Below are 72,089 nucleotides of genomic sequence, written 5' to 3'. Positions count from 1 at the left end.
AGGTGCACGTGCCCGTCGACCTGGGACCGGACCGCAGCGATGCACGGATGCACGCCAAGACCGTAGGATCCTACGCAGTGCCGTAGGGGACCGCACCGCCACTTCCCACCAAATTAGGGACACTGTTGCTCCTGGGATATCGGCGAGGACCATTCGCAACCGTCTCCATGAAGCTGGGCTACGGTCCCGCACACCGTTAGGCCGTCTTCCGCTCACGCCCCAACATCGTGCAGCCCGCCTCCAGTGGTATCGCGACAGGCGTGAATGGAGGGACGAATGGAGACGTGTCGTCTTCAGCGATGAGAGTCGCTTCTGCCTTGGTGCCAATGATGGTCGTATGCGTGTTTGGCGCCGTGCAGGTGAGCGCCACAATCAGGACTGCATACGACCGAGGCACACAGGGCCAACACCCGGCATCATGGTGTGGGGAGCGATCTCCTACACTGGCCGTACACCACTGGTGATCGTCGAGGGGACACTGAATAGTGCACGGTACATCCAAACTTTCATCGAACCCATCGTTCTACCATTCCTAGACCGGCAAGGGAACTTGCTGTTCCAACAGGACAATGCACGTCCGCATGTATCCCGTGTCACCCAACGTGCTCTAGAAGGTGTAAGTCAACTACCCTGGCCAGCAAGATCTCCGGATCTGTCCCCCATTGAGCATGTTTGGGACTGGATGAAGCGTCGTCTCACGCGGTCTGCACGTCCAGCACGAACGCTGGTCCAACTGAGGCGCCAGGTGGAAATGGCATGGCAAGCCGTTCCACAGGACTACATCCAGCATCTCTACGATCGTCTCCATGGGAGAATAGCAGCCTGCATTGCTGCGAAAGGTGGATATACTCTGTACTAGTGCCGACATTGTGCATGCTCTGTTGCCTGTGTCTATGTGCCTGTGGTTCTGTCAGTGTGATCATGTGATGTATCTGACCCCAGGAATGTGTCAATAAAGTTTCCCCTTCCTGGGACAATGAATTCACGGTGTTCTTATTTCAATTTCCAGGAGTGTATTTAGAATCACTAGTATGGTACACTCACTTGAATTGGGGTCATTTTGGTGCCGCTAAATGTACATCCAAAATAGCACAATACTGCTATCATCCAAATTTGGGACGTATAGCTACAAATATTCTTAAGAAGTGCAAAATATGTCAGAAGGCGAAACCCATTAACTAATGTCGGAAGATAGAATTACATCCTATCATCCCACAACAACCTTTAATGTTGGTGTCATGTGATGTCTGTGGGCCATGTCCCATGACACGTGGACGGTTCAAATATGTATTGGCTTTCTATGATCTTTTTTCAAAATATGTGAAATTATATCCTTTGAAAAATCTCCACGTTCGACCCATGTTACGCAAATTTATCAACAACTATATAACTGAGCTTGGCAAACCTATAATGGTCTTGACAGACAACGCTACTTATTATACAAGCAAAGTATGGAGAGACACTATGAAAGAACAAGGAATCCAGCACATTTACATCTCAAGATTTTACCCTTGTGGAAATCCGGTTGAGAGAATCTTCCGAGAGTTGAACCGATTTTTACGGACGTACATACCCAAACAACATTATAAATGGATCGATTGGATTTGTGAATTTGAGAAAGTGTATAATGACTTACCACACTTATCGACAGGTTATTCACCTAACCAAATAGTATTTGGTGAAAGTATTGTGCCAGAATGGATGAAGAAATTACCTGCGATAGAACAAAAGATTACCAAGAAAGAAGATATGGTGAAGAAGGTCTACGAAAACCTGAAGCATCAAGCACAATTGAGAAAAACCCGTTTTGATAAAAATGTGAAGAAAGTAGTCACATATGATGTAGGGGAAGAAATTTTATTGAGAAATCACCCAAAAGCATCAACCAGGAAAAGACTGAATAAGAAATGGCAATATTTATATACAGGTCCATACAATATAATGAAAATACCTCATGAAGGGAGCTACCTCCTGGCAGATTGTGATACTGATGTAATTAAAGGCTTGTTCCCTCACATAGACCTGAAGAAGTATTATCAATAATGAGCAAAATATAGATTCAAGAAACACTGGATGATACCAAGACTACACTCAGTGGACTAAATAAAAGCACCAGTGGATAAATACATACTTATACTAACTTACAAAGAAAATTAAAGAATGTACCGACGATTTCCATGAGATACCTTCTTGGTATCAGCAACAATGTCGACGCTGAAATACGATTTATCCTCTCACCGAACAGCGAGGATGGATGCTTTAAAAGTGGAATTAAGAGGAACAGAAAAGGACCAAATCCTCTCTGGTTAAACAAGTGGCCTAATAAGGGTTTTGGCCTAGGATGCCAATCGTCGAACCCGGCTGTGATCCCTGCCTTGCACAGTCGGTTGAAGAACTGAGGGCTTCATCCAAGAAAAAAAAATGTGGTGTGAATGTGAAGTGATTAGTGCGAAGTGTTTCTAAGACAACCTATAAACAAATGTGGAATTTAGTTAAGGGCATTTTGTCTAGGCCCATTAACTCAACTTAAATATTGTAGAATGTATGTACTGACTTGTTGAGTGAATCTGAGAGTGAGTGTATTCGCCGAGACAAATACCCTCTCCTGTCACTGTACAAAAAAAAAAAGCCTGTTCTGTCTGGAACCCTCTTCAAGACATCACAGTCTGGGGGGCCGTGTAACATTACGAGTCAAGATAGCTGTAACGGAAATTGAATAGCGTAAAGTTATCATTAAAAAACGCACGCCGCGCGATTTAATTGAATAGCGTAAAGTTATCATTAAAAACGCACGCCGCGCGATTTGTGACGATTTGGTTGGTCATAATAGTAGTAACATGCTTTTGAATACAATTAAAATATAACGGCGATACCTGTTTAGTGTTATTGGAAATAATATGTAGTAAATTAATGAGTAAGGTAGCCAATCCTATAAGAAGAGGTGAAATTGGGCATATTAAGGTGTTTTGCTTTATGTCGACTAAGCCGATGTTACGGCGTCTTTTTTTCCGTTTACTCTTAAAAAAAAAACAAATAAGTAACGAAGTGCTAATTGTGCGTTGTGAAAAATATAGGGGCGAATTATAAATAGCTACAGTGTATAATCAGACTAACAAATGGGCATTCAGTTACGCGAAATAGCGGACAGCGAAGTGTAGTCATTAAATTGAATACACCTACAGGGCGGTAAATTCCGGGATAAGTCTATTCGCATCTCACGAGGGACGCGGTATTGAGACCGGTTTTTTTTTATTATATCACGGAGAGCGGGCTTCAATTTATAAAAAGGAGAAAAGCTGTATCATTATCATTGACTGTTAGTGTTAAGCAACCAAAACTGTTCATCAGAGGGTTTAGGTGAATGAGTGGTGAATGTGAAATGAAACTGTGAACGAAGTTATGTTAAATAAAGCAGAAGAGACAAGACAGTTTGGTCGTATCTGTAACTATTCCATCAACCGTAACATTTCTTCTCGTTGTATGAAGCCTTTATAGACGATTGTTATGACAATTTGCTTTGAAGGGATCTCGTTACGAGTTAAGTTTTGGGGACCCGGTCAACAGGGGATAGTTCGTAGATCTTAGCTACTGCAGCTATTCTGGAATCAGGTGCTACCGTGACCGTTGTGTGTTGTCAATGGCTTAAGGTCATCATATCTCATGCTCTAAGATCGACGCGCCTTTCCTCTTGGTATAATGGTGTCTCACGGTAACAACGACAACGCCGACGGCGAAGGAAGATACGGTAGAATGTTCTACCGATGTTACTACATGTTTCACTGCATGACAGAATGGCGATGTACTTCCAACATCATGGATGTCCGGCACATAGCTCGGATGCGGTTGAAGTGGTACTGAATAGCATATTTCATGATAGGTGGATTGGTCGTCGAAGCACCATACTAAGGCCCGCACTTTCACTGGATCTGACGTCCCCGGATTTCTTTCTGTGGGGAATGTTGAAGGATATTTGTTATCATGATCCACCGACAACGCCTGAAAACATGCGTCAGCGCATTGTCAATGTATGTGCGAACATTACGGAAGGCAAACTACTCGCTGTTGAGAGGAATGTCGTTACACGTATTGCCAAATGCATTGAGGTTGACGGACATCATTTTGAGCATTTATTGCATTAATTTGGTATTTACAGGTAATCACGCTGCAACATCATGCGTTCTCAGAAATGATAAGTTCACAAAGGTACATCTCTCACATTGGAACAACCGAAATAAAATGTTCAAATGTACCTACGTACTGTATTTTAATTTAAAAAACCTAGCTGTTACCAACTGTTCGTCTAAAATTGTGAGCCATATGTTTGTGACTATTACAGCACCATCTAGCACAAAGCGAAAAAAGTGGTCCAACTAAAACAATCATATTTCTTTACATACTAGACGAATATGTAATAAAAATGGGGGTTCCTATTTAAAAAATCGAAGTTGATATCCGTTTGACCTATGGCAGCGCCATCTAGCAGGCCAGCCATAGCGCCATCTGGTTTCCCCCTTCAACCTAGACAACTTTCGTTCTTTGTAGTTTTTTCGTTTGACGCTTATTTCGTGCGATATTTGGCCCAGTCACTATCAATGGACCACCCTGTATAAGAGAACAAAAAGTAGCAGTTAAGCGATAAATGAAGTGAACTGTGCAATTAGATTTGAATTCGATGGTTTTTCTCTGTAAAATAAGCAGTTGTTTGATATACTGTGAGACAGCATAGTTGTGCTGAAGAATGATGTGATGTCAGCGTATTTTTTCTGATTTCATCAATGAATTGTTGCCAAGAAAGTGTTATACACTACTCAGCATTAACTTTGTATCATTAATCAAGCAGCAGTCATGACATACCAGCATAACCAATGGCAGAAGGTACCATTACGTTGTAAGTATTTCATGAACTGATCAGTTTTGTCGGTTTCAGTTCACCTTGTTACACCCAAACAGTTTATTGCTGTAGTTTCTGACTCAGACGAATACAAACACGAATGTATCTAAGTTTTGTCTCCTGTTATGTTTATATACATAATCTTCGTTTCCTTGGCAGAATTTTTGATCATTTTGTTATATCAACTGACAAAATCTTATGTTTGGGCTTAAGTCAAATTATGCAAAATCCATAAGAAACAGATATTTAAGCCTATAAATGTTCATGCAAAATCGAATATACCACAGTCTTTGAGGTGCCTAAAGAATCCTCCATTTTATAGTGAGTAACATAACATCCTCTTGAATTATGTTACTCAACACCAATGTTTTTTGAAACTTCGCTTTTGTTCAGCCTTGAGAAAATTGTGCTTGAAAACACATGCAAAAACTTTACAGGTAGTTTATCCTTCCTGAAAGTGACTGAATGCCAAAAGTTTAATGATGTGATTAGAGGCATTATTATTTAGTTACAGCTTTAGAAAGATTGTAACAAATTATCCATATGAAATTCGTAATTTCTTCACAATGCTTTGTTTAAATGCTCACTTTAAATAAACAGTTCAACCAGTTTCTGAGCTACCACTGATTTGGCAATAACAAATGACAAAATTTAAAACAATAGTAGTGTACATGTCAACAGTGCCATCTAGTGGTTTTTTGTAAAAATGTAACTGTTGGTATTAATATATACACTCCTGGAAATGGAAAAAAGAACACATTGACACTGGTGTGTCAGACCCACCATACTTGCTCCGGACACTGCGAGAGGGCTGTACAAGCAATATTCACACGCACAGCACAGCGGACACACCAGGAACCGCGGTGTTGGCCGTCGAATGGCGCTAGCTGCGCAGCATTTGTACACTGCCGCCGTCAGTGTCAGCCAGTTTGCCGTGGCATACGGAGCTCCATCGCAGTCTTTAACACTGGTAGCATGCCGCGACAGCGTAGGACGTGAACCGTATGTGCACTTGACGGACTTTGAGCGAGGGCGTATAGTGGGCATGCGGGAGGCCGGGTGGACGTACCACCGAATTGCTCAACACGTGGGGAGTGAGGTCTCCACAGTACATCGATGTTGTCGCCAGTGGTCGGCGGAAGGTGCACGTGCCCGTCGACCTGGGACCGGACCGCAGCGATGCACGGATGCACGCCAAGACCGTAGGATCCTACGCAGTGCCGTAGGGGACCGCACCGCCACTTCCCACCAAATTAGGGACACTGTTGCTCCTGGGATATCGGCGAGGACCATTCGCAACCGTCTCCATGAAGCTGGGCTACGGTCCCGCACACCGTTAGGCCGTCTTCCGCTCACGCCCCAACATCGTGCAGCCCGCCTCCAGTGGTATCGCGACAGGCGTGAATGGAGGGACGAATGGAGACGTGTCGTCTTCAGCGATGAGAGTCGCTTCTGCCTTGGTGCCAATGATGGTCGTATGCGTGTTTGGCGCCGTGCAGGTGAGCGCCACAATCAGGACTGCATACGACCGAGGCACACAGGGCCAACACCCGGCATCATGGTGTGGGGAGCGATCTCCTACACTGGCCGTACACCACTGGTGATCGTCGAGGGGACACTGAATAGTGCACGGTACATCCAAACTTTCATCGAACCCATCGTTCTACCATTCCTAGACCGGCAAGGGAACTTGCTGTTCCAACAGGACAATGCACGTCCGCATGTATCCCGTGCCACCCAACGTGCTCTAGAAGGTGTAAGTCAACTACCCTGGCCAGCAAAATCTCCGGATCTGTCCCCCATTGAGCATGTTTGGGACTGGATGAAGCGTCGTCTCACGCGGTCTGCACGTCCAGCACGAACGCTGGTCCAACTGAGGCGCCAGGTGGAAATGGCATGGCAAGCCGTTCCACAGGACTACATCCAGCATCTCTACGATCGTCTCCATGGGAGAATAGCAGCCTGCATTGCTGCGAAAGGTGGATATACACTGTACTAGTACCGACATTGTACATGCTCTGTTGCCTGTGTCTATGTGCCTGTGGTTCTGTCAGTGTGATCATGTGATGTATCTGACCCCAGGAATGTGTCAATAAAATTTCCCCTTCCTGGGACGATGAATTCACGGTGTTCTTATTTCAATTTCCAGGAGTGTATATTTACAGCTTTGGTTGCAATTAGCTTTTGTATCTGACTATAGCATTAGCTTCTCTTTTACACTAATAGCTTTAACTTTTTCTTCTATTTCTAAGCTATGTGGTAGGCTGTATATTTTATATGGGGCATGTCTGACACTATCAAACAAAACTGCTAAGGGTAAATCCAGTGAGACAGTACCTACTGCCATTGTGGTGCTGCCAGCAACAGCTCAAGATGATAACTCTCACAGATCTACCTGTTGTATACAGAGAAATGCCACTGTCAGCCGGCCGAAGTGGCCGTGCGGTTAAAGGCGCTGCAGTCTGGAACCGCAAGACCGCTACGGTCGCAGGTTCGAATCCTGCCTCGGGCATGGATGTTTGTGATGTCCTTAGGGTAGTCAGGTTTAACTAGTTCTAAGTTCTAAGGGACTAATGACCTCAGCAGTTGAGTCCCATAGTGCTCAGAGCCATTTGAACCTTTTTTTTTTTTTTTGCCACTGTCAGAAAATAGTTGTGAAATACATAAACAGTTACTGAATATCGTCTTTTGTAGAAAGGTTAGTACTTGACTCTCATTACAATAAAATGGGATATAATGCCTATGAACTGATGAAATGTTGTTCAACTGCAGTATTTGTGGTACGTGGGAGTCCATCACAGTTGTGATATACACAGGTAGTATCAGCCACAGCAGAGTTGGGTAGAATGGTAAAGCAAATCTAATGTTCATAAATAAAAGTTCTGGGCTGGAATCCTTAGAATGCATTTTTATAAAGTGTAAATTTCAGGGAGTTTCTATTGGATAAAAGGCAGTTGTAGGCCTTGTGGCGGACAGTTTTGTTGCCAACAGCGTTTCTATTCATGGATGGCATTGAATTCATTTGCAGTGAGGTTCCTGGCTGTGATAAGAATTGGAAGTCTTGAATTTAAGCTTTTTCACTTCACAGGGAATGGTTTATTCAATTCTGGAAGGCTGCATATTCTCATAATTGCGCACTCCTCTATCTAATACCAGGAAGAGGAATGTGATTGAAGACAGGTGACCAGTATGTGGGAGTAGCTCATACTGAACCAATAACAATGCACATGGTTTCATTAAGTTACATGACTATCTTTTTCATGAGTGTACCATTAAGCCAGACAGACAAACAGCACTCTATTGTTGACTATACCAACCTGAGGGCTGAAACTAATAGAGTGTTTGCTGACGATTCCCAGCTGGTGCTTCAGAGTTTATGGAGAATGTTATTTATGATTTAGAGCTGAGCAGATTTTAGTAACAAGTGCTCCTTAAAATAAAGTATCCTATCTCACATGATCCCAAGGTATTTTGTATGCAAGTTATGATGAAGTTTGTTTCTGTCAAAACAGATGTCAAGGGCTCTGTGTGCCACTTAGTGAACAAATGAAAGCATGCATCTTCTGTTTCATCTGATTAGGCTACAACCTCCATTTATGGAAATATTGGCTTAAGATGTTTATATCAGGAGTTACGATTTCTTCAATTGTTTTGGAGGTTTTGTACTGGGTAACTATTGCCCAGTCATCTGCATAGTCAAACTTTCTGGATGTTGGAGGATTATCAGATACATGTAAGTCCAACAAGAGAGGAGTGAGGTTAAATCCTTGTGATAACCCATTATTCAATACTTTTGCACAGCTAATTTCTTTCCCTTTTGTACAGTAAATGTCCTTATAGCTATCATGTTGTCAGTTAGTTTTGCTAGCATGTTGTCAGTTAGCTTTCTTGTCCATCTGTGTGGAATAAGTAATAATATTTCATAAAGCAGCCCATGCCTCCAAACTGTCTCATGTGCTGCACTAAAATCAGCCACAATCACTGATGATTTATGGTTCATCAAACGCTGTTGATGATAAGTCTTGATCAGTGCAGCTGTGTCCCGGTTGGAATCCAGCCTGCTCAACAGGAATGTGCTGAAAGACCCATGGACTAATCTGATTATATATAATTCATTCAAGGAACTGATAAATAGTGCTCAATAGTCCGATTGGGCGACAGTTCTTCAGTTGATCTGATGACTTGGCAGGTTTGGGTATTGCTATGATTTTTTATTTCTTTAATTTTTGAAAATCAGCCAGCCATCTTTTTACATAGTTCCGACAATGCAGAAGAAATTTGGGATGGTTTCCATCAGTTCCTGGTACCTTTCCTGGTTTTAGAGTTTTAAGAATTGCAGGAATTTCAGCTACAGAGAAAGTTCTTGAAAACTGAGACTGTTCATTAGTGATCTTTCTTTAGCTATGTAAATTAGCATCTGATGTACCTCATAGCAGTTTTATCACTTGGTGCTCCGGATATAGACAATAAATGTGACAGAAATCTATTAGCTGATATATGAGTGTTGTCCCTTACTTTTATTTTGTTTCCACCCGACTGACTCAGCAGCCTCTGTCCACCTAGCATGTCTGTCTTTGAGATTATGGAGTAGTTTATTACTGGGTCACCACGTTTTAGAAATCTGTCATAATATTTCTCACTTGTTTCAGTCCAACCTGTAACACTTACCTTGTATTAGTCTCTAGGGATTGCCTTGTTTGCTGCACTTGTCATAGCTGCAACTGGCTTCTCATGGTTATTTACTTTTGGAGAAATTAAACCGAGACATTTGTCAAGGTTTTTAGCAAATACATCACACTTTGCTTCTCTAAAGGCAAGGTCATGGAAAAGGTGATACTAGGGGGACACTTGTGCCAACTTCAGCCAAGAACTGGATGGTGTTGGCTGTGACGAGCGTTCTACTGCAGAGGAAATTTATTCTAATTAGTTGTTACAATCGATAGGTCGAGATTATACTCCTGCCTCAATGCTGCTGATACAAATTTGCTTTATCCTTTGCATCAAACACCAAATATAAGTTATTGTCTTCTATCAGTTTACAATGAGTTCACCATTTCATCATTTTTATTATACTTGCATAAGTATGGCCAGTCTTAAAATCTCTGAGAGATATGGTGGGATGCTGAACTGTGAAAGCCAAGAGATAGATTGAGGTTTGTACAATATTAATTACTGTTGTTCTCCAATTTGTACTGGTTTGTATTGGATGTCATTGAGTTCAGGTCAGAGTAAAGATGTGCCCTCTTGATTGATGATTGGACATAAGTTGCCAGTTCATAAGTTTGATGGTACATTGCGCTGACTAAGCCAAAGCCAAGAATTTTTCCTGTCTGCTTCATCTGATCCTCATTTGAGTATGAGTTTTTTGAATAGCAACAATGTCCACATTACATTTTGATAAAATCTCCTGTAAGACTCAGCATTTTGATTTACTTTTGCCTTCAATATTGATTTGACAGATCTTGATAAGAGAACCAAAGCTTATAGCTGGAGGGTCCTGGAACAAACCATATGACTCCACGATAATTTCATGATAAATTCATTTTAGCCAGGAGGTCTTTGAGATTATCTAACTGCCTGCTTCTTGGCGCTAGACATTTGCAGCAAAGTTCCTGTTCTTTAGCTGTATGCAGAGGATAAGTGTTACTTAAGGAATGTCATGGATGTGAACAATTATTGTCCCCCATATTTGTGATAAAAAGGTTGAGAATTTTAATGTGGAGATTGGAAGGAGTAGTGGTGAAACACAATTTGAAAAGTAATCATCATTAGTAAAAAAATAGCCAACATCAATTTGAGGATATTAATGTTGAGATTGGGAAGAGTAGTGCTGAAATATTTCTTGGAAAAATAATCACCATGGTACAAAGAGCTACAAAATTAGTGGAAAGCTCTAAAAAGTCAGAAAATTGGATAATAAATTCCTCATTACTCAGGCAGAAACTGGCATCATTTAATTTATGTAACTAAGACTTGGCGAAAGCATGGCTCAAATGAATAGCTGATACAGTTCTACACGAATAATTCATAGTAGGATAGTTGAAATGTCAGAAATCACAGTTGATGAAAGCCAATATCATAGCACTTCTTAAGAAATGGTACCTACTACGCAAAATATACTAAGTACATCAAGAAACAGAAATAAGCAGACATTACTTAAAATACTATTAGAGATGAGTAGGATAATGCCATAAGACTTCATTAGCTGCAGTGAGATTACCCTATTGCATGATCCCTCTCAAAACTCTAAAAGGTTAGTCATACATGAAGACCACGATTGGTACAAAATTTAATGCTTAACACACTTAGACACTTGTTGATACAGACTCAAAGACCACAACAACAACATGAAATCTGAAATGTTGAACTGACTTAAAATGCTCCTTCACAGACAAAAAATGGGGAATATTGCCATCACTCAACATCTGTCCAGTTCATCTCCGTATCGCAGTGGATGCGTTACCACCTTCTGCACAAGGGGGACCAGGTTCGATTCCTGGCAGGCGACTGGGTGTTGTGTGTCCTTCATCATCATTTCATCACCATTGACATGCAAGTCGCCAAAGTGGTGTCAGGTAAAAAGACTTGCGATACGGTGGCCGAACCCCGAAGGGGATATCCCATCCAATAAAAGCCATACTGTCATTTCATTTCATTTGTACCACTCCAAAGGCGAGTAATACAGATATCATGTAGAAATTCAGCAAAATTCACTACAATTCTATAACACACCAGGGGTCATAGGGGTTCTAATAGATTCCATTCAGAATTCGCAATTATGTTAGCTCCAGTTTTAACCTCAGTTAACTGTAAATCCCTTGAGCAGAGAACAGTTCACAGTTAATGGAGGAGAGCACGAGTCACACACATTTACAAAAAGCTAACAGAACTATCATGGAATGAAGGCTTTCACGGCAGGTGTTGTCATCACTTAACACTTGCGGACTGAGATGCCGTGGTCCATACATAACACTCTCCCCTAACAGAACTAATTCACAGAGCTACTGTCCTGTGTCACTTCTTTATATGGTTGAATTCTAGGATATATTTTGAGCTCAAACATAGTAACATACCTGTACTCCATCGATTCACTGTTTCAAACTTCGTCCGAACTTCACTTATCCCCTTCCTAATTTTTTCTACGACACCTTTACTTTCGTCAATATATGCATCCAATTTGGCGTTTTGCACCTCAAACTTTTTCCATAGCTTCTCTAATTCAGTACTTTGCACTTTAATTTCCTTTCTTAGATACTCATTCCCAGTACTCTGTCGCAACAAATGGGTCGTAATTAGATTTTCGAAAGTACCGATATCAAAACTGGATGTGACAGATGAGCCTGCTCTCAGCATTGAGCTAGTAGGTTAAAGGAACTCTCCTTGTGCCTATACTCCCGATCTGTTTGGAACCTCTATTGAGTGCAGACTGTCTCCTGTCTGATGGAGTCCCCAAGGGGGCATTTAGGTCAGTGTCTGAGACTTCCATCGCTACTTCTCCAAGTGGTATTGTTTCCATCGACAAAGCTATTTCGTTCTTGGACCAGACCTCCCTGTTACTCTCTCTCTGGAGTCCCTATTTGCTCCTTCTCCACATTCACATCTAGGAACAGCTCTTAATTTGAGACTGAGTGTATCTACGCATACCCAAAACAGATAATCAGGCTATGACCTAAACTCAGATGAAATAATAAATTTTTGTATTCAATTATCGTGATTGAGTATACCAATCGACATTAGCAACAGTTTCTGCCTCAATACCATGCATGTGGTAGTTGGGCATCCTACCACAGAGCCACACAGCCCATCAAAACACAGTCAACTTGCTTTATGGTGCTAAGCAACTTCAGGCAAATTAAAAGTAGATTTTGTAGGTAATTATTGAGTGTTGCATTGCAGTACATTAGGTAACTGATAATTGATTCTGAACCTCACATAGCACATATGCAATAAATTACATAACTCCATTTACTGTGTGGTCTCTTTGTCATTTTCTAACTTGTGATAAAAAATGTCTGATTCAGTTCAAGACATAAACTTGACATGGTGCCAGATAGTAAACAAATATAACCTAAGAAGAGTAAAGTTACAGAGGCATTGAGAACTTTTCAAGATAAGTGGACTGTAAACTATTTTTTGTGCAACATAAAACAAGACCCATATGTCTGATATGTGATGAATGTATCTTGGTTCCAAAAGAATACAATCAAATGGCATTACGAAACTAAATATACAGTTATGTTTGATAAGTACAAGCAACAGTTTTGACAAGACCCGGTAATTGACTTAAGAGAAGGAAACGTTCTGCTCCACAGCAGATATTTACAACGACGAATTCAGAGTCAACATGCTATGTGAAAGTGAGTAATGCAGCAGCTCTAATTTTGGTAAAAAGGTCAGAGCCATATTCAGATGGCAAAATGGTTACAGAATGTTTAGAGACCATCATTGAAACTGTGTGTCCCAAAAAGAAAGAGGAGTTCTAAAAAATAAGCCCATCTCGTCAAAATATTACTACATGTGTGGATGACATTGGAAGACAAATTAAAGATAATTTAAAAAGTCGCGCAGATGAGTTTATATTTTATTCTCTGACTTTGGATGAATGCACAGGTATGGCGGATACCACCCAAGCAGTGATTGATATCAGAGGTATTATGCCCATTTTAACAAATCAGAAGAATTAGCAGCAGTGTACCCACTTAAGGATACCAAGAAGTTACAAGATTTGTTGGAAGCAGTTACATAGACATTAAGTCGCCTTTTGTTAAAACTTAACAACCTGTTGCAGCTAATTAAAAACAAGGACTGCAAAGTTGGCAATATATCGATGCTAAACTTTCATTCCATTAGCTATCAAGAGAATTTATGTGCCAAGTCCCTCAAAATGGACCATGTCATGAAGGTAGTTGTCAAAACAATTAACTTTATTAAGTCGAAAGCACTAAATCACCGTCAATTCCAAGAATTACCGAAATTTTTGGATTCAGAGCATTATAACATTTCGTATTATACAGCAGTAAAATGGCTAACCCGCGAGAAAATGTTGAAAAGAGTGTTTGACTTGAAGCAAAAAATGCAATCATTCTTTGCAAGCAAGTAAAAGAAACGCCTGGAGTTCGGAGATAAAGAATGGCTTTCCGACTTTGCGTTCTTGGTCGATATAACTAGCCACCTAAATGACGTTAATATTCGACTACAAGGAACACATCAGATGATTAATGTCATGCATGATCTTATTTCTCCATTCAAAATGAACCTTGGGCTTTGGCAACAGCAGTTATGAACAAAAAATTTCACACATTTTCCTACACAGTCAAAGCAAAGGACATCACACAGGTGGCAACAATTAAATACGCTTCTTTGATATCTGATTTGAAATACGAATTCGAAAACCGATTTTGCGTTTTACATTTCATTATTTGAAAATACTTACATGCATGAACAGCTATATAGACAGATTAATTACATCCAATTACTCATGTTCATCCGGAAAATTCTTTGTGTGTAGCAACAACTTCAGTTGACATCAACACTGACTCACTTAGTTCAGTCAACCAAAGCCAGACAGCAGTGTATTTCATTAAATTGCATACTAAATGTTCTTTCTCAGATTTGTTTTACTTTCTTTAAAAAACAAATGAATATTTCTTGGTTGTTTTGGCTCACAAACAGAAACTGGTAATGCGGCCGCTGGGAAATCCCCGCTAAAAGATTTGGCCCACCTGCCGAAAAGGTTAACCACCCCTGGTGTACATAGCCTGTTTATCTTATCTATCGTGTTTCTTTTCCTGCATAGTAAATAATGTCATGAACGACTTTATATCTTTGTTTCAATAGACCTGACTTTTTGACTTAAGAAAAGGTTATTCAATGAGAATTGCTTCATAAATTTACGTTCTTATCTACACGCAGTGAATGTTCAGCTCTGATCAATTACTGTAAAATCTAATTCAGTTTTCGCTTTCTGACATTTGGCCTCTCTTATATAAGAACACGAAATGGAACAAATATCCAAGTTGTCATGAAATATTTGCAAATTTTCACGAAAACAAAGCAAAATAATAATATACAGTCTGAGAAGATGCAAAAGCACAAAATGGGTTACAATAACGTAAGTAAGAGCGGCGGAAATATATTAACTTTCGGTGTTAGCAGACGATGACACAGCCCTACCACATTAGCGTCGACGTAAAAATTTTCTTGCCCAAAAACTTTGACGGTGACGTGAAGTTCCGTTTCGCGCCGTTGATGGCTTGTGTGTATATCGTCATATGAAATACATTGTGGAATGTTTTGACGTTCCGTTCCGTCAAGTGTTAAGCGGCCTTAATCTATCTAATAACGTTTTAATTTACTTCTAACAATCATTACTTTATCATGAGTTGTCGCATTTGCCAACACTGATATTTTCAACAGAAAAAATTTGCTATTGAAAATGGGTTTGGCATATCGGTACGGTACTATTTGTGGGGTGACTCATTCAATTTTTGTAGACCTTCCTTCAGAGTATGAACAAAATCAGTCGTTCTGACATCTAAAATTATATACTTCACAGTCCATACCCCTGTCGTATTTTCGAGTCATGCAATTAGTCTGGTGAAATTACTTACATGCAGTCCTTTAGACTCAGACGTATCTTGATTTAAATTACAAGTAAATTTACTGGCACATAGCGTCCCTAAAATTATAATCTCTCTAGTTCTTTCGGTACAAAACAAATGAATAACATTTTTTTATTCACCCAGAAACTATGTATTCTTCTTAGTTAACATGCCAAACGCATGCTGCGACACAAAAACGATTTTCAGTGTTATGTTGCCTACACTGTTGTTTTCAAACATGAGAGGTTATTTTGAATTCGGTTGCAAATGTCAGTAGCGGATTATAGTGTGCGAAGTCGATGACTTGAGAGAGAATATGTGGTGTGCATGCTCAATAAAGTGATGAATACTTTTTTTTATTTTTTTGTAGTAGTAATCGTGTAACACATGTGTTTATACAAATAATATCCACTGCCTTTCTTGGGAAGCTTTTGAATATTTTTTTGTAAAATGGGTGTTGCGGAACTGTGGCATCTTTTGAATCCCATACGCGAAAGAAAAACTTTATGGGAGTTACAAAATAAAACTGTCGCAGTTGATTTGAGCTGCTGGGTCTGCGACACGAAAAACATCCAGGAATTTTGCCCACAAAAACGTTTGTATCTGAGGTACGAAAGTATTTTATTACTCAGTTGTTTCGTGCTGTATTTGTCAAATTTCTTAATTTTATTTTCTCTCTGCAATATACGCTTCTTTGAAATTAAGTGGCGGTGTTTGTTAACGTTTTTATTTTTAGGAATCTCTTCTTTCGTACAAGTTGCCTATTGCTTATGGGCGTCAAGCCTGTGTTTGTACTTGAGGGCCAAGCTCCAGCTATAAAGAAGTATACTATGGCTCGCAGGGTGGCGAATATTCATGGTCATACGAAAGGAGAAGCGTCTCAGCAAAGTCAACGGCGACGGAGTGGCAAACGGTCACACTTTCAGGGTGTGCTGAAACATGTGAGCTTGCAGTAAAATATGAGTAATTTCTATGTCATTTTACATTCGTTAGTCTGTTGCTGAGCTGCTCTCTAGTATCCAAATCTGCAACACTTCTGCCATCATAAGTAGTCCACATCAGAATAATTTCGTTGATGACATTCAGAAATAATAGAAGAGAGAAAAAAGGGAGGACAGTGGCACAAACCACCAGGGCCTGATAATTGTGATTTATCCATTATTTACTGCATAGTTTTTATTATTAGCTTGGTACAATAATTCATTTTTAGTAAAACTGCTTGTACATGAGAAATTGGACAAGCAGTGGGCAATACAACTGGTTTATAATTATTGCAATTAAGAAATTAGACTAAAATTTGAACACAATCTCCTTAAGTAATAATATAAATACACTATATAGTGAACATGGTACAAAGTGATGGTATAGATAAGTATATTTTCTAACAACATTGTGAAAACCAAGGTTGCTACTCACCATATAGCAGAGGTGCTGAGTCGCAGATAGACATAACAAAGAGACTCATAAACATAGCTTTTGGATAGTAAGACCTTTGTCAAAATTAGACTACAAATGCACATAAGCAAATGCAACTTGCACACACATGACTGCAGTCTCGGGCAACTGAGACCTCGTTGCACATATTTTCTTTTTATTACAATGCTTTCCACTTGCCTGCTTTGATCCATGACGTAAGTGTTGTGTGACGTCATGGTTGTGTTGCATTTTTGAGTCAGATCGTGTTTGTAGATGGTCTGCTGTTGTATTTGGTGGCATTCTCATATGCTGGATATTAGTGTGGTATATTGCATTGAGAGTTGAGAGTGTCAGGTTGTTTCTGGACAAGTTTGTACCAGTTTTATGGTGGCTGATTGTGGGTAGTTTTGTTTGTTTTATTTATTAAGTGTGTGTCGGGGGGGGGGGGGGGGGGGGGGGGGAATGCTGATGGACAGTGGAATTGAGTTTGTTGGTTTTTGGTACTTCTGGCTTTGTTTTAGTTTGCATACATGTCAGGTAAGCTTTGGAGCTTCAGACTTTAGAGTTGTGGGTGGGTTCATGGTATTGACAGATTCATGTGAGGTCAAGTAAAGTTTTTGGTTCTAAATTTTTGAGTTTTGTGTGGGTTGCTGCTCTTCGTTTCAGCTATATTAGTCAAGTGAAATTTACAGTTCTAATGGTTTTAGTGTTTGTATTTTTGGCTGTGTTGAATTTTAAGTTTTGGATCAATATTTGTTTTGGAATGATGGTGTTATTCTTATTATATATTTATTCTGTCTCCACTCAAAACCCCTCACTTCCTGCAGTTGCCCCTTTAGTTTTATTCTTTCGTTGGTGTTAAATTTTCGGGTCAACGGAAGCATCAGATTCCACCCGTCGATTTTGACCCGTGATGTAAGGCTGTTGTGGAGTGTGACATCATGACGGCGCGAAGTTTAGTTCATGAGTGTCGCGTGTTTGTAGGTGTAGTGTTGATGTGGTCGGTGGTGCTCTCTGGTGGTGCGTTGATGGGCTGCGTGATAACTGGTGTTGTGGATTTAGTTTGCACTTGTGGTGTGTTTGTACGTGGCGTTTCGTTGTGGTCAGTGGTGCTCCCTGGTGGTGTCTGTGGGTTGCGTGTTATATGTCATATTAGGTTCATTTGAGTGGAAGACATTGACAGGTTTTTTTGTGGTGCTGCCTGTGTCTAGTGGAATATTTTGCAGTTAGCTGACGGTTTAATTTTTGTTATTGCTAAGTTATTGTAGTGTTGTTTTCAGTTTGTCGTGTATGAATTCTCTATATAATTGTTGTTGTCTTTGTTACGTATGGATATGATGCAGACAATAAAAAGTTTTCGTTTGTGGGGTCTTATGGGTGACAGTGCGTTGTCACTTATAAAGTTCTTGCAGCTGTTTGGTCTCTTGGCGGAAGTGGTGAGATGTTCGGTGTGTGGAGAAGACATGAGGCTTACCAAAGGTCCAGTGTTTTGGACCAGAGACGGCTACATGTGGAGATGTAGTGATAATCTATGGCTCTCTATAGGGCGAGGTTCCTGGTTTGAGAAGTCTAGGTTGGGCATTCGTGAAATTGTGTTGATGAGTTATCATTTTTGTTATCAACCCTCTCACAGTTTTTGTGTTCATGAGGTGGGTGTTTGTGAGAGGACAGTGCGTGATTGGTGTTCTTTTTGTTGTGAGGTTTGTTCTGAATATATTAAATACAGGGGTATGTTAGGAGGGCCTGGGGTTGTTGTAGAGGTTGATGAGTCGCAGTTTGGGAGAAGAAAGTACGCAACGGTTAAGCCTATGGTTGGTTTATGGGTGGGGCGGGGTTATAGTATCGGGAGCTGGGTGTTCAGAATGTTTTTTTAGGGTTGTCGAGGGGTGTACAAAAAGGGAGTTAGTGGGTTTGATTGAGGAATATGTAGAAGTTGGTAGCACTATAGTTTGGGACGCGTTTTCTTCTGATAGAGGTTTGGGTCAGCGGGGGTACCAGCATTTAGTAGTTGACCACAGTGTCGAGTTTAAGAATTATGAGTGTGGGGCCTGTACTAATACTGTAGAGGGGTTTTGGGGGGCTGTTAAGTCTGTTATTGGGAGGGGGAAGAGGTGCTCTTCTAACCTTCAGGCTCATTTAGATGAATACTGTTGGCAGAAGAGTGTCCCTGACAGATTTTTAAGGGCTGTCAGTAAGATGTATAGGCCGAAGGTTGTGGTTTAGTTACATTGGGGAGGGGGGGGGGCTAGTGTTGGTTGCGACTCTGGAGGTGGGGGGGGGGGGGGGGTGGTGGTTGGTAAGGTTTGGGAAGGTAGATGGGTGTGGGAGGTGGTCAGTGCTTTTTGATTTTGTTGTGGAGGATTTGTTTTGTTGTTGTTTTTTAGTTGAAGGGTGTTAGTCTGGTTTTTTGATTTTGGTTATTATTTGTTTACTGTGTGTGTGTGTGTGTGTGTGTGTGTGTGTGTGTGTGTGCGAGAGAGAGAGAGAGATTGTGGTGTCTGACCTAGAGGACAACTCCGGAGCTTTTAGCTTTTTTGCAGTGAGTTGTTTCTTTTTTTGTCTGTTTAGATGGGTGGTGGATTATTTGTGGGGGGGTAGGGGGGGGTTGGTTGTTGGTATTGGTGATTTGGTATTGTGGGTTGCTGTTGACCTGTATAGGTGAAGGGAAGTGTTCGATTACAATGTGTGGTTGTAGCTGTGGGTGGTTTGGTATTGTACGTTGCTGTTGACCTACATAGGTCAAGGGAACTGAAAGGGAAATACGGAAGTGTCCGATCCCGCCCGTCTGCTTTGACCCATGACGTCACAAATATGGCGGAAACTACCATAAACCGCGATTCCAATATGGTGCATATGAAGTCGTTACGTACACATTGTGAGGATGAAAATACATCGAAAAACTAACACACACACATTCCACAAAAAGCCTAATGACACTAAAGGGACAAGTGCGGAAAATAGGGGGATTTTGGGTGGGACAACTAAATATAAACAAATTTAGACACCCACCCAAAATGACAAAAAAACCGACATCATAAAACTCCCCAAATACCACTAAACATAATATCATCTGGAATCGGACACTTCCCTTGGCCTATATAGCTCAACATCAGCTCTCGATCCCATAAATTAGGACCTAACATTCCCTTGACCTATATAGCTCAAAAACATCTCCCAATTTCGATACCAGCATCCACAGCCACACATTGGGATCAAACACTTCCCTTGACCTCTTATCCTTACATCTCTACATACAGCCGCCCTGGTCCGAGAAGCCGGAACTTTAAGTAAGCCTCATGTCTTCACGACATACTGAACTCTTCACGACTTCATCCAAAAATCCGAATAATTGAAGAAATTTTATTAGAGACAATGCATAGCCGACAACCGAAAACTGTTGACCCTGTCAGTCATATCCACACCTACCAAAGGCATAAAAAAAGCAATTTACCAAAATTCACACACGACACCACACTCGCAAACTAAACCAAAAACATCACCTAACACACCACCAGAGAGCACCACCGATCGCATCAAAACGCCACTCTCACAAACTAAATTCCGCGCTGTTGTGACGTCACACACCACAACAGGCTTAAGTCATGGATCAAGGCCGACGGGTGGGATCGGACGCTTCGGTCGACTCACGTGACATGTGACGCACAATCTGCTTGTGATCTTTTTTGGCCATTTCAGTCGATGCTTCTGTATTCGTAGTGTATTGTGTGAGCTGAGCAGCAGACAGTGTGTCTAGTAAAAGTGTGTCTTCGATATAACTTTATTGAAGGTTTCATCAGTGGACATGAGTGAAAAGCGGAAGAACATTTCTCTGGAATAGAAGGTTTCTGTTATAAAAAAGTGGAGGCATCTCCTGGTGTGAGTTGCGTGGAGCTAGCGAAGCAATTTGAACTGGCCCCCTCAACACACAACACTATTATGAGAAACAGATCGTCGATAATGGAAGAGTTTGACAATTGTGGAAATTCGAAACGTATGCATTTGAAGCCATCGACTTGATTTGCAAGAGTTTCACGAATTAATAGGTAGTGATTCTGTCACCTTTGAGGACTTTGTGGCTGTGGATGACAACGTGGCAGCCACAGGAGTACAAAGTATTGAGGACTGGCTCATATTCTATAATGGGGTCAACTGAAAAATGGGATACCACCTGTCAGCTTTGGACAATGTCGTCATATCTTAAGAATCTGTTATAACTTTTTACAGTACAAACTGATCCATTTACTTTCAGCCATCCATCTACCGGGCCCCATGTTTTAATTACAAAAAACTAATCATTTGATACATTGATCATTTGCAATGAATATCATATTATAGTGTTATGAAAATTTAAAATGTCATCTATGGCACCATTTGTCAAAGCTGATGCCCTATAATTATTATTTGGAAGCCTTCCTCTTTATAGTGTTTTCCTCTATACAGTGTTCAGAATTTGTGGTCCCTTGAAAAACGTTATATAGAGGTTTCACTGTAATACATAAATAAATTACATAATTATAATACAGTGTAATAACATTAAAAATAATTTATATAAAGTGACAGTCACAGTTAATGTTAATTGAATCATCTTAGTATACATTTTATGCTATAAAATCGTTCTTGCAAAGAAAATAAAAATAAGTATTTACATGTACTTCTTGCTGCTTGTATCTAAATGTTAGAACTAGATTAATACACATTTTGTGGTGACAGTTAATTTGGTTGTAGGCAGGGCTGTTGCTGGTGATTTTGGGCAGTGCTTTACTAACTTCATGTCATTTTCTTTTTCATATATTTAGATGCTACCAGTATTTTGGTTTGATTGTGGTGTTATGCTAATGTACAGCTTGTGTACGGTGACTTGATGATTTTTCTGGTTCTGCTATAAGTGGAGAAAACAAGCAGTAGTCAAAAAATTTTTAAGAATATCTTTTCCGGCACATACTGCATGAAATGTGACAGTGTGTGTTTCTTAATAAAGTTATGTACTTCATGTAGGTTTTGTTTATGCATTATTCTTTTTCATTGTTTTCAAAAACTACCAAAAACAAATGCCTTAGTTCACAGCAATTTCTTATGACGGTTCCCTCCTTTTTTTAATTTATTTGATAAACATAGAACTGATATTCTGTAATTGCGATATGGAGTAAGAGACTGCACAACGTATTTCAATTGGCTCTGCACTAGAGCAGAGAACTACAAAAAAGTTGCAAACATAATAGCATTTAATAAATATACTTACCTATTTTGGTAGTGAGTTGTATATGTATGGTACATAGTCTGTCTGTTACAGTGTGAGGAACTTCTTACAATTATGGGACTGACTTGCATTCGAAGTAAAGGAGAAGCTGAAGCTATGTGTGCCCACCTTAACGAAATTGGGGTAAGCAGGAATTATTTTTAATAAATGTATCTTATAAAAAAAGTACTGCATGTCCATTCAGTATCTTTTCCTAAAATACTGAATCAATTTCAACCAAATTTTCTGCATAAATCACTTGCTGTCTGCAAAGAAAGACTGTGTGGGTGTAAAACCTCCTACTCTCTCGGAGGGGGGGGGGGGGGGGGGGGGGGGGAATGTAACACACCACGTGCAAATACCCAGTGTGTCTTCATCGAGTATTTGAGTGTTAGGTCACTTGGCAACTTCCAATGAACTTCAAACATAATTCCAAAACTTTTCCAAAGTTTTTCTTGTTTATATGCTTAAATTTAAATATTTAACACATTAACTCAGTTGTAAAGTAATAAGTTTGAAGCTGTTTTATACATGGAGCTCAATTCTGTGAAGACTCTGGTTTATTGATTACATGCTAATTCATTCTAGCTACATACTGTCTGAAGAGAAGAATTATGGGGTTAAGAACAATCTAAATGACATAAAGGTGGGAATGAAAAGGGGATGACACTGAAGTATAACTTGGGCACTTGGAGCAGTTTCAACCAGATATTGGAGGTTCATAAATTATAGGTATAAAAATACTGTGGGAAAAAGATTCCCACTACAACTATAGGCGAATACGTGAAGTAAAAGTTTTCAAAAACATCCTGTAGTTAGTTGACCTGGAATAGTTTTAAAAGTATGATGTCCAATTTGCCTCTTATTTGTGCTGTTCATTGTGTCAACCAGGTCATGAGAAATAGCACCACAGTGAGCCAATAGTTTTGTTTATGTGGTCCGAGACTTAAGATCAAGCCACATGGCCGAATACCACAGATAAAATTAGCATCCACTCCGAAGTAGTATGGTGCAAGGCAGCAGAGAATCAAATATAAATGTGTGCAATATATGTCACATAAGTATACGTTCAATATCTTCCCCTAACCCCCCCCCCCCCCCCCCCCCGATTGATTTCAACCAAACTTGGCATACATATTACTTAATATCTATAAAGTTGGGGTGATAACAGGGTATGGTGAATAAAGGGGAGATTGGGGGGGGGGGGGGAATAAATTGATAGAGAGGGGTTGTCAGCTGTGTGACATGTGACATCATGCTTGAGTATGACCTTCTAACATGTCACTGCAACTAGGTCCAGCCACAACCTCAGTCACAGTCGGCACCCCCCAATATTGCCTCTGGCCCTTGGCTCAGACACCAGGACCATCAACAGCCATGACATTCCACTGCACCATCTGTGCCCCAGTACAACCTACACTCGTGCTTCCCAACGCATTGGGATGTGGACCACAGTGTGGAAACGTGGAGATGAAACTACTCTCAGTCCTCAGCTGGGCCGTCTGAGTTAGTTGGTCCTGAGCCTCTGCTGCTTGATCCATTAGTGGGAAGTTCTGCTGCCCAACACCCCACACCCCATAGCCACCTGCAGGCACTAACTAGCACTAGCATAGAGCTGGATATTTTCAATAACAATATTAGAAAGTTATCAAAAAAGCTGATAGTGCTGCGTAGCAGACTCAACCAAAACTGAGTACTTTTTGACAAACAAATGCTGAATAAAGTCCAAAGAAGTGTAAAGACATCCATGTAGAAGTAAGCAGTTGACTGAAAACAAGATATTACCTGCTGAGTTATCAGAAAGCTCAAAGTAGTTTTGATATCTCATAAAATCAGTCTGTCTAGATAGCTGTTGATCATAATACTACTAAAACAGAATATTAGAAAATGGAGACTGAGATAAATTGTCTTCTCCATATACATCCTCTATATTCAGACACTTATCAGTACAAGTACTTGACAGCTGGCAGCAAAGAAGTCTGTTGATTGCTGACACAGCCAATACATAATCTCTTTGACTGTGGTATCATTTGCAAAACATTGGCCTCTCGAGTGATATTTTAGGGTCATGAAAAGATGAAAGGCTCTGGGGATTGTGGGTCAGGTGTTCAAAGTGTTCCAATGAAATGCTTGTAACAGCTCCTGAGTTTCTCATTGTGCGAGGGCTGGCATTGTCGTCCAGGGGAATCACTCCCTTTGTCAGGAGACCAGGTCTCCTGGCCTGTCAGAGATCCTCCAGGATGGTCAGTATGCTGCAGCATTCACGGTCTCACTGTGAGGCTGGAATTTCATCAGTACTATCAGTTACATGTCCCAAAACACGGTGAGCATAACCTTGTGGACTGATGGAATGGTCTTGGACTTCTTGGTTGGGAGGTTGGATATTTCCATTCCATGAAAGATCGTTTGGTATCCGGTTGAAAGTGGCAAACCCAAGACTTCACCCTTGTAATTTTTTGTGCCATGAAGTACCCTCCTTCCTCAGAGTACTGAGCAAGGTGTTACAAAGCAGGCTCATTTTTTGTGTGCCTCAGTCAACATGCTGGGCAGATACTGTGCACAAATTTTATGGAACTTCTACTGCTCGTGCACAACATGTGCGAAGTCATCCATCGTCCCATTCCAGTTGTTATAAATGATATAAGCCAAGTACTGCATTGTGGTTTGTGGCCACTACTTCAGGATGACCAGGATACTTCTGACCTCTGATGCTTTGCTTTGCCTTCCCTTGTTAAACTCCTGGATCCAGTTGAACAAAGCTTTCCGTCATAAACAGTTGTTATCATACATGGAACAAATTTTGCAATGCAATGTTTCAGTGGGCAGTTCTTTGACCCACAAAAACTGCAATCTGTCCTTCTGGGTTAGCTCTCGGATGAGTGACCATCAGGTCTACCGAGCGCTGTTGGCAGGTGGGTTGCACTCGGCCCTCGTGAGGCAAACTGAGGAACTACTTGATTAAGAAGTAGCAGCTCTGGTCTTGAAAACTGATATACGGATGGGAGTGCGGTGTGCTGACCACATGCTCCTCCATATCTGTCTGCATCCAGTGATACCTGTGCACTGAGGGCGACACTGTGGCCAGTCATTACCATTGAGAATTCATGGCCTGTTCGGGCAGAGTTTAGTTTTTAATTCTTTTGGTGTACAATCATGCAGCTCACCCACTATCTCGCAGTGGCTGCCGTGCGATGATCTATGAAAAACACATATATGCTGCTATCTGCAGACTAAATATGAGTGCACAATTTAAATATGGTGTAAGTTAAACTGATTATGTGACTTATTAATTGACTTGTACCTCAAGAAAGTGAAAGGAAAGAATGTAACGTCCCATTGACATCGAGGTCGTGAGAGACAGTCAAGAAAGTGAGACAGGACAATTACTGTTCTTGACATTAGTAAAATAGTTGTCAGGTAGCGTTACTAGTTCGCTGAGATTGTTTTCAGGTTATGTGCTGATATAGTGGGAGACCACATTATTGTGGAGTACAGGAAGACATGAAGATCAGCTCTTCCTGCTAGTTTCCTCTCTACATAATCTAATAGAACATAAATATGTAAAAATAATGAATGTTGTTTGACAATATAATTGATGATCATTACAGAAATTAATCACAGCTGTTAAGTATTTAGCATCGTTTGTCCAGAGTCATTTAAAGCAGAAGAATCACTTATCTACAGAAAAAGAACCTCGGTCAACCAGTTCTTGACAATAGCTAGTTGGTCTGGGATCTTCATCAAGTAGGCTTCATGAAATGTGCATAGAAGATTCAAAGAAGTGCTGTACATTCTGTCAAAGATTTGTTTAGTCAGTGTAAAGGGCGACCAAAAAAAAAAAAGGGGGGGCAGCCAAATGTCAGCGAGTGACGCTATGGGGAAGGCATAAAACTCTCTCCATAAATTTAAAATATTCACATTGCAAAATTAGTCAAAAACTACATTTTGTGGTCTAACTTGTGTATCTCAGAATGATAAGTAGAGAAATTTGTGTGGACATAAAACAGTGCAGAGTACCAACTGTCTTTCTTCTTCCAGACCATTCACAAATGGAATAGGAATGGTGGGAAAGTTCTGGTATACAGTACATGCCCACAATTCATGAAGTGTGTATCCTTTGTGTGCAGTTTCTAACATAGTTCGGTTTGGTCCCCATCGAAGTCACTCGATTTCTTTGAAGTTTTTGATTCACACTGTTCTCTGTATTGCTTGAACTTTTTTCTTGTAATATTGTATGTGGACTTCTGTGCATTTTTATTTATTATTTGGTAGTGTTCAGTATTCCAGGAAGATGTGTATTGGCCCTGTTTTCTTGTCAGTCATAATTTCAGTGTGGCACTTCCATCATCATCATACCAAATTCAGTTAGCTCTATTTTATGGTTCTCTTTACAGGGTTTATACTGGGATGTTGCTTGTTACTGTAAAGACATAATTCTATATTGATAAGACTTACTATCCTGTTTCTTATATCTTTGTGAATGCCTGTCATTTTTCTGAAACTTGAAGTTAAATTGGTATATGTTTCTGTTATCTGATGTTTTATTGGAAGAGATTTCAGTCTTTATTTATAAATCAGATATTACTGTAAAAAACAAATGTCAATGTGTGTATTTTGGTAACATGCAGTAGAACATTTTTAATGTATAGTACTTTTAAGAATCCCCCAGCATATATTTTCTCTCTTTTTCAGCTTGTGGATGGTTGTGTTTCACAAGATGGGGACTGCTTTCTGTATGGAGCTCAAATAGTATATCGTAACTTTACAATCAGCCCTTCAGGAACTGACGGCAGTGCAGGTTTCAGTGTAGATGTTTATAATTTGAATGTAGCTAAGCAGAAACTACGATTTGGACGGGAGAAGTTAATAGCTTTGGCTTTGCTGTGTGGATGTGATTACACACCTGGAGGTATTCGTGGAATTGGAAGACAAACAGTTGTTAATTTCTTGGATCAGGTCCCTGATACAGGTTTGATTTCTAGGTACAGAAGTGTCATTTTTAGAGGCAGCATATTTTTGATTAATAATCTTAATAATTCTTGTCACAGCACTATTCAGCATTGTGTAATCATACAATATTATCATGTTGTTGAACTAGGTGGGTTTTTTCCCCTCAGATTTATATTTCTCATAGTTTTTTACCGTTAGTTTGTAATGATGCTATAAGTAATAGAATAACTGATTATTCTCTGGACCTAGTTCTGTGTCACAAATATTTTCTGTTAAAAACTGCCCATAAACTTCCGTCTAATACTTTGTGATGTAGCATGTTTTGTTGTTGGTGCTGGTGGTGGTTGTGGTAACATTCCTTCCTTGATAAATTGCATTTCTGCCTACAGTTGGGCTTAGGTGACCTGCTCTGTATCACTGCTCGTATTTCCATTAAAACATCATATATTTTTCTGAAGTGTAATTGACTGTTCCTGCATTGTCCAAACTTGTTTTGATTTCTCTGTCCAATTTTCATATCACTTGCATTTAAGTTATAGGAAATGAGGAAATGCATATTGTGTTTTGAAACTTTCCTTGTCTCCCCATTATTTTGCTTCCTAATAAAAATTTGCAAAATACATAAACCTCATAGATAACCTTATTTGTGTGGTATAAACACAAGTATGTAGATGCAGATACATCACAAATTTTAAGTCACACTACTTTAGATACAAAAGAAGGGATTAGAACACTCTCTCTCTCTCTTTTTGAAACACTGCTTACTAGTCCATTATCATATTAAATTTCAACAGTTCCACACTTTTAGTTATTCGAAACTTGCATCCTTCTTTTTTCCCATGTCATTCTGCTATTTTGTTATAACCATTTATTTTCTTGCATAACCTGCCACAGTAACTATGGACCTCTGAACATCCTTTTTGTATGAGATGACATTTACAAAATGTTTAACCTCAATTTGTATATATGTGTAATTTTATAATCATTTTCTTTTGTAAAACATCAGGATACAAGGTTGGCGAGCAGATCCTTGCTTGGCACGATTTGATGCAGCACATGAGGCTGTAACAAGTGGTGCTGAATGTGCGCGATGTGGACATAGCGGACGGCAAACAAGACATGAAAAGTCAGGTTGCCCTAAATGTCCTGGAGCTCCAAGTATTGGCTGTGTTCAGGATCCTGACCGTCTTCCACTTACTGACAGGTAAAAAGATGTTATAAGGAATGAAAAGTTTAATGCTTCAAATTCTTGTTTCTTTAATTTTTTTTTCTGGAGCAATGGTTGTGTCTAGTAAGATACCAGAAAAATACTCTGTTACTGGTGACAGTTCTTTAGAGCAGTCAGACTTGGATGTAAATTGAAAGTTATTATAAATTATTCAGCATTTGTTATATCAACAGTATTATAAAAAGGGTAGATTGATAATCACCATGAACATGACACATTGAGTTGCAGATTCTGATGTAATCATCCTACCTGGAGACAAAGGTTCCACCACTGAATTGCAGTGACTACTTCGCAGAAAGCATACACCAGTTGTTTGACTCCTCCTCCTATAAACTCTGCCAGAGTGATCCCATCCAGAAGTTTAACATAACCTCCAATCCCTGCTCAGCCCCTTCTCAGAACCTCTCCTCTGAATCCATTTCCTTCCTCATTCCTATGACACCCTGCACAGCTGCCACCTGCATGCTCCCCAAAATTCACAAACCCAACAGTCCTGGCCTCCCCATTTTAGTTGGTTATTGTACTTCCATTCAAAGAATTTGGCCTCATTGACCAACACCTCCAAGCTGCTGCCCGAAATCTAGCCTCCCACAACAAAAATAGCAACCACTTCAGTCACTGACTCTCCACTATCTCCACCGCTGTACCACCTGGCTCCCTACTAGTCACTGTTGCCACTTCCCTATACATGAACGACTCTCATGCTCATGTTCTTGGTGCTATTGAATACTACCTCTCCCAGTCTCCTTTCAGACTCAGAACCTCAATCCTCATATACCTTACTAAGTGTATCCTAACACACAACTACTTCTACTTTGAAGGGAAGATATACAAATCTGTGTCACAGCCATGGGCACCCGCATGCACCTTCCTATGCCAACTTGTTTATGAACCGGTAGAGGAAACCTTTCTAGTCTCGCAAGCCCCTGGTCTGGTTCAAATTTATTGATGATATCTTCATGATCTGGACTTAAGGCCAGGACACCCTATCCTCATTCCTTCCCAACCTAAATACCTTCTTTCCCCTCCACTTCACTTGGTCCTCATCAACTCAGTGTGCCAGCTTCCTTGACGTTGACTGCCTCCTCTCTGGTGGCTCCATCCACACCTCCTTCCATATTAAACACTCCAGCCACCAACAGTACTTGCATTTCAATAGCTGTCATCCTTCCCACACCAAAAAATCTCTCCCATACCTAACAATTCCTCCCATACAGCCTGAGGATGTTGTATCTATTGGAAGGATCTCCTTTGCAAAGTATGCTAAAGATCTCTCAAAGGCCTTCACAGATAGGCACAATCCCCTGACCTAGTCTGCAAACAGATTTCCCATGCCATATCCCCACACACCACCAATCCTCCCACCACCCTCAAGAACAAGATGCAAAGGATTGACCCCCTTTGTCACTCACTACCACCCCAGACTGGAAAAATTGAACCACATTCTGCTTCAGGGCTTTGATTATCTATAATCATGTCCTGAAATTAGGAATATCCTACCCAAGATCCTTCCTACCCCTCCTAAAGAGGTATTTCACCACCCATCCAACCTCCACAACATGCTGGTTCATCCCGATGCCACTCCCAATTAAAACACCAATCATATCCCTCTGCAAGACCCAGGTGCAAGACCTGCCCAATCCACCCACGAGCACTTCCTATTCCAGTCCTGTCACAGGCTTATCCTACCCTATCAGAGGCCAGCCCACCTGTGAAAGCAGCCATGTCATATCAACTCTGCTGCAGTCATTGCTCAGCAACCACCAAACTGTTGTCAAGAACAGAGTCAACAAACCCGTGGCAGCTGAACATAACATGCTTGATTTCAGTTGCTATTTCACAACCGAGGCCATCTGGATCCTCCCTCCCACCACAAGCTTTGCTGAACTGTGCAGATGGGAATTATTTATACAATACATTCTTTTCTCCTGAAATCACTCCGGCCTCAATCTACTGTGCCCATGCCCTACCCTCTCTCACCTGTCACCTTTTAACAGTTTGCCTGCCCTCACCCTCACTGTGCGCTGTGGTTTGCTGGCACACTCACCAGTCTTTCCCTTTCCTCTTCCTGCCCCCCCCCCCCCCTCCCGCCACCATAGCCTCCTAATGCTGCATCTGTCAGCCCTGTAGTGCCACATCTAGTCCCTGCATACTCTGTCGGGCAGTGCTGATTTCTCTTCCCCTGCTTGTACCCTACTATCCCATCCCCCTTCCCACCCAAATCCGTAATGTTCCCATTCGATGCATTTTGGTTGCATTCTGGCACTGCAGCTGGAGGTAGCATTAATGTGTGCAAGATGTGTGAGCTTGTGAGAATGTGTGGTCCCCCCCCCCCCCCCCCCCTCTCCCCATGAAGAGAACTTTGGCCAAAAGCTTACATGTAACAGTCTTTTGTCATGCCTGTCTACAACTCAGTGTGCCATCTTTATTGTGAATAGCAACCTGTCCTTTTCATGATATCATTGATAGTCAAATCTGCACTTTCCACTGTTCAGTATTTCTTATTATTTTAATGTCCTTGAAAGATTGTATACCAATACACATAACACCCTTAGACTTTTTGTAGACTGCAGCTGGATACCAAGAGAGACTTTGAGAGGTGTTGTCTCGTATATCTTCCATAAACCTGGCCAATACTGTCAGTACTGTGTGAATGTATTGCTGTGTGCTTTCTACAGGTTATTGGATAGGAATGCAAAGATATGCAGAGCCACTTAAACAGCTAAGAATAAAAAAAATCGTCAACCGAAATATCTCTTGTTAAAAATGCTTTTGCTGCAAGCACTGATGATTTCTTTTCAATGGGTGTAAGTAAGGACTGTATCACTTAACATTACGACTACAGGATATATCACACAATGCTTTACTATGTTGTTTGTCATGTGTTTTACTTTCTTGTCACTAATTACTTTTACCAGAGACATAATAATGTACCTTATTTTCAGAATATTTGTATCTGAACTATTGTTACGAAAAAAGGCAGTAGCAGACCCATATTTTCCTTCGGAAGCAGTCCTTGATGAATATCTACAAGAAAATCAAGCAAAATCATCTTTGCCGATAGACACTTCATGGAGACAACCAGACTTAATTAAATTTATTGTAAGTATTATATTTATTTTATTTTGTCTTTTCTGGACATAAAATTTTTATGACATGGTTACCAGATTTTTAACTTGATCACTGTAGTACTTTCAAAAATCAGTAACCAACATACCTCCTCCTGGGAGACTTAAATGCCCATCATGTCCTATGGGGCTCAACCTCTACTTGCTCTCGGGGTTAAGTTTTGGAGAGCCTCCTGACATCTCAAGTGTTGTGCATCCTCAACACTGGTACTCTTTGTTGTGTCTAGACAAGACAGCCTAGACACAATGAGAGGAAGCCGAAAGGCACGCGCTTAAACTCACGCAGGCTGGCGTGAGGTCTGAAACAGGATAGGTAATGAATGCTATAAAGAAAAGTATGTAGCTTCTGGAATACTTAACTTTAATCCACATTTGTAGAACATCGCTCTTGATGATACATTAATAGAATCTCAATATCTATACAGGTAATGGCGCCTTGCTAGGTCGTAGCAAATGTAGCTGAAGGCTATGCTAACTATCGTCTCAGCAAAAGAGAGCGTAATTCTCAGTGAACCATGGCTAACAACGTCGGCTGTACAACTGGGGCGAGTGCTAGAACGTCACTCTAGACCTGCCGTGTGGCGGCGCTCGGTCTGCAATTACTGACAGTGGCGACAGGCGGGTCCGTCGTATACTAGCGGACCGCGGCCGAATTAAAAGCTACCACCTAGCAAGTGTGGTGTCTGGCGGTGACACCACATTCATCCCCCGCAAATCGGCGAACGGTTGTGTTATAAGGCTTCCGCCAGCCGTGGGGAGGACCCCATGTTGACGTATGCGACGAGGTGGGGTGCCTAACAACAGGCGAGGCTGTGCCACCCGCACCCGGCCATTCGGTCCGAGGGGAGCTAGGAGACGCCTGAAAACCTAGTCCAGGGTGCACGCCAACATGCGGTGTATGCACCCGTAGATAGTCAGGAGGGGCCGAAGGGTCGAACTCCATCGAGTTGAAGCACCCGAATGGCGAGGACGACAGATGGTCCAGAGCGGGCCAGAGTTCCATGCCGGAGGACAGCTCGTCACGGGAAGCGATCGGCGGCACGTGACCCAGGGAGGTGCCCGGCGGTTGCAGCGACGCGCCCACTGCGGGCGTCGCCAGCGAGAGAACAGGCGGCTGCGGCGGCGGTGGTGGCGCGTCGCCATGGGGCAAAAGGGAAGGCAGCGTCGGTAACACCTGGGGATGAGGCGAGCCAGTATATGGGTCCCCAGGGCGCTGACCGGACGGCACCGTCGCTGAAAGCAGACGGGGAGCGGCAGAACCCATGCGACGACAGAGGCGCAGCTGATTGAGATGTCGATGCACCTCACCAGAGACCCCAAAACCAGATACATCACGCGGCCGAGGCAGCGAAGAATGCGCCCTGCGAGCCAACGCTGTGAACCGCGATAGTTGCAATAGTATACAACGTCGCCGGGAGCAAAAGCAAGTGTCTGCCGCTGCACAGGAACCTGATGCGGTGGATGCAGCAAAGACATCAAGGTTCGATGAGGACGACCATGGAGCAACTCAGCCGGCGAGCGACCATCGCGGGGCTGAGAGCGATACTAGGACAAAAAGAGCAATAACGCGTCCTCCCGAGAATGCGACTCTTTTTAACTTTAACATCTGTGACTTGAAAGTCCGGACCAAACGTTCATCGGCACCGTTTGACTGAGGCGAAAACGGCGCGGACGTCAGATGTTGAATACCATTGGCCTTGCAGAATGACTGAAATTCTGCGGACATGAATTGTGGGCCATTGTCGAAAACAATAGTCTGCGGAAGACCTTCAATGCAAAAGATAGTGGACAACGCTTGGATGGTGGCAGAAGACATCGTGGAAGACATCCTGACAACAAAAGGAAAATTACTGAAGGAATCGACAACAACCAACCATCGAGCATTCCAGAATGGACCAGCAAAATCTATGTGTAAGCGTTGCCAAGGGGAAGTGGCTTTTGGCCATGCAAAGAATTTCCGCGGTGGCGCGGATTGTTGATCGGCACACGCCATGCAAGAAGAGCACATATTCGTAATCGCAGCATCGATTCCGAACCAAGTACAGTGCTGACGAGCAAGTTGTTTCGTGTGCACTATACCCTAATGTCCTTGGTGGAGAAGCTTTAAGACAGAGGACTGTAATGAACGTGGGACCACGACCCTGGACTGATCATTATCAGAACGCAACAGCAAAACACCATGTCATACAAAAAGTCTCTCCTTGCGAGCAAAAAATCGGTGAACCAACGGATCCTCGATCCGTGACTTGGACAAGGGCCAATGCGTAGCAACAAAACGCAAAACGGGAGCAAGGACAGGGTCGGCAGCTGTAGCTGTAGCTACACGACAAAAATCAATCGGAAACGATTCGACCACGTCATCGGTTTCCGCATCAATGAACATGCAAGCAAGTTCGGAAGAATCGAATGCTCTATCCTCGGCAACAGGCAAACGGGACAACACATCGGCGTTTCCGTGCTTAGCAGTGGACCGATACAAGAAATTGTGGAACTTAGTAACACCAAATACGAGAGCCAAAGCTTCTGTGAATAATTTCTTTGCGCTGAAAAGAGCAATTTGGACGCAAAGGCAATAGGGCGATGATGTGAACCATCTGTGTGCGCAAGCACAGCTCCGATCCTGAAATCTGATGCAGCTACCATCAACAAAAGGGGTTTCTGGGGATCGAATGGCGTAAGGTAAGTATTAGAAAGCAATGCCGATTTCAACTGGCGAAAGGCGCGTTCGCATTCCGTCGACCAGACGAACGGAACACCTTTACGGCGTAAGCAATGAAGCGGAGCTGAAATGGAAGAGGCATGGGGGATATAGTGATGGTAATAATTTATTTTACCCAGCACACTCTGTAGCTGCTTCAAATTCTGCGGCGAAGGCAAGTCTTGTATGGCACGGAGGTTTGCTAAATGTTCGTCTGCCGTCTTTCCGGAGATCACAATATTGTCCAGATAGTTTGCTGCAGTAGGGACTGACGCGCAAACAGTTTGTAAATATTGCTGAAACAATGCAGGGGCGGATGCACACCCGAATGGCAGTCTTTTGAATCGGTACAATCCAAGCTGCGTGTTAACCGCCAATACGCGCTGGGATTCTTCGTCCACTGTATTTGCAAGTATGCATCTGCTAGGTCCATCGTCGAAAAATATTTACCCGGGCACAGTTTGTCAAAAAGATCTTCCGGGCGGGGCAAGGGAAAAGTTGCAGTCACAAGTTGTGGATTCACTGTTGCCTTGTAGTCCACACAAAGTCTCAATTTTCCCGAAGGTTTTTGCAAAATGACTAAGGGTGAAGCCCAGAGAGAAGCCTGCACACGTTCAATTACACCTTGTGATTCTAAATCGGGTAATGTTTTTGCGACTTCAGCACGCAATGCGTGGGGAACATTGCGCGCTCTGAAAAATTTTGGTTGCGCGTTTGCTTTCAGTTCCAAATGTGCTGCGTAGTTCTTAGCGCAACCAAGGCCCGGTGCAAAAATGTCTGCAAATTCTTCACATAGACTAGAAACACTGGCTGAAGGCACAGTCTGGTTCACTGATAGGACCTGATTGACTATAGACAAGTTAAACAACTGAAATAAATCTAAACCAAACAAGTTCACTGCAGAAGAAGAATGAAGGACGTAAAATGACACAAGTTTTGTTTGTCCCTTGTATGTTGCAAGAAGGCTGCACTGTCCTAACACAGGGATATGCTGTCCGGAATAACTATGTAACTTAACATTTGCGGCATGCAACGGAGGTGTGCCCAGTTGTTTGTACGTGTCTTTATTGAGCAATGAAACTGCAGCTCCGGTATCGAGTTGGAATGGGATCACGTTGCCATTAATGTCTAAGTCTACAAAAAGTTTATTGTCCTGCCGATGACAAGAGTGACTGTCTCATGCGACGTGAACTGACACTGGTACAGAATCACTTGCGACGTGACCGGATTTCCGTCGACGTCGACGCTCACTTTTTGTGGGACAAACACAGTCACTGTTAGAGAGAGTAGCACTGGACGGAGTGGAATTAACTACATGAATTTCCATGGGCGAAGGTTCCCGAGCCTGAGTATTCTTGGTTCGATTCCGGCGTGAAGCAAGGGGCCTGGAATGGTTGTGAGTGTCCGATCTGAGCTTTTTCTGTCAAATACTTTAAACATGACCTTGTTTACTACAGAAAAAAGCAAATAGCTTGGCGTGATGGGCAATTCTCACGCGAATGTCTAGTAGCACACCGCGGGCATGATTTTATCACTGCATTTGCTTGTTTACGCGGCACACGTGGCTGCGCGGACGTGCGCGAGGGCTGTTTACAGTTCCGTGCAGCTCGCCTGGCGGGCTGGTTAATGTGACACACAGCTGGCGAAGTTTCAAAAGATTCTTGAGCGAAGTCAAGTGTGTCTTGCCGATCCAATATGTCCATCACTTGTTGAAGGGAGGGATTGACTAGTTTCAAAATCTGTTCCCTTATGCGAACATCAGAAACGTTCTGTGCAATAGCATCACGCACCATAGTATCGGAATAAGGGAGTCCACATTCATACTCAAAAGCACAATCCCTTGTAAGGCCTTGCAAAGTCGCAACCCACTCCCGATTAGTCTGACCGGCCGTACGTTTTGTACGAAAGAACGTATACCTTTTTGCAACTACATTAACTGATTCTTTGAAATAGGCATCCAATGCAGACAAAATTTCTTCGTAGGACAGAGTTGCTACGTCGCGTCGGGGAAACAGTTTCACTATCACACGGTAGGCGGACACACCGACACAAGAAAGGAGATGAGGCTGCCGCTCGTTACCTTGAATTCTGTAGGCGGCGAGATGGAATCCAAATTGGCGTGACCACTCCGTCCAGCTTTCCATCGCAGCATCAAATAGCCGAAAATGTGGTGCAACTGCATGTTGTGGCTGCGGTAGCGATGAAGCGGCGGCGGCCGCATCGTTTTGCATTGCACGTTGATCCTGGACGAGCTGTCCAAGGGCATCCAATAAGGCCTGCGTCTGCTGATTCTGCAAGCGATAAAATTCGGACAGTACATCTGGAGAATGTGGCGAAGCCATGACACAAGTAAATTAAGCAAGTAGAAAGAAGAAGAAGACCCTTATTAGACTCGTCGCCAAATATGTTGTGTCTAGATAAGACAGCCTAGACACAATGAGAGGAAGCCGAAAGGCACGCGCTTAAACTCACGCAGGCTGGCGTGAGGTCTGAAACAGGACAGGTAATGAATGCTATAAAGAAAAGTACGTAGCTTCTGGAATACTTAACTTTAATCCACATTTGTAGAACATCACTCTTGATGATACATTAATAGAATCTCAATATCTATACTGGTAATGGCGCCTTGCTAGGTCGTAGCAAATGTAGCTGAAGGCTATGCTAACTATCGTCTCGGCAAATGAGAGCGTAATTCTCAGTGAACCATGGCTAGCAACGTCGGCTGTACAACTGGGGCGAGTGCTAGTATGTCTCTCTAGACCTGCCGTGTGGCGGCGCTCTGTCTGCAATTACTGACAGTGGCGACAAGCGGGTCCGTCGTATACTAGCGGACCGCGGCCGATTTAAAAGCTACCACCTAGCAAGTGTGGTGTCTGGTGGTGACACCACACTCTGACTCATTTCTGTGCTGCTACTGGGTCATTCTTGGCCATCGACCTATCTCTGCTCTCCAGCCCTCACCGTCTCTATTCATGACCTCCATTCCAGCGATCGCTGCCCCATCCGCATTCACCTCCTGGATGGTGTGTTGCTGGAACAGAAGCCGCTAACATGGATGATTTGGCAGGGCTAACTGGCTGCTGTTCAGTCAGTTGGCTGTCTTTGAACACCATAACAGCATCCAGGAATGGGTGGATCACATCATACGTGTGATCCATCATGCTGCTGACCTGTCCATACCAATGTCTTTCAGCCCTCTTAAGGAGCGACCTGTACCTTGGTCGACAGAAGAGTGCCACTCAGCCATCCGGGACAGGCGTGCAGCTCTTCGATGGTTTAAGTGCCACCCCACAGTGGACAATCCTCACCGCCTTTCGAATCACTAGAGCCAAGGCTTGCTGTGACATTAACGAGAGCAAGAAACGGTCATGGCAGGAGTTCCTGAATTCTATCAACCATTCCACTTGTTCCACAAAAGTATGGGAAGCCATCTGGAGGATTTCTGGTACACACATCCATTTACCAATAGCTGCAGTGCTGAAACAGGGTTGCCTCCAAATTACTCCGAGACACATTGCTCAGACACTGACTGAGCATTTTGCACAAACTACTGCCACTGCAAGCCAGGATCCAGTGTTTCGTCACTACCGTGCAACTGTAGAGAGGAAAAAGTTGGACTTCAGGTCAAATGGCTCTGAGGCCTACAACTGCCCTTTCTCCATGTGGGAGCCCGAATCTGCACTGGCTGAGACTTCTGACACTGCACCCGGTCATGACCACATCCGGTACTGCAAGCTTCGACATTTGTCAGCGGCATCCCAGGAAATCTTCCTCGAATGTTTTAATCTAATATGGCAGACAGGCAACTTCCCCAACTCTTGGAGGGAGGCAATTCTGATCCCTCTCCTCAAACCAGGAAAGGACCGCACATGTCCAAGTAGTTATTGGAGCATCGCCCTCACAAGCTGTACAGGAAAGGACATGGAGCGAATGGTTAACCATCGTCTGGTCTGGCTTTTAGAGACCAGGCAACTCCTTAGCCATTCTCAGTGTGGATTCTGCCTATATCGATCCACTGTCGACAACCTGACCCTCGTAGAGGCAGCTATTCAGCAGGCTTTCCTCCATTAGCATCACTGTATTGACATTTTCTTCAATATAAGTAAGGCACAAGATACTACTTGGAGACACTGTATACTTGCACAAGTGCATCAGTGGGGCTTTTGTGGCCACCTCCCCGTTTTCATTCGGTCTTTCCTGTCTCAGCAGTTTCTTCGGACCCGAGTTGCTGCCACGCTCTCTGATCAATTTGAGCAGGAGAACACTGTCCCTCAGGGCAGTGTTTTAATTGTTACCCTCTTTGCCATAGTCATCAACAGTGTCACGCCTTTGGTAAGGAGTCCTGTACAGTGCTCCTTATTTGTGGACGATTTCGCTGTTTTCTGCTGACCATTTCATTTGTGAGGCTGTGAATTTCTTGGAAAAGAAATGGAGGGGTTGAGTGTCACCTGCCATCTCTTGCTGAAGGACTACCCTGATGACTGAATCAGTTGCATCCGTAGTGGTGGTAAGCTGTTCATCTGGTATAGGATGTGCTAGGTGCTAGGGGAACACCCTTCATGACACACTCCTTAGAGTCCCCCCAGGGGGTCCACAACTCTTTTGTGGATACGTGCGTAGCGAGCACGGGACCCCGAGCTAATGTGGCCTTCCTTCCTTTCCGGGCTGCATACCTTCCCTTTCCGCATCCTCCCCCATCCCTCTCTTCGCCCCTCCCCCCCTCACCTCTGGCTCTTTCCTTCCCTTTCTCCCCATCTGGGAGTATGGTTTGTGCCTACGTCCGGAGACGGACGCTCGTAAATGTACTGCATTCTTCGTCTTCCTTGCTTTTATGTCTTCTTCCTTCCTTTGTCCTTCTCTTTTCCTTACCTCTTATCTTTACCCTTTTCTCCGCTGCGGCGTTTGAGACCTCTCTTCTTTCCTTCCCCTTTCTCTTTCTTCCTCCCTGTGCGTGTCTGAAGGCCGACCCACGCCTTTTGTGCGTAGCCGGTGACGGGGTAACGCGTAATTCCCCGCCCCGGGTAGACAGGTAGGACACGTACGTACCCCCTGGTAACGGCCAGGCCCAGGGAGGGGTGATTACCCGAGCTGATACCTTCCGAAAGTGCCGATTGGTCCCTCCGTCCGTTTGTCGGGAGGTGTGACCTGAGGTGTGAACAATCACCTAAGGCGGGAGTGCCCTCAGAGAGGGCCCCCACAAGGGAGGAGCGCGCCATCGGAGACGCCGGTAATCATGGGGGATTCTTCCGCAATGGTTTCCTCACCTTCCACTATGTCTGCTCACAAACGTAAGTATACTGAGTCTCAGCCACAGACGATTCTTCCATCGTTGCCACAGTTCCTTGTTGTTTCTCGGTCTGACGAAGGTCACGACTTCTCCACAGTCAACCCTTTCATTATTCAGAAAGGTGTCGACGCAATTGCAGGTCCTGTAAAGTCTTGTTCCAGATTACGGAATGGCACCCTGTTGTTAGAAACACACAGTGCCTTCCAGGCACAAAAATTGCTGCGTACTTCTCTGCTCCACACCTTCCCTGTCCGGGTGGAACCGCACCGTACCTTAAATTCCTCACGTGGAGTCGTTTATACACGCTCCCTCGATGGTTTGTCTGACGAAGAAATTCAGCACTACCTGTCTGACCAGGGCGTAACGGCTATTCATAGAGTTATGAAAAGGGTTGACACGAACATCATTCCAACCCGCACTGTCTTCTTGACATTTGACAAAGTTCAACTCCCATCGAAAATCAAAGCAGGCTGTGAGATAATTTCCATTCGCCCTTATGTCCCAAACCCTACGCGTTGCTATCGGTGTCAGCGGTTCAATCACACCAGCCAGTCCTGTTCCAATCCGGCCAAATGTGTTACGTGTGGCAAGGATGCCCATGAGGGTGCTTGTCCACCTCCATCCCCTCGCTGCATCAACTGTATGGGTGACCACGCTGCTTCCTCTCGAGTTTGCCCCGTTTTTAAGGACGAAAAGCTCACCCAGGAAATAAGAGTGAAGGAAAAGGTGTCGACCTTTGCTGCTCGAAAATTATTCGCCAGTCGCAAGCCCACCGTGCCTCAGACAGGAAAATACAGCACTGTCCTTGCTTCTCCTCGGCCAACAAAGGAGGCGGCCACGCAGACTTGCGACCTCACCTTTAGTGCCACAGTCGTCAGATCGGCCAGCGCAAAGATCGCTCGTTCAACCTCACCACTTTCGCCTGCCCACTCTATGGCTCACCCTTCGTCGGGTTCTGCTAAATCTCGAGCCCAAAAGTCAGACGCCAAGTCTTCGAAAAAAGAGCATACTCGTGAAGAATTTTTACGTACCGCAACTTCACAACCATCGGTTCCTCCTTCATCTAAACATCATACTTCCAAGAAGGCTACAAAGAAACTCAGTTCCTCTCCTTCTCCGCCAAGGCGTGTCCCATCTACAGCACCACCTGGCGGAAATCGCCCTCGGCCGTCTTCTGTGTCGCCGAGGCGCACTGCTGGTGGCCGGTCAACCGGCTGATCGCTGGTGGCAGGGGCTGCTCCTGACCAACCTATGGATCAGGATCTTCTGCCTTCGGCTGAATGCCATTCCATGCTGTCGGTCGCAAGCTCTGAGCAGTCGTCGAGTTGACAGCACCCTTGGTCACATTCCTCCATTTTCTGTTCACCCTATGTCCATTATCCACTGGAATATCCGCGGCATTCGAGCCAATCAGGATGAATTGTCGGTCTTCTTACGATCCTACTCGCCGGTCATCTTCTGTCTTCAGGAAATAAAGCTGCGTCCCCATGACCGCTTTGTTCTCCCTCATTTTCAGTCCATCCGATATGATCTCCCCTCTGTTGAAGGCACTCCAGCCCATGGAGGACTCATGATTCTTCTCCATGATACTCTCCATTCTCACCCAATCCCCTTAAACAGTTCCTTCCAAGCTGTCGCCGTCCGTCTTTCCCTTTCTGGATACACGTTCTCTCTTTGTACTGTATACATTCCATCATCCACACCAATGGCACGAGCTGATCTCCTTCATCTTCTTGGTCAGCTTCCACCCCCCTATTTGCTGGTTGGGGACTTCAATGCCCACCACCCGCTTTGGGGATCTCCACATCCTTGTCCATGGCTCTCTGTTGCTAGACGTCTTCCACCAAGCGGATCTAGTTTGCCTCAACACTGGGGTCCCCACATTTTTGTCTGCCTCCACGACAAATTTATCTCATTTGGACCTTGCGGTCGGTACTGTTCCGCTAGCTCGGTGCTTCGAATGGTTCACCCTTGATGATACACACTCGAGTGACCACTTTCCATGTGTCCTTAGACTGCAGCCTCCACTGCCATATATGCGCTCGCGACACTGGAAATTTGCCCAAGCCGATTGGACCCTTTTTTCGTCTCTAGCGACATTCGATGACCGTCGCTTTCCCAGCGTCGACGATGAGGTCACACATATTACCGACGTTATTCTTACAGCTGCGGAACGTTCAATACCACGCACCTCCGAATTGCCCCGGCGCCCCCCAGTTCCTTGGTGGAACGAGGCATGCCGTGACGCAATACGTGAGCGGCGACGTGCTCTTCGCATTTTCCGTCACCATCCTACTTTGGCCAACTGTATCCGCTATAAGCAGCTCCGTGCGCGATGCCGTCGCGTTATCCGCGATAGCAAGAAGGCAAGCTGGAAATTCTTTATTAGCTCATTTAACACCTTCACTCCCTCATCGGAAGTTTGGAGTCGGCTTCGACGATTCTCCGGCGCGCCTAGTTTCTCCCCGGTCTCTGGGCTCACTGTCGCGCATGATACCTTAGTGGACCCCGTCGCAATTTCTAACTCGTTGGGTCAGCACTTTGCTGAGATTTCGAGCTCTTCAAATTACCCGCCAGCGTTTCTCCCGAAGAAACGTGCAGCAGAAGTGCGACATCTTGCCTTCTCCTCTCAAAATCACGAAAGCTACAATACTGTTTTCTCCATGCGGGAACTCCAACATGCCCTCTCTTCTTCTCGCTCCTCCGCCCCAGGACCGGATGGTATCCATGTCCAAATGTTGCTGCATTTATCAACCCATAGTCTGCGTTACCTCCTTCGCCTTTATAATCGAATTTGGACAAACCGTACCTTTCCCAGACGGTGGCGGGAAGCTATTGTCGTTCCCGTTCAGAAACCTGGAAAGGACAAACATCTCCCCTCTAGCTATCGCCCCATTTCTCTCACGAGTAGTGTCTGTAAGGTTTTGGAGCGTATGGTGAATTACCGTTTAGCTTGGTGGCTGGAATCCCGCAGTCTTTTAACACCAGCCCAATGCGGATTTCGGAAGCATCGTTCTGCAGTTGACCATCTTGTTGCTCTCTCCACTTATATCATGAACAATTTTCTCCGGCAACGCCAAACGGTAGCAATATTTTTCGATCTGGAGAGAGCATACGATACCTGTTGGAGGACAGGCATCCTCCGCACACTGTTCTCTTGGGGCTTTCGAGGCCGGCTGCCCCTTTTTCTTCGTGAATTTATGGCAGAGCGCACTTTTAGGGTGCGGGTGAACACTACTCTCTACCGTACTTTCTCCCAAGAAAACGGGGTACCCCAGGGATCCGTGCTGAGTGTTGTACTGTTTGCCATTGCCATAAATCCAATTATGGATTGTCTCCTTCCTGATGTCTTGGGCTCCCTCTTTGTGGACGATTTTGCGATCTACTACAGCTCTCAACGGACCAGCCTTCTTGAACGACGTCTTCAAGGATGTCTCGATCGCCTCCACTCGTGGAGCATCGAAACCGGCTTCCGTTTCTCACCCAGTAAGACCGTTTGTGTCAATTTTTGGCGACGTAAGGAGTTTCTTCCGCCCTCCTTACATCTAGGCCCTGTCAACCTTCCGTTTTCAGACGTCGCTAAATTCTTGGGTCTTATGTTTGACAGTAAACTGTGCTGGTCCTCCCACGTTTCCTATCTTTCGGCTTGCTGTCTGCGATCGCTTAACACCCTCCGTGTCCTGAATGGTACCTCCTGGGGAGCGGACCGAGTAGTCCTTCTCCGCCTATATCGCGCCTTAGTGCGCTCGAAATTGGATTATGGAAGCATAGTCTACTCGTCTGCTCGGCCGTCAATTCTTCGGCGTCTCGACTCTATCCACCACCGTGGATTACGTTTAGTGTCTGGAGCTTTTTACACTAGCCCTGTGGAAAGCCTTTATGCTGAGACTGCTGAACCTCCGCTGTCCAATCGGCGAGCAGTCCTCCTGAGTCGTTATGCTAGCCATCTGTCTTCCATGCCTGCTAATCCAGCCCATGACCTTTTTTTCGACGCCTCCTTTGATGTAGGGTATGCAGGCCGCTCCTCCTCCCTACTACCCCCGGGAGTCCGCTTCCGTCAACTGCTCCATTCTCTTTCCTGCCGCTTTCCCAAAACCTTCTTGACAACTTGGGGTACAGCACCGCCTTGGCTCCGTCCCCGGATCTGCCTGCTCCGTGACCTTTGTAAATTTCCCAAGGATGGTACCCCTACCCTTGTTTATCGTCGGGCATTTGCTGCTCTATGTGCAGAAATGACGGACGCCACATTTATTTACACCGACGGCTCGAAAACATCGTTAGGTATAGGGAGTGCCTATATTGTTGGCGACACCCCAAATCGCTTTCGCCTTCCCGACCAGTGTTCGGTTTATACTGCGGAGCTTTACGCTGTTCTCCAGGCTGTCCACTACATCCGCCGCCATCAGCGGATACAGTACGTTATCTGCTCCGATTCTCTCAGCTCTGTCCTCAGTCTCCAAGCTCTTTACCCTGTGCACCCTCTGGTCCACCGGATTCAGGACTGTCTGCGCTTGCTCCACCTGGGGGGCGTCTCGGTGGCGTTCCTCTGGCTCCCGGGACACGCTGGTATCTGTGGGAATGAGGCGACCGATATAGCGGCCAAGGCTGCAGTCTCTCTTCCTCGGCCAGCTATTCAGTCGCTTCCCTTCACCGATCTACGGAGCGGTTTATGTCGCAAAGTTGCTCATTTATGGCATGCGCATTGGTCAACACTTCCCCGTAATAAATTGCGAGAAGTGAAAGCCCTTCCTTGCGCTTGGACCTCTTCCTCCCGAACGCGTCGTCGGGAGGAGGTAATTTTAGCTAGACTCCGGATAGGGCACTGTCTTTTTAGCCATTGACATCTTTTAAGCGGTGATCCTCCCCCACTCTGTCTCCACTGCTCTCAGCTGTGGACGGTAAGACACCTTTTAATTGAATGCCCCTATTTTAATCCGTTACGCTCCCGTCTACAGCTATCGCCTGATCTATCGTCGATTTTAGCAGAGGACACGCGCTCAGCCGACCGCGTTCTCCAGTTTATTAGTGACAGTGAAATGACGTCAGTCATTTGAAGCCTTTTTTGGGGCAACCACCCCCTTTCTGTAGTTGATTTTTAAGCATTCCTTCTACTTTTAGTTTCTCCAATTTTATGACTTTGTTCCCATTGCTGCTGGTTTTCAATTTCGGTTTTTTACTGTCTTAAGTCACGGGCTGGGCGCTAATGACCATAGAAGTTTTGCGCCCTAAAACCACAAAACAAAAAAAAAAAAAAAAAAAAAAAAAACACTCCTTAGAGTGCCTGAATACCATTTGCATCTCGTTAGTCCAGGCATTTTTCAGTTTCCCATTTGTGTGTGTGTGTGTGTGAGGAGGGGTGATGGGGGGGCCTAGAAATTGAGAATTCCGAGGAACCTGGGAAGGTCACAATAGGTTTGAGGCAGTGGCACCACAGAACATAGCCATTGCCACAGTTTAAAGGAGACACAGTATTCAGTTGTTCATTGTAAATCACTTGGTGTGCCTGTTGCTCCATTGTATGAGTGACCCATTGTAGCAATCTGCCTTTGCAGTATCCTGCTCATAGTAGGTATAAGGGTCAAGATGGCATTAATTTGTTCAATATGTTCAGCAAGGTGTCAGATAAGCATAACAAACTTTGAATTGTCATTCACTATGGCCGCCTAAGAAAAGACAACTCTGCTGTCGCAAACCACACTGTCACTTGGTCGGGACAGAAAGACTGAATTTAGGTTGAGGTGTATCTCAGCACTGTGGTATATGGTCTGATAACGGATGCACTGGGAAAGCCGTATATTAAGGTATGACAAGTGCCACCACTGGCATCCAAAATAGGGTTGTAGCCCTGAACATGATGTTGACATTGCACAGCAGTTGAACATGCAAAGTGATTGTGTAGAATGACAGTGATCGCAGCGTGGTAGATGCGGAAGATACGGTTGACATGCTATGTGTCTCCCTGAATACTGAATATGCTGTGTCACTGAAACTCGTCTGTGTAGGTTCAGAGTGTAAGTACATTAATTTGTTTTTATGCACTTTGTTGTTGAAGACAATGTAAACACTGAGCAGTGGCAGGCCCTGATGAAATCAGAGCAGTAGAGCCATGTGGAACTGCGAATGAGCCAGGTTTTATGTTCAGTGGCTACATTGTTAATAAGCAATAAGGTGCCTCGAGGTGAAATTTCATGGTTATCCCAGGGTTCACAGAAGTCCCCAATGTAAGCAGGACACGGGAACATATCAGTAATGCACTGTACAGCACACTGCATGTCTCAGTCATAGATGTCCCACTCCTCCGCCTGGGAACGCTGTTGGGCGATGCTATTTGTAACGGTATTCCACAGACACATACAAAGCTGCATTGTTGTCTTAATTATGTTAAATGAATCGCTCCATGCTGAAAGGGCTTCAGTCCATTATTCCCAGTTTTAATAAAACAAAAGCCAAAAAAAAAAAACACATTCTGGACACTATTGTATGAGTTGAAAGCTAAAGGAAAAAAAGTCATTGTTTTTTATTGATTGAGTGCAAAAGTCCTTAGAGAATTTCAATGAATTTGAAGTGTTTTAAATTACAAAAGAAAGTTTTTTGTTGAACTGAAATCCTTTTGGCATGGACCAAAATATTTTTCCATTTCACTTTTACATTTTCTTGGGGAAAAGGAAATGATTCATTTATTACTTTGAACATATTCTTATAGCTTATGAATGCAATGGATTGTGAGTATTAATAAAGTAAAACACGGTTTTTGATCAATATTTATTACAAAAATAACTGAGAAGAAAAAAATTCAATACACCGTTTCGAGTTTCTTTAGACTCATCTTGCTTTTGTGGGTTAACAACTTCACTTGTGGGCCAACATGTAATTTCGTGGCAAAGTTCTTGATGTTTATTAGGTATAGGAGTGAGTAATCTAGTAATGTTCTTTATTTTTGTTGCTTTTGCTGGAATTTTCCCCATGGAATATGCCCAGTTTGGTGGAAAAGTCGAATTTGAAACAGATCCAGGATGAGAAAGACAGAATGTCTATTTCATGATGCCATCAACAAAATGGGATGTTATTAGACATCCACAGAGTTGACTGCTGTATGGAAACTGCATCATTGTGTTGATGCCAGAATGTACTTTTTTGGTCTCATGACACAGACTTCAGTACAGATTCTTCTGATATGCAGTGTCTTTTATTATTAATAATTCGCCACCAGTTCTTGAAATCCAAATCATCCTCAGTTTTCATTTCAGATTTTGCAGATGTTTCTTTCTATGATCAGTTCGGCTATTTCATGCACAGAGTACAGTTGGTTGTATTTGATTGCCCTGTCACAGTGCAGAAAAGAATGTCCTCTGACAGGAAAGAATTGCTCATTTTTTTAAAAATCAGTCAGTGTCTGTTAAAAATTCTTATTCTGCTCTGCACAGTTGTCTGAAAACAAATGTAGCCATTTAATTTCAGCAGGAATGATGTGCAGGTAATTATGCAAGAAAGAATACACCTCATTACATCCTTTCTTGGCAATTCCCTTGTGATAAATGTTATTCTAGCTTTATTTTCCCCAATATCATGAATACAAAACTCATTAGTAGTCAGCGAGGGCAATCAAAATGTTTTCTAGACTGGGATACCTGGTAATTGAATGTTCTGTATAAAATCTATTGCCAGAGATGATACATAGGGTTGATCTATCATTAGTTTCAACTTCGTTTCTCACAGACTTTTTAGCCTTTCTCTTAGGCACTGTCACCGCAGCCATTACACACCTTTTTTGCCACAGCATTAATATGGAGATTTCAAATCTTAACTTTTAATTCATCGCACAAGCAGCATGCGTCACTTGAAGTCACCCAAATGACAAGTAGTAGTTCTCATTCAGAAACAAAGCAAAAGTCTGATAGCTACATTTGAAGTTATATGTTTTCCCTTGAACATTTTATGAATTAACTTTCTATTGAGTCTTTTATATTATTATTATTTTTTTTTTTTTTTTTTTTTTTTTTTTTTTTTTTTTTTTTTTTTTTTTGTGGTTTAAGGGCGCACAACTTCAATGGTCATTAGCGCCCTGACTACTCTAAGAATGCACCGCGAGGCACAAGTGGACAACAACAACTAAAAGGGAAAACACGATAAAAGACAGACTGACAGGCATAGGATTAAAAAACAGCATCATCAAATGTCCTGAGAGAGGTTTGTCAAATTGATAAAACGAAGAACACGAGCAACTGCTCGTGGGTCATCCGCTAAAATGGCATCGAAAGTACTTGGCAGGTTAAGATCTAGACGCAGTGTGTTAAAATATGGACAGGACATTAAAATGTGTCGAACCGTCAGCAAGTGCCCACATGGGCAGAACGGCGCTGGCGCAGCCGTCAGCAGATGGCGATGGCTGATCCGGCAGTGTCCAATTCTTAACCGGGCCAAAACTACCTCCTCCCGCCGAGAAGGGCGTGAGGAGGACGTCCAAGCCACGGGAAGAGGTTTTAAGGCCCGAAGCTTGTTGTCTGTAAGTGCAGCCCAATCGGCATGCCACAGCAACACAATGCGCCGACAAATGACCCTGCTAAAATCGGACGAAGGGACACAACAAGAAGCTGTCCGAGGCTGGAGGACCGCAGCCTTGGCCGCGGCATCTGCAGCTTCGTTCCCAGCGATACCGACATGGCCAGGAACCCACATAAAGCTAACCGGAGAACCGACGTCCACCAGCTGCTGAAGAGAGCGTTGGATCCGGTGTACGAAAGGGTGAACCGGGTACGGATCACTGAAGCTCTGGATGGCGCTCAGGGAGTCGGAGCAGATGACATAAGCAGAATGTCGGTGACGGCAGATTTAAAGAACAGCCTGGTAGAGGGCAAAGAGCTCAGCTGTGAAGACCGAACAATGGCCATGGAGCCGGTATTTGAAACTTTGTGCCCCGACAATAAAGGAACACCCGACCCCGTCATTGGTCTTAGAGCCATCTGTATAAATGAAAGTCATGTTGATGAACTTCGAACGAAGTTCCAAAAAACGGGAGTGGTAGACCGAACCGGGGGTAACCTCTTTTGGGAACGAGCTGAGGTCAAGGTGAACGTGGACCTGAGCCTGGAGCCAAGGTGGCGTGTGGCTCTCGCCCACTCGAAAGGTTGCAGGGAGTGAAAAATTAAGGTGTTGAAGGAGGCGACGAAAACGAACTCCAGGGGGGTAGCAGGGCAGAGACATACAACCCGTATTGACGGTCGAGAGAGTCGTCAAAAAAGGAACGATAAGACGGATGGTCGGGCATTGACAGTAGCCGACAGGCATACCGACAAAGCAGTATATCGCGCCGGTAGGTGAGTGGCAATTCGCCAGCGTCAGCATGAAGACTCTCTACGGGACTAGTATATAAAATGCTCCGATCGCAAGTCGTAAACCCTGATGTTGTATGGAGTTGAGGCGGCTTAAGATGGATGGCTGTGCAGAGGAGTATACGAAGCTCCCATAATCCAGCTTGGAGCGGACGATCGACCGATATAGACGAAGTAGGACAGTTCGATCTGCTCCCCACGACATACCACTGAGAACACGGAGGACATTTAAAGAACGGGTACAACGGGCGGCCAAATATGACACATGTGGAGACCAGCTAAGTTTCCTGTCAAATGTAAGGCCTAAAAATTTGGTTGTCTCCACGATTGGGAGAGCAACGGGACCGAGTCGTAAGGACGGTGGGAGAAACTCTTTGTAGCGCCAGAAGTTAATACAGACCATCTTCTCGGCAGAAAAATGGAAGCCATTGGCGACACTCCAGGAGTAAAGACGGTCAAGAGAATGCTGAAGACAGCGCTCCAGGACACGTGTACACTGCGCGCTGCAATAGATGGTAAAATCGTCCACAAAAAGGGAGCCTGACACATCAGCTGGGAGGCAATCCATTATTGGATTGATCGTGATGGCGAAGAGAGCGACGCTCAAAACTGAGCCCTGTGGCACCCCATTCTCCTGGCGAAAGGTGTCGGACAGGACAGAACCCACACGTACCCTGAACTGTCGATCCATTAAAAAGGAACGAATAAAAAGAGGGAGGCGACCGCGAAGGCCCCATGTATACATGGTGCGGAGAATGCCCGCCCTCCAACAGGTGTCGTAAGCCTTCTCCAAATCAAAGAACACAGCCGCGATCGGGCGCTTCCGCAAGAAGTTATTCATAATGAAGGTCGACAAGGTAACCAGATGGTCAACAGCAGAGCGGCGCCTACGAAATCCACATTGTACATTGGTAAGTAGGCGTCGAGACTCGAGCAGCCAAACCAATCGAGAGTTAACCATTCGCTCCATCACTTTACAGACACAGCTGGTAAGCGAGATAGGTCGATAACTGGAAGGCAAGTGCTTGTCCTTCCCCGGCTTAGGAATCGGGACAACAATAGATTCGCGCCAGCATGCGGGAACATGTCCCTCAATCCAGATGCGATTGTATGTACGAAGAAGAAAACCTTTACCCGCAGGAGAAAGGTTCTTCAGCATCTGAATATGAATAGAATCAGGCCCTGGAGCGGAGGACCGTGATCGGCCAAGTGCGTTTTCGAGTTCCCGCATGGTGAATGGGGCATTATAATTTTCACAATTCGAGGAGCGGAAGTTAGGTGGCCTAGCCTCCTCTGCCTGTTTGCAGGGGAGGAAGGCAGGGTGGTAATGAGCGGAGCTCGAAACCTCTGCGAAAAAGCGGCCGAAGGCATTGGAGACAGCCTCAGGGGCCACAAGGACGTCATTCGCGACCGTCAAGCCAGAAACTGGGGAGTGGACCTTAGTGCCAGATAGCCGGCGCAGGCTACCCCAGACAACAGAAGAAGGAGTAAAACTGTTGAAGGTGCTTGTGAAAGCAGCCCAGCTGGCTTTCTTGCTTTCTTTAATAATACGACGACACTGAGCACGTAATCGTTTATAATTAATACAATTCGCCACTGTAGGGTGGCGTTTAAAGGTGCGTAAAGCACGTCGACGAGCAGGTAAAGCGTCTCTACATGCTGCGGTCCACCAGGGGACCGGTACGCGACGTGGAGAAGAAGTAGGGTGAGGGATGGAATATTCAGCAGCAGCGAGAATGACTTCCGTGAGGTGTGCGACCTGACGATCGCAGCTTGTGAAGGTTTGATTCTGAAAGGTCGCCCTGGAAGAGAAGAGCCCCCAGTCTGCCTTGGAGATGGTCCAACTAGAGGAGCACGGAGAGGGAGTATGCTGCAGGAGATGGATAACACACGGGAAGTGGTCGCTCGAATATGTATCAGCAAGTGCATACCACTCAAACCGGCGTGCAAGTTGGGGAGTACATATAGAGAGGTCTAAATGGGAATAGGTGTGAGATGTGTCCGAAAGAAAAGTAGGGGCGCCAGTATTGAGGCAGACAAGATTGAGCTGGTTGAAAAGGTCTGCTAACAAGGAGCCCCTTGGGCAGGATGCTGGAGAGCCCCAAAGGGGATGGTGGGCATTGAAGTCTCCAGTTAACAAAAATGGTGCAGGTAGCTGAGAAATAAGTTGCATCATGTCTGCCCTGGTAACGGCAGATGACGATGGAGTGTAAACGGTACAAAAGGAAAACGTAAAAGTGGGGAGAGTAATGCGGATGGCAACTGCCTGCAGGCCGGTGTGCAACGTGATGGGATCGTAGTAAATATCATCCCGGACCAGCAACATAACCCCTCCATGAGCTGGGATACCTACCACAGGGGGTAGGTCAAAACGCACAGAGGTGTAGTGTGCCAAGGCAATTTGATCGCATGGGCTTCGTTTCCTGGAGGGCTACGACGAGCGGACGGTGCAAGCGGAGCAGCAACTTCAAGTACTCTCGGTTGGAGCGAATGCTGCGAATATTCCAGTGAATAAGTGCCATCGTAAGAAAAGGAAGATGAAAAAAGGGGTCACCTCGAAGGCCGCTGAGGGCATGGCTTCGAGCGAGTACCGCCGCCGCTATCAGTAGGCGGACAGTCATCGTCCATTGGGTCCATAGGTTCATCGGCCATCTCGGGAGGATGGCCAGGAGGGGGAGCTTCCTCCGCCGGTGAACGGCCAGATGTACGGCTACCAGCGGTGCGGCCAGGCGAAACGGATGACGGCCTGGGGCGGCAACCGCTGGGTGGCGCAGGAGAAGAAATGCGCCGTGGCGGAGAAGGAGAACTGTGCTTCCTATGAGCCTTTTTGGAAGGACGTTTGGAGGTCAAGGAACGTAGGAAGTCTGCACGGGATGGTTCCTTCTTGAAGGCCCGTGCATCTGACTTCGGGGTCTTCGTCTTAGCAGAAGCTGATGAAGGGGCTGGTGTCTGTGGGGTGATGGGAGGAAGAGGAGACGTCGACCGTGCGATCTTAGCCCTGGCCGAACGGACGACCGTGGTGCTGAAGGTCAGATCGCATGTCTGGGTTGCTACCTCCCTGGTAGTCCGAGGAGAGGCGAGGACAGTACTGTATTTCCCCGCTGGGACAGCGCGGGTTTCCTACTAGCCAATAGCTTGCGAGCAGCCGAGGTGGACACTTTCTCTTTGACCCGAATTTCTTGGATACAGCGTTCTTCCTTATAGACAGGACAGTCGCGGGAGGATGCGGCATGGTCACCCTGACAGTTCACACAACGAGGAGATGGAGGTGGACAGTCACCCTCATGGGCATCCCTGCCACAAGTGACACATTTAGCCGCATTGGAACAAGACTGTCGAGTGTGATTGAAACACTGACACTGGTAGCAGCGCGTAGTTGTCGGGACATAGGGGCGAACAGAAATAACCTCGTAGCCCGCCTTGATGCGCGATGGCAGCTTAACACTATCGAAGGTCAAGAAAAGTGTCCGGGTCGGTACAAGGTCATTGTTGACCTTTTTCATGACCCTATGGACAGCCGTCACGCCCTGCTCAGCGAGGAAAGATTGAATCTCCTCGTCAGTCAATCCGTCGAGAGAGCTAGTATAGACTACACCACGAGACGAATTCAAAGTTCGGTGGGCCTCCACCCGGACAGGGAACGTGTACAGGAGTGTGGCCCGAAGCAGTTTTTGTGCCTGAAAGGCACTCTCAGTTTCTAGTAATAAGGTATCGTTACGCAACCTGGTACAAGATTTGACAGATCCGGCTATGGCATCTACGCCCTTCTGGATAACGAAAGGGTTGACAGAGGAAAAATCCTTTCCATCCTCAGATCGAGAAACGACGAGGAACTGTGGGGCAGGCGGTAGTACTTTTGTCACTGGTGGCTGGTCACGTTTCCGTTTTTGGGCAGAAGTCGAAAGCGATGGAGTAGAATCCATTGCGGAGGAATCCCCCATGATTGCCAGCGTCTCCGATGGCGCGCTCCTTCCTTGTGGGGACCCTCTCAGAGGGCACTCCCGCCTTAGGTGAATATTTACACCTCAGGTCACACCTCCCGAGAAACAGACGGAGGGACCAATCGGCATGGTCAGAAGGTATCAGCTCAGGCAATCACCCCTCCCCGGGCCTGGCCTTTACCAGGGGGTACGCGCGTGCCTTACATGTCTACCCAGGGCGGGGACTTACGCGTTACCCCGTCACCGGCTACGCGTGCAAACGCGTGGGTCGGCCTTCAGGCACGCACAGGGAGGAAGGAAGAAGAGGAAAAAGAAGAGAGAGAGGGAGAAAGAGGACAGACTGTCTCAAACGCCGAGGCGGAGACCAGAGAAGGCAAGGAGAAGAAGGCAATGAGAAAGCAAGGAGAAGAAGGCAAGGAGAAGAAGGCAATGAGAAGGCAAGGAGAAAAAGGCAATGAGAAGGCAAGGAGAAGTCAAGGGAAAGAGTAAGGAAGACAGTGAGGTGGAGAAGAGCAAAGAAAGGAACCAACAAAAGGAAGGAAGAAACGAGAAGTGAAAAACCAGAAAGACCACAATTATAGGTCGTGGAACCGTCCGTCTCCGGACGCAGGCGCTAACTACCCCCGTGAGGGGGATGGTCTCCTTTTAGTCGCCTCTTACGACAGGCAGGAATACCTCGGGCCTATTGAGTCTTGCATGTAAATACTTACTTGTCCTCCCAGAGGAATGGCTTTCTTTTACTGCATAGCTATTTAATTCTTCTCTGACAAGTTGTCTGATTATGGGTGACAATGTGTTTACACTGGGAGTTTTCCCTCTTTCATCATTTGGGCTCTGATCTTGTAATGTAGGAAAAGTCAGATTGCTACTTACCTTAAAGAACACACATCAGGTTGCATACAGGCACGATTAAAAGACACTTACACAAAGCTTTCGGCCACAGCCTTCTTCAGTAAAAGAGAGACACACAAGCAAGCACACTTGACACATACATGACCGCCAGCTCCAGCATCACGTGGTATGCAAGCAGCTATCTGGAAGGGGCAGGGAAGGAGAAGGGATAGTAGTGCCTTTTTAGCACCTGCCCAATCCACCCATCCAGCACTTCCTATTCCAGTCATGTCACAGGTTTATCCTACCCCATCAGAGGTCAGTCCACACGTGAAAGCAGCCGTGTCATTTACCAGCTATGCTGCAATCATTGCACAGCCTTTTGTATTGGTACAACTACCAACCAGCTGTCCACCAGAATGAACGGCCACTGCCTAACTGTGGCCAAGAGCAAGTAGACCACCCTGTAGTACTACATGCAGCTGAACACAATGCACTTGATTTCAGTGGCTGCTTCACCACCCGAGCTTTCTGAATCCTCCTCTCCACCACCAGATTTTCTGAATTGCGCAGATGGGAGTTATGCTTACAACACATTCTCAGTTCCTGTAACTATCCTGGCCTCAACATACAATAACATACTGTCCCCACATCCTTCACCCAACATTTTCCACCCCCTGTCCTATCACCTCCTCCCCATTCTCATCTCCCACTCTGTCTGCAGCCCCCTGCCAATGCACCCGCCCATTGTTCCCCGCCCCTCTTCTTTTTTTTCCTACTTCTCTGCCCCACAACCTCCTGATGCTGCACCTGTTGGCAGTCTAGACCCTGTATACTCCACTAGGCAGTGTTCGTCTCTCTCCCCACCCATGCATTACTATCCCTTCCCCTTCCCTGCACCTCCAAATATCTGCTTGCATCCTACATGATAGTTGTATTTTGGCCTGAGATGCTGGAGTTGGCAGTCGAGAGAGAGAGAGCGGGGGGGAGGGAGGCGTGTGTGGTTGATGTTTCTTCTTTACGGTAAGCCCCCTCAGGGGGTCCACAACTCTTCTGTGGATACGTGCGTGGCGAGCACGGGGCCCCGAGCTATTGCAGCCTTCTTTCTCTCCAGGGCTGCATTTCCTTCCCCTTCCCCTCCTTTCCCCTCCTTGCTCCTTTCCCGTCACCCTCTCCTCTCCCTCTCTTGGTGTCCTTGCTTATGTTGGCTCCCGCTATCCTCCTGGTTCTTTTGGTTTTACAATTCTGCTTTGTTGCGTAATCATCTCCTCCTTTTGGCATTCCTTGGTCCCCCTCTGGGGTTTGACCCCATTACAAAATTTCTCCTCCATAGTGTGAGCCATTTGGGGAAGAGCACCTTACCTAGTGTCTCCGACGTGCGCCCTCCTAGTACATTCCACCTTTTCTTTCACATCGTTGTCTGATGCTAGGGTGCATAGCCAGCACGGTAGCCAGCCCGTGTGGTGCGGTCGCTATGTACCCTTTTGGTTGAGCCCCCTGAACACACAGGGATCACACTTCTGATAGCTGAGCTGTGACCTCCTCATGCATGCGTTGGAGTGGTTGCTCGTCATCCTGGAGCATCGGAACTCCCGGCAATGGCCGCTGTGCCAGACGGCCCTTGCTGTGGCTGGGTGGCGCCCGTGAGGAGAGCCCCTGATCAGAGTGGGTGGTATCAGGGCGGATGCTATGCAAATGAAACACATACGGGTCCAAAACTCTGGCCGTTCTTCTGCGGCCGTGTCTCTGCGTGGAACTGATTCTTCAAGTGTTGCTTCTCTTGCCCTTTCGGCCTTCCCTTCCATGGCAACCCCCTGGGAAGAGGGTCAGGCCCGTCGGCTAGGGCTGAAACCTTTCCCCCGTTATCTAGTTTGCACCAGGACTGATGGAGATACTTTCACCAATACCAAACCTTTATTCTTTGTGGAACACATTGAAGACAAGTTTGGCGAAGTGGACTCCCTGAGCAAGATGCAGTCGGGTTTGTTGCTGATCAAAACTGCTTCAGCTGCCCAATCTGCTGCCCTTCGTGCCTGTACCCATCTTGCCACAATTCCTGTGTCCATTACCCCCCACCAGTCTCTAAATATGGTACAAGGTGTGATTTTTCACAGGGACCTCATCCTTCAAACTGATGAGGAACTTCGGGACAATCTCGGACGGCGGGGTGTTCACTTTGTTCGGCGTGTTCAGAAAGGTTCTAAAGACAATCGCATTGATACTGGTTCCTTTATCCTGGCCTTTGAAGGGGATACCCTCCCTGAGAAAGTTAAGATTATGGTTTATCAATGTGATGTGAAGCCGTACATCCCATCTCCTATGAGGTGTTTTAAGTGCTTACGTTTTGGACACGTGACTTCCCGCTGTTCACAGGCCCCTCTCTGTGGTGACTGTGGACGTCCACTCCATGAGGGGAGTCCCTGTGTTCCCCCTCCTGTGTGCGTAAATTGTCATGGTAGTCATTCTCCACGTTCACCAGATTGCCCAGTATATAAGAAGGAAAACAAGATACAGGAGTATAAGTCCCTCGATCGTTTAACCTACATAGAGGCCCGTAAGAAATATACACGTCTTCACCCTGTGTACATGACATCTAGTTACGCCTTGGTTACATCTGCACCCCTTCCTCCCCCTTCCTTATCCCCATCCCAGACCCCTCTCCTCCCCCCTTCCCCTGCGGCTCCCACACCTTCTCCTCTGGGTGCTGCTCTCCCTCCCCAGCCAGAGAAGTGTCCCACTCCTTCGGCGTCTGCCGGTCAAGGGCGCCTCTCCCGGGTGCCCCTTCCCGGCACCTTCCAAGCCAAAGGTCTGCTGCCGCGCGACGATCGCGAGAGCCGCGGTCTGTCGGCCCCCAGGTTGCCCGGTCTCTTTCTGTTCCTGATCTTGCTGCAGCTGGCTCCTTTATGCCGCACAGCCCTCCTCGATCTCAGCCTGAAAAGAAGAAGAAACATAAGTCCCGGGACAAAGAGCCTCTGGTGTCACCAGAGGTCCTTTCCCCGACTTCACAACCGGATTCTGACCTGTCGTTCATGGATGTTGCCCCCTCCTTGTCGGTGACGGGTGGGGACTTGGCGGTATGAGTGGCTTTAGCGTGTTCAGCCCCCATTTAAATCATCGTTCTGTGGTTCTCCAGGAATCTCATTTTACTGATTCTCACTCACCGACCTTCCGTGGGTTCCGTGTTTTCTGTCGAAATCGGGTCGGACCTCTGCGGGCTTCTGGTGGTGTTTGTACGTTGGTCCGTACAGACATTGCTAGCACGTGGATTCCTCTTCAAACTACGTTGGAAGCGGTTGCTGTTAGGGTCCACCTAGACTCTGCGGTCACAGTTTGCAATCTTTGTCTCTCTCCCGACAGGACTCTTACACCTGCTGCCTTAACTGCCCTTCTTCAGCAACTTCCTCCTCCCTTCCTCCTCCTTGGGGATTTTAATGCTCGTCATCCCTTGTGGGGCAGTGCCTTTCCATCTAGACGAGGTCTTCTCATAGACCAGTTTATTGCATACCACAACTTGTGCCTTCTTAATGATGGCTCCTGTACTCATTTCAGTGCCGGTCATGGTACCTTTTCTGCCATTGATCTTTCTCTTTTTTCTCCCTCTCTCCTCCCTTCATTACACTGGTCGCCACACGATGACCTTTGTGATAGCGACCATTTCCCATTGATTATCTCACTCCCTTCCCGCTTCCCGATGGACAGATTACCTCGTTGGTCTTTCCAATGCGCCGATTGGCCTATATACACTGCACAGGTTGTGTTTTCTCCCTCTTTGTCGGGTTGTATTGATGACGTCCTACGTGACGTGTCTGACGCGATTGTCCGCACTGCTAACCTTGCTGTCCCGCGCTCATCTGGACCATTTCGTCGCCAGCAAGTCCCATGGTGGAGTACGGCCATTGCCATTGCCATCCATGATCGCCATCGAGCTTTGCAACCAGCCTTACTACCTTTAAACGCCTCCGCACTAAAGCCCTTTATTTAATCAAACAGAGCAAGCGGATATGTTGGGAACGATTCGTTTCTTCCCTTGGTTCTACTGTCCCTCTGTCACAGGTATGGGCTACACTTCGCTCTCTCCAAGGTTGCCATCGGCAGTCCACCCTCCCAGGCCTTCATCTCCCAGATGGCCTTTGTACAGACCCATTAGTTCTTGCAGAACATCTTGCGACCCGTTTTGCAATGGCATCAGCCTCCTATCCAGCTGCTTTCCTTCACCAGAAACAGCGGGCTGAAGCTTCCACCTTATGTTTTACCCCTTGTGAGTCAGAATCTTACAACGAACCTTTTACTGCATGGGAATTTCTTTCTGCTCTATCTTCTTCTCATGATACGGCCCTTGACCCAGACTCAATGCATAACCAACTGCTTCAACATCTCAGTGCTCCACAACGGCAACATCTTCTTCAGGTGTTTAACCGTATCTGGCTCCAGGGTGACTTCTCTTCTCAGTGGAGGGATAGCATCGTGGTTCCTGTCCTCAAGCCTGGTAAGAACCCCCTATCTGTTGACAGCTATCGGCCAATTAGTTTGACCAATGTTGTTTGTAAGTTACTTGAACGGATGGTAGCCCGTCGGCTCAATTGGGTCCTCGAATCTCGGGATCTATTGTCTCCTTACCAGTGTGGCTTTCGAGAGGGACGGTCTCCAATCGATCATTTACTTCGCTTGGAATCCGCAGTTCGGCAGGCTTTTTCCCAGCGCCGCCATTTGGTTGCAGTGTTTTTTGACCTTCGGAAGGCCTATGACACGACCTGGCGCCATCACATCTTACTTACCCTGCATCAATGGGGTCTTCAGGGCCCACTCCCGATTTTTATCCGCCAGTTCCTGTTCCATCGATCATTCAGAGTTCGAGTTGGTACTGTTTTTAGTTCTCCACGGACCCAGGAGACGGGCATCCCACAGGGTTCTGTCTTGAGTGTCCCTCTTTTCCTCATTGCTATCGATGGACTTGTGGCCTCTGTCAGTCCTTTGGTCACCCCTGCCCTGTATGTGGATGATTTCTGCATTTGTGTTAGTTCCTCTTCGATGGCATCTGCAGAGCGGCAGCTCCAGGGAGCTATATGGCGTGCCTCTGCATAGACCCTCTCACATGGGTTTCAATTCTCTCCTCTAAAATCGCGGGTGGTCCACTTCTGTCGCCGTACTACGATCCACCCTGATCCGGAGCTCTCTCTCTGCACAACGATTGCTTGTGGTCCCACAGTTTCGTTTCCTGGGTCTTCTTTTTGACAACAAGCTCACTTGGCTGCCCCATATCAGACATCTGAAGGTAGGATGTTTCTGTAAACTCAATGTCCTTCGCTTCCTTGCCCACTCCTCTTGGGGTGCGGACCGTTCCCTCCTTCTCCATCTCTATCGTGCTCTAGTTCTGTCTCGCGTGGACTATGGTTGTCAAGTTTATGGTTCAGTTGCTCCTTCCACACTGCACGTGCTGGATCCAGTCCACCATCGTGGTATCCGTTTGGCCACTGGTGCCTTCCCTACTAGCCCTGTTGATAGTCTCCTGGTTGAAGCTGGGATCCCCCCCCCCCCCCCTTTCTGTTCGGCAGTCCCAGCTTCTGGTGTCTTATGCACTCACTATCTGTTCCTCTCCCCCTCACCCTTCCTATTCTATCCTGTTCCCAGACCATGGACGTCGCCCACCCGACTCCCACCCTTGGGCGGGTTTACCGGTTGGGCTCCACCTTGCATCTCTTTGCCATGATTTTCAGCTTCCTTCTTTGTCCTGCCTTCCTCGCGCCCTCCCCTCCAACCCCCCTTGGTTAGTTCCCTGGCCTCGAATTCGGATGGATCTCTGCCGAGGTCCAAAAGATTCCATCCCCCTGGTGGTGTTCCGTTCCTTTTTCCGCCAAATTTTATGGGAGTTTCGGGATGCTGTTGTTTTTTACACTGATGACTAAATCTGCTGATCATGTGGGGTATGCCTTCGCGTCCTCTGTTGGAACAGAAAATAATCTGCTGCCACCTACATGTGGGGTGTTTACTGCAGAATTGATGGCAATTTCCCAGGCCCTTACCTTTATTAAACAGTCCCAACACAACCGCGTTTTTTTATGTACGGACTCAATGAGTGGCCTTCTTGCTATTGACCGGTGTTTTTCGTGCCATCCCTTGGTCTCTGCCATCCCTGACCATATCGCTGATATTCACCGTGCTGCTTGTTCCATTGACTTCCTTTGGGTCCCTGGCCATGTGGGTATCCCAGGTAATGAGCTCGCTGATCGTTTGGCTGGGGGAGCAGTCACTTACCCCCCGTTTTCTGTAACACCCCTCCTGCAGCGGATTTACGGCTTCACATCAAATCCCACTTTGCACTGTCATGGCCCAATTCTTGGGAGGCTACTCCCCTGTCTAATAAACTTCATGCGATTAAGGTGACACCAGGCCCGTGGTGTTCTTCCTTTCGCCTCTCCCGAAAGGACTCGACCACAGTGTGTCGTCTCCGCATTGGCCATACCAGGCTGACCCATGGTTTTCTTTTGTGTGATGAGCCACCCCCACTTTGTGGTTGTGGAGCCTTCCAGTCAGTAGCCCACATTTTGGCTGAATGCCCCCTTCTTTTGGATCTGTGTGCTAAGTACAGACTCCCCCACACTTTACCTTGGATGTTGGCTGACGATTCCCGGATGGTCTCTCTGGTTCTCAGTTTCCTCCGGGAAAGTGGTTTTTATTCTCAGTTTTAAGGTTTTTAATCTCTCTCTGGTATTGGGGCAGGGCGGTGAGTGTTTGGGTGTCTCCCACTGTAAGCAGTGTTTGGAGATTCCCGATTCACCTCCCTGACCGAAATCCTCTTTTCTTCCCCTTTTACTCTGTTTTTACCCCTTTTTTTTAAGGATTGGTTAGTCTCCTTTTCCCATACGTACTTCTACATTCTAGCGGTTGTACCTTTTAAGTCACAGGTGGTCTTGCCTATACTGCTTCAGCATAGCGTTGGGTTCGTTCTCTTGCTGGCTTCCCTCATTTTGCTTTTTACCATTGACGACATGACTGCCCCTTTACGTTTTTAGCATTTTCCCTTTTATTGTTCTGACTTTCCTGAGATGTCACATTAGCAGAATGGACCACATTTGAAACAAGGGACTGATGACCTTGCTGTTTGGTCCCTTAAACCTCAAACAACCAACCAACTTTACAGTAAGCAGCAGTTTGTATGTTCCTACAATGCTGATATTCCGACCTGAAGCTTACATTGCTTGAGTGGACTCTGATCTAATATAGACAATTTTCTCAGTTGTTTCACTCTCTTGTCAGTTGTAGCTAGAAGAGGCAGAATTGCTTTGTAACATTCCTTCCTTTTGTTGTTACTCACAACTGCATGGTAAGTAAAAACTTTATCAACTTCTCAAACGGAATCCTCTTTTCTAGGATGTCACTGAATGTCATGTATGTTTGTAAGTGACTGGATATAAATATCTTGTTTATACAAAAAGGGGAGATTTTGAAGGTGTACTGAAATAGCTCCTCATCATCTGCACTAAAGCCGTGAAAACACTGGAACCTCTTGCACCTGAAAACATAAAAGAATCCACTGTAGAAACGTATCCAAGCAGTTAACACTATCATAATAAAGTGTATTGTTTATTACAGACACTAGTAATAGAGTTCAAAAAATTGTTAGTTACATACATTATAGTTAAAAATTTCCTGCAGTCATATCCTATAATTTTAGCTGGTATGTATTGTCCTTTGTAGTGAACATGTTCTTGGCATTTTAGCTTTGCTGTTTTTGAAATATTCCTCTCCCATGTTAAAGATTTACTTTCTCTTTTCTTCCCTAATCTACTTTCTTCTTGTCCTGATAAAGTGGCGTCCTCCATCTCTTTTGAAAATAAGAGTGGAAATATTATCTACAAAAGAAATGTTTAGGCCTACAATACCAGCTGTTTCCCTTCAATAAACAAATTGTACATGTTAGCCAATACACACTAATGGTAAAAACTGCAACAAAGGAGGAGTTGTACAAGGAAAACTTAAGTTGGTAGGCATGTTTATACATCCGATAGATGACAGCTGTTGAAATTTGGCACATGTTGGATGAGAGTGGCACACTACGAGGACACAAATCAGTTTGGTTTTAAATAAGTACTTTAACAGTCTTGAGCATTTGTTACCTTTGAGATTGGATGTAGTGAGTTGGTGTTACTGAAGAATATTTTTAAGACAGTGAGAATGCCATTATCAACAGCTCACTGAGTTTGAACGAGGTCACATAGTAGAGCTATGAGAAGCTGGATTTTCCTTTCACAATACTGCAGAAAGACTTGGCAGGGATGTAGCCACTGAACATGATTTCTGGTGGCAGTGATCATGGGAAGGTACAGTAACAAGAAGACCAGGCTCTGGATGGTCACATGGCGCTACAGAGATGGAAGATTGCCATGTTCGGCATATGGCTGTGGCACATCGTACTGCTTCTGGAGCAGAATTTGAGCAGTAGTTGGAACCCCATTGACGCCACGAACTATTACAAATCAATTACTTCAAGGACATCTCTGAGCCAGACACCTGTAGTGGGCGTTCCACTGGCCCCAAACCAGCACAGTTTGCGGCTTCAGTGGTGTCAAGCAAGAGTTAAACTAGTTCTGCCTTGTTGCCATTAATAGCTGTGTGCTGGTTAGGAGGAGGCCAGGTGAGCATCTGGCTACCATCCTGTCTGCAGCCTAGACACACTGGATCTGCATCTGGGGCTATGGCCTGGAGTGTGATTTTGTATGACAGCAGAAGCACTCTTGTGGTTATCGCATGCACCCTGACTGAAAATTTATACATGAGTCTGGTGATTCGACCTGTTGTGCTGCCATTCATGAACAGCATTCCAGGATTGTATTCCAACAGGATAACGCTCACCCACATGCCGCTGTTGTAACCCAATATGCTCTACAGTGTGTCATCATGTAGCCGTGGCCTGGTCAATCACCAGAACTGCCTCCATTTCCACATGTCATCATCGGATGACAACTGCACCATCATCTACAATGAGCATTAACTTCCCTGTGCTGACTGACCAAGTGCAACAGGCATGGAACTCCATCCCACGAAGTTACATCCAGCACCTGTACAACACAATGCATGCACAATTGCATGCTTGCATGCAACATTTTGGCACTTACACTGGTTATTAATGTGCCAGCATTTTGGATTTGCAATGGCTTATCTCGTGCTTATATTAATCTGTGATCTTGCAATGTTAATCACTTAAATATGTTACCTGGACAAATGTATTCCCAAAATTTCATTACTGTACATTACTTGTTCCTTGATTTTTGCATTTTTTTTTCTTTCAGTATATTTTGCACATTGAAGTTAACAGCATTTCCCTGTGAAGTGTCCTACTTCCCTGCTTAAATGCAGTTTCTTAGCAAGAAGAACTTTAGTCTTGGACTGAATTCCTTCTTGCATAGAAATCTAAACAATAAGTTTCAGTTTGTATATTTCTAAGCACTGGACTGAATACTTTTTTTGCTCAGAATGATGGAAGTATCCATAAAGATACAATCCACTAAAATCTCATTTTGCAAATGTTGTGACTGAAGCCCTTTCTGCCTGGAGCAATTGACATACTTTTGCTTATTTCTTTTCCAGAAGTACACAGGAAAGTTGCTGAAATGGACAGAATGCTATGCTATTGAAAAATTCATGCCACTGGTAACACGATGGCATCTTGTGCATTTAAGTGAAGGTAAAATTAAGAACATAGAGGCTACAAGAGGGTTTTTGAAAATATCTCCAAAAATGATAACAAAGAAAAGGATTGTTAAAGGTATTTGTAGTTATGAGATACTTTGGAATGATGAGGAAGGTTTTATGAATACCATTGAAATGGATGATGGCATTACTATTGACAAATTGTTAACGACTGTGGAACCACAACACCTAGTTCAGAAAGCATACCCTGAAGTAGTACAAGAATTCTTGGCTGAAAAAGAAAAATCTAAAAAAGGTACCAAGAACATTTTCAAAACGTTACATTGTGTTTTTGTACAGAATCTGACATATTTGATTTCTTAATTTTGTGTGCAGTGGGAAATTTACAGTATTTGTTTCCATCCATTACAGTTTAATAAGTTTTGTACTCTCCTTGCTGTATTGGCAATGAAAAATGAAAAACTGTGATAAGAAGCCATGATTTGCTTAGGGTTGGTTCTTTCCTTTAAAAATAATAATGTCTTACATTCATTGATCTTGGTTTTCTGCAAGATTAGCAACAATCACTTTCTCAGAGACCTCCATGTATGAAGTTGTGGATGAAAATCTCACAAAAGGAGTAATTATTTAAAATGTGATGATTTCTCTATTATTTAAACTAATACTTCTGCTGTTTCTCATTTGATAAGTATTGTTACTTACATGGTTTTATGGCCATTCATATAGACACGTAAAATCACAGACTATTTTTTATTTTATTTTTTTTATTTTTTAAGTAATGTGCTGAATTTCAAACATAGTTTGTTATTAGATAAAATTTCATACAAAACAAAATTGTATTTAAATGAGAAGTGCATCATAAATAAGATTTTGCTAATATGTTCTTCATTATTATCAGGAAAAGAGAAAACCAAAAGAAAACCAAAGCCTTCCATGAAAACAGTGTCTGTGGCTTGTCTCTGTGAATCTAAGGAGAATGGAGGTTGTCAGCATGTTAACAATAAAGCTTGCCAACAGAAAAATGCTACAAAGAAAACTGTTGTAGAAGGATACCATAATATTGAGAAGTTCTTCAGCCGGTTGTCAATCAGTGCTGTTGACAACTTGGAAACAGATATTAATTCTGGAGAGTCTGCTGAACAATACAAAAGATCATTAACCCCTGCCTATCAGAGTACTCCCAAACGGGCAAGTAACAAAACTGATCTTAGAATGAAAGTATTAAAAAAGGGCATTCAATCTCTTGTCAAATCAGAATGTACACAGAAATATAAAAGTAGTGAAGAAAGTGAAAGCAGTTCACTGCTTTGCAACTGTTCAATTCTGTCAGATGAATGTGACATGTGTAAGATTTCTGGTGATGAAGATATGGATCTCACATCAATAATTGAAGATATTGTAGGCAGAAAATGTAGTCCAGATAACACAGTGGATTTGAAACAAGAAGAGTTAGCCAACAATGATAATGAAGATGAATATGTTCCATTGTATGAAAGATTGAAGCTGAAATTACAATGTGACTTAGTGAAACTGTCAGATATTGTATAAGTTAGTAAATAATAAAATGTTTAATCACCACAGTTAATTTTTGGTGTGTTCTGCTGCATTTGATGTATCCTGTCTTGAGAATATATTAACCTTTACACATTTTTATTTCTTGGGATTTTATATATAAACAACATTTACTTGGAAATGAAGCATTATTTACAATAAATTATATTTATTTAAAATGCTCCACCATTTTTTTGACTGATTTAATGTGAAACACCAAAGTAAAAAACTGAATGTTTACATAGCAGTGTTCTTCTAGTCTTGTATCGTTTTATGGAGAAATAAATTGCTAAATATTATAAACAACTAACCATTGTATCCAATGAGTATATTATACATTCATTAAATCAATTAATTTAACAATGTCAGTATTACAGAAGACAATGGTGGCTGTTTCCTACTGTAATTTACAGTTCTAATGTCATCATCTGATAGTTACACATAATAAAAACCATTATTTTCCTTAGCAGAAAATATATCTGGATTAGCAAAAAGTACCTAAAAAATATTTTTTTTTAAAGTTACTTTACTCAGGATATTGAACAATTAGCTCTTGGTTTTGTGTACATTAATTAATAACCTAGCAACTGTTCTATAAAATTTTGGGCATGCAGCCACATAATTCAGCTTCTTCTTCTAATATCTAGGCTGAATACCATCCAGCCATCTTCAGAGTGAGCTGAGGTGACAAACACTCCAGCACTTGCTCCGACCATGCAGCAGTTCGGTCCTCGGGTTTAAAGGGATGGAGCAAATGCTGGAGCGTTAGTCACCTCGGCTCACTCTGTAGATGGCTGGACAGTATTCAGCTGAAATATTAGAAGAAGCTGAATTTATACAGTTGCACGCCCAACATTTTATGGAACAGTCTTTATGCCACGAAAACATGAAGATGCAAACCTAGCTACTATTTGCACTTGTTCTTCTGTTTATTGTTTGCAGCAGTGCTAATTTATACTCCGAGCCATACAGGACCTCCTTTTTACACTCTAGTCCATGACAAAACTTGCTAGGACATCACTAAAAAACAAAATACTGTTTGTCGTTAAGTAAAAACACAAGCTAGGTCTTTCCACATCTTTAATTGTACTCAAACTGAGCTAACTCAGCAGATGCATCTGCCGTACTATAAATAAAGTCAGAAAAATGCAAAATGTTTAAGTCCATTATTTAAACATGTCTCAGTAAACTTATAATTGAAAGTTGTGAGTTCACAGATCGTTGAGTACAACTTAAAATATTACAGTAAACAGAAATGTGTGGCATAAATAGAATTTTAGAGACAATTAGCTTTGTATATAAAATTTTGAAAAATGCAGAATATAAACAAGTTGTTCAAAATAACATTAAATTTGTTAATAATTACATATTTTCAGTTACTAACATTTTCACATGATCTTTTGCAGAAGTTGATTATTTTAGTCAAGTTGGTTATGAAATATACTTCTGGACACAAATAAAATTACTATGTTGCATTACAAGAATTTATAAGACATTAATTTTTCATGAAAATATCTGTATTGTAAAAACCAAAATATTATTATTGTAATTAATAATGAACTTGCACAACATTTAATAATGCTTTGATCACCTGAAAACTGTAGTTAAGGTACCTTGAAATACTCAAGAGATGGACTCGGCCACCAAACTAGTACGATGTATCAAGTGCTGCACTAGTCTATTACATAACACAGCACTGTGAACAGACAAAAGGGCAATGTGCAAACCCTTCACAGTGGAATCTTAATGAAAGACTCTCGCAAAACCCAGAGAAATTCCAGTCATATGTAAACACTGCCAATGAAACAAGAGTTAGTGTCACTGACAAAGAAACTCTGCAATCAGGCCCTGAAGCACTCGTGCTGTTAACCGGACACTGCATCATCCTGTACCATATGGTGCGATGTGCTGTGGAGGGGTACAAGATCAGCACACCACTCTCCCTGCCATTGTCAACGTGTAGACCTCAGAGTCACTGATCTCTGTCGGGCAGCACCTCAATAAATATCACAAAACTGAATGCATCCCAATCCTATCCTGAGGAAAAATCCTTGGTTAAACTGGAATCAAATCCAGGCCCTCCACATGGCAGTCATCTACACTGATGTCTCGGCTATAGAGGCAGACACATCTTTCAACCGTCTAGTTTCTTAACTTGTTTTATTTGGCTACTAGTTTCGGTGATTTACTATGCCATCTTCAGGCACCTGACTGATGTGTAGGAAGATTCCACCTCAGTTCTGGTTAGAACGGGGGCCAGCATTCAACTACTGGTATTAGTAAATTTCTGCTTGCTATAGTGATTGCTTTGACCTTCATCTGCCGACTGTTAGATAAATCAACAACAGTTAAATGGTTGAAGTGATCTGCTATAGCAAGCAGAAATCTACTAATACCAGTATTTGAATGCTGGCTCCTATTTTGACCAGAACCGAGGTGGAATCTTGCTACACGTTGGTCAAGGGCCTGAAGATGGCATAGTAAATTGCCAAAACTGGTAGCCAAATAAAATAAGTTTGGAAACTAGACTGCCGAAAGGTATTTGATTTGACATCCTGCTTCCAGCAGCCGAGTCCCGTAACCATCTTTGAAAAGATGGTCATACAGAGACAAGAGTTAGTGTCCAGGCACAAACTGATAACACACGTACCGAAATTGAGGGTAGCAAAGCAAATGCACAGCACGATTAACCCACCTTTCATATGTTCCATGGCAAAGAAAATCCAGGATTATTGTCTCACTTTAATTCTCACACCACTACAATGGTGGATCATACAGATATTAGTGTCAGCAATGTTGAGAAACAACTGAAATTGATAAAATTGAATTAAGCCAGAGGGCCAGGTAGAATCCCAATCAGATTCTGTTCTGACTAGTAGCTGAAGGAATGCACAAACCACACCAGTGTAAAAGTAGTTTGGCTGACTTCATACACAAACTACCATCCAGTATCATTCACATCCATCTGTTTTATAATCTTAGAATATACCAGGAAATCAAAGATATTTCTATGTAAATCAGCTTAAAACATTTGATTTTTTTACTAGTGAGTAAATGTGTTAAATATTTGACATTAAGCATTTAAGCAAGGAAAATTGAATATTCTGAGTCACAGACAAGTGCAACAAAAAGACTGTCAGACAAAGTTTGAAATAGCAGGGTAGGGGTGGGGGACAGTTAAGTTCTGCTTGTGGGTGGGAGCTTGCAGAGATGAGGTGGGGAGAGGGTAGGATGGACAACTGAGATTAGACAGAGGGCATGGGGGGGAGGGGGGCAGCAGAAAAGGAGAGAAGTAAAAAAACTCTGGGTGCATTAGTGGAATAAAGATATGTGCAGTGCTGGAATGGGGACAGGGAAGGGTATACGTAGGCAAAAGTGCAAGGACTAATGTATGTTGAGGCCAGGAGGGTTACAGGAACGTAGGATACATTGTAGGGAGAGGTCCCACCTGCGCAATTCAGAAAACCGGAAGTTGCTGGGAAAGATGTAGATGACACAGGCTGTGAAGCAGTCATTCAAACAAAGGACGAAGTGATGGGCAGCATTTCTTGACCAGTTGTCGGTGGCTATTCATGCAGAGGCAGACATTGTTTGTTATGATGTCCACGTAGAATGTAACACAGTGGTTGCAGCTTAGGTTGTAGATCATTGGTTTCACAAGTAGCCTTGCCTCTGATGGGATAGGTGATGCTTGTGACCAGACTGGTGTAGGTAGTGGTAGGAAGGTGTATGGGACAGATTTTGCATCTAGGCCTATTATATGGATATGAGCCATGCGGCAAGGGATTGAAAACAGGGGTTGTGTAGGAATGGACAAGGATATTGTGAAGGTTCAGTGGGTGGCGGAATACCACTGTAGGTAAAACATTCCCCATTGCAGGGCACGACAAGAGGTAGAAAATGTGATTCAGCCGCTCCAGTCCTGGATAGTACTGAGTCATGAGGGGAATGCTCTTCTGCGGTCAGACAGTGGGACTTTCAGAGGTGGTGAGTGACAGGAGAGTTAAGGCACAGAAGATTTGTTTTTGTACAATGTTGGGAGGGTAATTATGGTCAGTGAAGACCTCAATAGTACTCTTGGTACATTTTGAGAGGAACTGCTCATCACTTCTTGGTATGGAATGGGTGGAGCTGGTGAAGTGGAGACATTGCTGGTGGTTGGTAGGTTTGATGTGGATACAGATACTGATGTAGCCATCTTTGAGGTGATCAACATTGAGAAAGGTGGCTTATTGGTTGATGACAACCAGGTGAAGCAAATAGGGGATAAGGTGGATAGGGTGTCCTCACCCTCGATCCAGATCACAAAGATATCATCAATGAATCTGGCCAAAGTGAGGCATTTGGATTTTGGATAATTAGTAAGAATTCCACTAGTATGTCCATGAATAGGTTGGCGTAAGATGATGCCAAGCAGGTGCCCATAGCTGCACCCCAGATTTGTTTGCAGGTGATGACTTCAAAGGAGAAGTAATTGTTAGTGAGGATATAGTTGGTCCTGACAACTTGGAAGGAGGTTGTAGTTTGGAATTTGTTGGTCATTGGGAAAGATAGTGTTCAATAGCAGCAAGGCCATAGGCACTAGGGATGTTAGTGTAAATGAAGGAGGCATCAATAGTGACAAGCAGGACACCATGTGGTAAAGAAACAGGAGTGTCAGTGGAGGAAACAGTTTATATCTTTTATATAGGAGGTTCAAATGGCTCTGAGCACCATGCGACTTAACTTCTGAGGACATCAGTCGCTATAGGAGGCTAGGTTGCAAGTAATAGGCTGAAAGCGTTAGTCTATGAAATCAGATATTCTCTCAGTGGGGACACAATAACTGGCCACAATGGAGTGTCCTGGGTGGTTGGGTTTATGGACTTCAGGAAGCATGTGAAGGTACGAGTGGTAGGGGTGAGGAGAGGTTCTGGGATGGACCTACGGATTCAAGGAGAGACTGGAGATCCTGTTGGAATTCTGGAATGGGGTCACTGTGGCAGGACTCTGACAGCTGGCAGAGTCCTTCTGCCAGGTTATCCTTGCAGTTCGAAACAACGGTGGCAGAGCCTTTGTCAGGAGGTAGGATTATAAGGTCGTGATTAGTTTTTATGTGATGGAATGTTGTTCTTTCTGTGGCAGATGAAAGGTTAGCGTGCATTTTGAGGGATTTGAGGAATGATGCTGATGCAAGATTTGAGGATAAGAAGTTCTGGAAAGTTAACGGGGTGATTCGGGGGTAAAGGGAGTGGATCATGGTGGGATGGAGGAGTGAACTGAGTCAGGCAGGATTCAGCATTGGTATATGGCTGGGTCTGACTGGTAGGGTTGGTGGCAGAAAGGTGTTTCCATCGTAGGGACAGGGAGAAGTGTAATTCGATGGTAAGGTCAATTGGGGGGGGGGGGGGGGGGGGGGGGGATTCCATGAGCCAAGCAACAATGCAGGAACAGTACGTGGGTCTGTTCCAGTTCGCACACACTAACTTCACCTGATCGAGTCCCATCTGCCATCCTCCTTCATACTTGCTTACCCACAGACCTGCAACCCACATTACAGTCTTTTTATTAATTTTTTCATTGATCTCATAGTGTTTTCACATCAATTTAAATTGATTTTTGTCTTTCAGTATTTGCCTACTCCCTCAGATTCCCCCATGCTTCATGAGTTTCATCCTTTTCTTGAATTCTTCTATGTGATTTGGTGTATTTTTGCAAATTTTTTCAATTGTATTTCTATGTTATATACATATTTTGTATATATTTTTATCCTCCACCATGAATTGTTGCTCCTTCCACCTGTGTCAGTACAGTAAAGTTTTCTTATCCTGAGCCAGAAACGAGTCCCACATACTGTTCCTGCTCATGGACTCCCCCCACATGGCTTACCTCTTCTCCATCTGTAAAATTCTCCTGCTATGCAATCCTAAATTCTTGGATTCCATATCACACATTGAAAATCTTGCCTTCCAGGAACTAGAGCAGCATGCACAGTGTCACCTCAAAAAAACTCCACCCGGTTCAGTTCCTTCTCTTGCCTTGGACTACCACTATGGCCATGTCTACAACGACCTTCGAACCTCCCCCACATCCCCTCATAGCTGACAAACCGTGCCTTGCAGACTAACTACATTTACCCCACCCTCAAAAACTCCCTCCCAACACCATACAGAATCCAGAACATAAACAGACCGAAACACCATCATGAACCTTTCCTCCAAAAGCCTTATGCTCACATAAGTAAGAGTCCTTTCCATAGACCTCACCCTTTGACCCTTTCCCAAATGCAATCATGCAGGACTTGTTAAAGATCTCTCCTTCTCCCTGTCCACACAGTGGAAACACTTTTTTCCCACCAACAGTACCAATCAGACTCCACCAAAGAGCAGTGTTGAACACTGCTTGACTCAGTTCACTCCTCTATCCAACCATGATCCACCCCCACTGCCAACAAATCGCCTCCTGTTAACTTTCCAGAATTTTGTAACCTTGTGTCACCATCATTCCTCCAATCCCTCAATATGCAAGCTAACCTTACATCCACCATCTGCTGCGGAAAGAACCACAATCCACCACATTAAAACTGATTCTGACCTTATAATCGTACCTGCTGATAAAGACGCTGCCACTGTTGTTTTGAACTGCTAGGATAACCTGGCAGAAGGACTCCACCAGCTGTCAGATTCATCCATCTCCAAACCATACTACAGTGACCCCATTCCAGAACTCCATCAGGATCTCCAGTCTCTCCTCAAAACCTTAGGCACATCACAGATCCCCTCCCTGGAGTCTCCCCTCACCCCTAACACTCCCCACACTCCTACCTTCTACATGCTTGCTAAAGTCTGTAAACCGAGGATGCCTCATTGTGGCCAGTTACTGTCCTCCACTGAGAGAATCTCTGCTCTCATAGACCAACACCTTCAGCCCATTACCTGCAACCTACCCTCCTACATAAAAGATACCAACCATTTCCTCCACCAACTCTCCACAGTTCCTGTCCCTTTACCACATGGTGCCATGCTCATCACTATTCATGGCACCTCCCTTTACACTAACATCCATAATGCTCATGGCCTTACTGCCATTGAACACTACCCTTCCCAATGTTCGACAGATTCCAAACCAACCACCTCTTTCCTAGTAGCCATGACCAACTGTATCCTCGCCCACAATTACTTCTCCTTTGAAGGCATTACCTACAAACAAATCTGGGGTATGGCTATGGGCACCCACATGGCACCATCCTACGCCAACCTATTCATGGGCCATCCAGAGGAATCCTTTCTAAACGCCCAGAATCCCAAACCCCTCACCTGGTTCAGAATCATTGATGATATCTTTGTGTTCTGGATCGAGGGTGAGGACACCCTAT

General features: G+C 44.3%; 1 protein-coding gene across 1 annotated transcript; it reads left to right on the top strand.

Annotated features, from left to right (window-relative positions):
• Positions 1-15,693: 15,693 nt before the first annotated feature.
• LOC126188228 (flap endonuclease GEN) lies at positions 15,694-64,895 on the top strand. Its single transcript, XM_049929780.1, has 8 exons — positions 15,694-16,100; positions 16,229-16,433; positions 22,199-22,288; positions 26,837-27,126; positions 28,101-28,298; positions 31,268-31,424; positions 63,122-63,479; positions 64,083-64,895. Exons 1-8 carry the CDS (start codon positions 15,943-15,945, stop codon positions 64,730-64,732), a joined length of 2,106 nt encoding a protein of 701 aa, XP_049785737.1. The 5' UTR covers positions 15,694-15,942; the 3' UTR covers positions 64,733-64,895.
• The last annotated feature ends 7,194 nt before the right edge of the window (positions 64,896-72,089 follow it).

Source organism: Schistocerca cancellata, chromosome 5, assembly GCF_023864275.1.
Source record: "Schistocerca cancellata isolate TAMUIC-IGC-003103 chromosome 5, iqSchCanc2.1, whole genome shotgun sequence".
Taxonomy (NCBI): Eukaryota; Metazoa; Arthropoda; class Insecta; order Orthoptera; family Acrididae; genus Schistocerca; species Schistocerca cancellata.
This window is presented reverse-complemented; position numbering and strand designations above follow the sequence as displayed.

Bases quoted from the DNA above. Each gene is read 5' to 3' on its own strand.
- LOC126188228 (XM_049929780.1), top strand. From the start codon at position 15,943: ATGGGTGTTGCGGAACTGTGGCATCTTTTGAATCCCATACGCGAAAGA. The intron at 31,425-63,121 runs GTAAGTATTATA...TTTCTTTTCCAG, and splicing joins CAGACTTAATTAAATTTATT to AAGTACACAGGAAAGTTGCT. The intron at 63,480-64,082 runs GTACCAAGAACA...CATTATTATCAG, and splicing joins AAAAGAAAAATCTAAAAAAG to GAAAAGAGAAAACCAAAAGA.